Below are 72,089 nucleotides of genomic sequence, written 5' to 3'. Positions count from 1 at the left end.
CGTTATACCCGGGACACAGCTGCGCGCTTAGCTACAAACCTCGCTCCCGAGTGCCCCGCCCGAGGCGGCCAGGATGGGGTATGGCCATCAGAATGGTCGCTGTTGGGGGTATCAAAGGTGGAGGACATAGCCATCATAGTGGTAACACGGTACTGCCGCGCTTGAAACAGGCGTTCTAGCAAAGATTTAACAATGACTAATCCCACCAATGGTCCCACCATCAAGAGAATCCAATTAGTCAAATTGGGCCAAGAGAACCAAGAGGTGACTTGGTCTCACAGATTTTTTACAGTCTCGCCCAGTGTGGAAAGGTCGAAACTAACAGGCTTCAATTTCCTAATGTTCTCAAGTCCCTGAAGGTCGGATTTCACTTGGCCGGAGAGATTGGTGAAGTTGGGGAGATAAGTGTCCTTGAGCCACTCGGCGACATCTTGCTGCTCCTCTGTCAAGTTCACCCTAACCGGGGTGACACAAAGCCTCCCGAATAACCATCGGGTATCACACGTCTGCTGGAGAACTCTCCAGAGTCCATCTATTTCTAGTCCAAGTTCATCTATCTCCGCTAGGAGTTTCTGAATGGCCTGGAAATTTAAGTTCAGCATCTGATTGTGGCGGCGTAGCACGTCTCGGGTAAGGTATGCCTCTTGGACGCCTAGACTTAGAGAAGGGGATATTGTTAAGTGAAACAACTTGAGAAACAGGGCCAACCCAGTCGGTTGCCTTGACGGGGAGCCAGACATAACTTGGGCGATACACTAGGATAGCGGGGCGGCGAGGCATCCGGGTCTTTGGAACGGTTGCAGACTGTAGGAGCAAACCCCGGAAGGAAAAGGCACCTTTGAGTCTCATTTTTACTCAAGATCCCTTCACAAGACTGGCGGCTCTTCCCTGTAACGTTAAGAAATTCAAGCAAGACTCCCTTACTTAACTCGCCATTACCAGTTTCACAAGTAGCATTCGCCGCAACTGTGGTGTTGACAACCTTGACAGAGAGGTTAGCAAAAGAGAGGATCAGTGTGTCATTGGTGAGGGGGAAGGACTCGTTGAAGCTTGTGGAGGAAATATTTCTGTCAGAAGGCAAGTGGTGGAGACCTAGAGACAGGGTACGAGTGAAAAACACAGGAGAGGCGGGAGACCCAGCAGAGAATGGGGCCAGGGTCGGGGGATGATGCCACAGGCCCCAAAGACCACTCTCCTGCGCTACCACAGTTCCACTAAAAAAAGAAAAAGGCAGATTAGAAGGATTGCTATAGGAGAGCAAAGAACAGAGTTACCGATCCTCTTTTTGGGCAACCGCGGGGTGGTCAGTCCTACTATTATCGTCTTGTCGGTCGTCGCCATCATCAGCAGGGTCGGAGGCTTGGTCTAATGGTTCAGGTTGTATATTCGTTGGCGTTTCTGACAGCTGTTCCTTGGCTTCTTCAGGTGATGTCACGGTTCTCACCAGTCTTTCCGGAACCCACACTGGTTGACGTCCTGGTTCCTGGGGAAAAAACACAAACAGAGCCTCTGGCCCAGCTGAGCACCGGGTCAGGGCCTTTGTGGCAACGGCCACACGGCCTGGTTACTGCACCTGGTTCGCCAAACCGTTGAGTGGCAGGGGGCTGACGTCTATTGGGACAATCTCTCTTAAAGTGCCCTGATTGGCCACAGCCATAGCACCCGTTAGACTTTGCCCCTAAGGTTCTCGGGCCTTTTGTAGCCACCTGTAGGGAGCTAGCTAGCATGGCAGCTAGACCTGCATTAGTTAAAGGGCTGCCAGTATCTCTACAGAGCCTGACCCACTCTGTCAAATTTTTTGCTCTGTTTTGTGCCAGGATAACTTTGCACTCCTTGTTGCACTGCTCAAAAATCATTTGCTTAACCACAGTCTCTGCTACTCCTGGATCTGAGAAGATTCTCTCAGCTGCGGTTTGCATCCTGGCTACAAAATCCGCAAATGGTTCTGTGGGGCCTTGGTGTATATTGCTGAGTGAGGCCTGAGCCTCTCCCTTACCTGTTAGCTTTTTCCAGGCACCCACAAAACAGCGGAAGATCTGGGCGTAGACCTCTTGTGGGAAACCCGTTTGGTTCTGGGCATGGGCGCCTCTCCCCAACAGCATGTCAGCATTCCACCCGCCACGTCTCCCCGCCGCATTCCTTGCGGCCTGCTCTTCAGCTAGCTCCTCAAACCATGCTTTCCAATCTATGAATCGGCCTGACGGCAAGCAAGCACGGGCTAGCTGAAAAATATCTGCGGGTGTATGATTTAGAGCAGAGAGGTTCTCGATCATGTTCAAGGTATAAGGGGCATTGGGGCCATACTGATGGACGGCCTGCCTCAATTCCCTCAATAGTTTGTAATCATATGATTCGTGCTGATTGCCACCTTGGGGATTGATAATAACCGGGTACATTTCTGAGACTGGCTGCGGCTCAAGTGGCTGGTAGCCACCCAGCATGCCAAAAGGTGTGAAAGGGTTCCATCTCCAGAAATGTCTCCCACCACTACCTAATGGCAAAGGGCCCTGAGGGCCTGTGTACTCGGGCGGGGGGTACGGCAAAGGTTGCCCCTCCCCTGACCGGCCCATCGGGGTTTCCGGGTCTGGCAGCAAAGGATAATTACATTTACTGGGCATGGCCACTAGAGGGAGCTCTCGGCGAGGTCCTTTGGTGGGACCGCCCAAGGCGTCAGTTGGGAGCTGGGGTGTCCCTGGGGGTGCAGCGGTAGACATTGGCGGGGCGGAAGGCCGCACGGGTGTGGCGGGAGGCTCCTCCCACTCAATTAGCGGGGATGCTTCCGCCTCCTCGTCGGTATCGCTATCTGACTCTGAGTCAGAGTCACTGGACTCCGGCGGTTTGCCCTTATAGGAGCCGTCCGCTGACGAAACTGACTGGGTTTCTTGGAGCGCGCACCGTGCTTCTTGCAAGGCAGAGGACGGGCTTAGGCCGGCAGCCGATTCTAGTTCAAGGACCGCACGGACGGTCTCCCATATGGGTACTAGAATCGGGTCCATACACACGCCCGTCTGGCGCGCTCGGTCTATGTCGCGACCGAGCTTCATCCAAGAGGGTAGGCTAAGGCTGCCGGTGCAGGCAAACCAAGGGGCAAAAGTATCAACATCATCAAGAAAACGCTGAAGGGAGCTTTTCCTGACCGAGATACCCCGTTGTTTCAAAAGGTTCTTTAAGGGAGCTAAGAGAGGTGAACTTCCGGACTGCCCCATGATTGCAGTCGGCACTATACTTCAGTCACTCGGAGAGCTCTTCCGAGTCCCCCGGGGTCACCTGAAAACCCACGGGCCCTAACTATCATGTAATAAGACGCACTCACCTTCTCGCGTTGATCAGGCGCGGGAAGTCCGCCGTAAGCTCGATGCGCAGCGCTGCTCTCCTCACAGAGGGACCGTCGAGAGCGAGGCAGGAGGAGGAGCGTTCCCCGTACGGGCCACCACTTGTCCGGCGCCGCCCCGCTCGACCCCTGTTCCCCGGCCGGCGAGGGGAGAAACAAGGGATGAGAGAGAGAGAGAGATGCAGACCACGCAAACTGACCTGGCTGGAAGTCACGACTCGAGCCACACGGCGGTTGCGAGAGCAAGTCTTTTACTGAAGCTAGATAAGCATTCTCTGTTACAGGTTTCCACGCGGGGCAGAGTGCCTCGCGGGAGAGCAGCCTCGATGTGGCCGTCAGGTATGGCTCCTAGTGGGCTGTCTCTCCGAGGTTCGCTTGGGCAAACTCTTAAGTACTCTACTCATAACCAATGATCTAGCGCCGCGCATATGCACTCAATTGGCAGATAGGAATAGTGAGTGTGCACGTCATAAGCGGAAGCAGGATATGGGCGCCATCTTGGCTCATTCGATGGGCGGGGGGACTTTGGAGCAGGTTTACAGCGCATGCGCTATGCCCGTCCCGGGAGACGGCTCTCCACAGACAACCTCTTACCAGGAATGCTGCAGAAAGTGTTTGCCCACCCATCCTGCACCTGGTAGCCCTGAACGAGCAAAGAGTCAATGAATCTACTACACCAGAACAAGATAAAATCCCTGCTGGAGCTTGACGATCAAAAACAGTAAGCCATGAGAGGTACTTTTCTTGGAAAGGGTGGTGGGGTTGAGAGGGGGGAGGAAGAGGTCTTTCACTTTAGCACACTTAAAATATAGAAGAATCAGAAAGCAGTGGCTTTGTAAAGTCCACATCAGTTCCTGGCTATTGCCAGCAGGTTTGCCTCCAGCAGCTCTACATGTACTAACAATTGTTTTTTAAAATGAGTTTGCAGCCCCGTATAAAGAGAAGGTGATAGGAATAACATTCTCAACCATGAACCTATGGAAAGCAGGGCACTTTCTCCTACTTTCTTATTTAATTCCTACCAAAGCATCTCTATTTTCAGTGCTGAAACTCCATTTCCACTGACTCCGGCTGTGAGTGCAGAGTGCTTGAAATTGCTGTGGTTCCAACACCTTGCAGCACTTGCAAGGAAAGCAGCAGTTCAGGGACCTCACCAGGAGAAGAATGAGGAAGGAGTATGGATTTGCTAAGAACCCTTCACTCCTTGCTTACTGAAATCAAACTTCATTCTCCCTTCACAGATTGCCTTAAAATGTTTATGTTTTGCAATTCAGATTCACTGGATTTAAAGGCATAAATAAGCACTTACTTTCCCCATCCTTCCTAATCACCTGTTGCAGCTGTCTCTCCATCAAGAGACAAGCCCAGCGATAGCTTCTTTTTCCTCACAGTTTGAGCCGGCTGAGATGGACTTGTCAGGAGAGAAAATGAAGCCTCCTGCGATGCATGAAAGTAGACGCAGGACTGGATTGATACTTACTGTTTTGGAGAGAGCAGTGGCATTCTCTTTCCAACTGCATAAATTAGAGCTGCCAGGCAAAGTCTGAACAACTGAGCCCTTATATTCCAACACTGTGTGAGAAGCTTATTTCTAAAATAATTCATAAAATAAAGGCATTATCTGGAATTTTAAGGAAGGCCACTCTCCCTTTGTTTTGAGAAATGCAAATTGACACAGGGGTCAGGGGATATGTTGTCTTTTGTCTGCTCTCTGGGGAAAGCCCGCTGCCCTAACCCTGCCCAATGTAGGGGACTTACAAAATCAGTAGAAGTCTGTTACCACTTCACCGGAAAGAATTCAACCCATTCTCTGTTCTCATTGTTAGATGAAATCATCTGGGTCTCTTTTGGAAACAAAGGCAGCATAACTGCTTTAAAGTAACACGAGTAACAAACACATCAGCTTTGTTTCTTTCAACACGGTGCCACCCGCGGAGCAGGGGCTCAAAACAGCCGGCAGTCTGCTCATTTCTGCATATCAGTGTCACCTGTGTCACAGGGCATATTTACAAAATAATAAGAATAGTTAATATTCATCGAAACCTTCCAATATTCTTCTTCAGGAACTCTATACACATTCTCTAGGAAATCCTTAAAATGGCATGCTGGGTAGATGATATTATCCTCATTTTCTATATGAAGAGGTTATATAAGTAGCCCAAGGTCACAAAACCAATAAGTAGAGAAGGCAGTCTGGCTCCAAGGCAGTCTTGCTCCCAAACTACACTACGTAATGAGATATAAATAGCATGGATAAAGGCATGAACAACAGAGGACGAACTTTGAAAAAAATTCAGTCTGTGGTCTTGATGTTTGATTGTGGTTTAACAAACTGTAGCATTACCTCTCCTGATCTTTTAATGCCCAGCACTTAGCACAGAGGCTTGTCAATAGTGGGTGTTGAATGAAAGAAAGTGTGTTGCATGAATCATTGCAAACAGGAGCCTCCAAAATAAGGCTTTCCTGAAGAGCCAGAATCAGTAGGATACCTCAAAGTCTATGAACAGACTTTTCACAATCCTAGGACATTGTTTTAATATCATATGGAACATTGACCCATTGGTAGAGTGATTTAAGCTATGATGAATTAATTCAATGACCTCAATTTCACCTGACTTTGCATTTGGGTACAAAAATGCCTATTTAATTAGAGGTTTACCTAAAATAAGTAAAATAGGGAAAGGGCGTACCCATACACACACAGAGTGGGTACTCTGTGTGCCCAATAAAGCACTGAGAAATGGGAAGCTTGTCTGCCTATCTATCTATTTATCTATCTATCTATCTAATCATCTTGCTGTAGGATATACAGTGATGGGTATATTTATTAACATGTGCTAAGCATTCCTATATAATAACAAGTGGACTCCATATTAGCAATATACATTATATAACAATAATGTGCATATGTGTACTCTATATTAGTACTATGAGAAATTAGATAATATGGAGCCTTTTAGGAAAATCACTTAAATTTTCTGAGATTAGAATATTGGCATTTCTAATTTTTGATTGGATATTTGGAAGGGGCTTTATTTGTTGTTCAAAAAGAAATTAATTGTATTAATTGTATGCCACAGGATAAAAGGTCACTGACAATTGTTGAGTCTTTTTTTAAGCTAGTTAAAGTACATATTTTAAATTATTAAACAAAATAGTGTTTGTATTTTTAGGTACAGCGTGTTATGAGCTGTAAGCCAAAATGACACATTTAAAATGTGCCCAAGGGTTAATTACAAATTAGTGCTTCCCAAAATACAAGAAATTAGCAACTGCAGTCAATCTTGTGTTACAATACAGACAGTTAAAACTGGAAAGAATACTATTACCGAATTGTTCAGAAGTGAATATAAATTGGATGACAATTGTTCCTGTGCCTCAATTTTCTCTCACAAACAAGGAGGGCAATTCACTGACCTTTACTTCCCAGAAATGGGAAGGAGATTAACTAGTCATTTGTGAAGAATTTGTAATAACTTGGCTTAGAGACAGTAGTTCTGGAACTTTAATAGGCATCGATCACCTGCTGATTCAGAGTTCCTGCTTTAGTAGGTCTAGGCTGGGGCCTGGGAATTTGCATTCCTATCTAGTTACCATGTGAGGCTGATGCTGCTGTCTGGGGACCACACTTTGAGAATACTGAGTTAGGAAATCCAGTGATTTCCAAACTAAATCCATTTGACTCACCCTGGGAGCTTTTATAAAAATGCAGATCCCTGATTCTAGCCCAAGTCTACTGAATCAAACTTTCCAGAGTATATGCCTTCATAATCTGTACTAGTTTCAAACCCCCCAGGTGATCTCGATGCCGAGGTGCAGAACTAGTGAATAAAACCATTTCATTCAGAGCAATTGAATCAAGTAGCCAAGGAATGAGTCAAGTCTTTTATTTGCTTTACATACTCAGAATCTCTGCCTCACTTGTCTCCGGCCACTTTTAGATTCAGTATGCATGCTGACATTACATTTAGCATGCTTTAATTTCTTACAAGATTGCAATCTTTAGTTCTATGGAAAAGATGTTTTATTAGTTCTATTTCACAGACCCCAAGGCATAAAAAAGGCAGCAAAGCATAGTGTTTACAATTATGGAGCCAGACTACTTGGGTTTGAAACTGGCTGTCATTTACCAGCTGTGCTAACTCGGGGAAAATTATCTAAACCGTATCCCAGTTTTCTCATCTGCAAGCACCTCTCCAGTAAAACTGTTGTAAGGATTAAATTTGTTAAAATTTGTAAAGTACCTAGAATAGTGCCTGGTATGTTTTAAGTGCTATGTAATATTTTTTTAAATGCATGATTGGATGCTATTAAGTAAGAAGTCAAATAGTCAGTGTTTCCCTGAAATGGAGTATATTCTTTCAAAAAGTTGAAAAATAACCCCGCCCCCCCCCCCCCAACAGTTGGCATTCAGACATAGTCTGGGCAACCACTAGATCAGGGTATTTTAGATGAAGTCTGTTACTGTATGAATAGACAATAAAACATTTCAAATAACCTAGAGAGGCAGATCCCTGGGTAAGTGCCTGAGGGCTGTTTTCAAATCCATCGGCTAAGCCGAAGATTTCTCTTTCTTGACCTGCTGTATGTCCCCCTGCTGTCTAGACTATCTGATTGCCCAGAAGATCCTGACAAGTCCTCTAAGAACAAAATCAAAAGAAGCAGGACTTGCCCAGCGCATGGGTGGAATTGGCTGCTACACATACTGATGCTAAGACTTTGGAGAGGAAGTTGTTTCTTGAAACTTTTAAAGTTTTCTTTGCTTAAGCCTTCTATTTGCTTCTTAAAATGCAAGCAATACTAATACACCCACATATAACCTTTAAGTAAATCCTGAAAGAATTCATAGGAGTCTTTCAGAATCTGAGTATATTGAAATTTTAGTGTCTCAGAGAAGTCCAAAAAAGAGTGAGGGAGAATAACTGGGGTAAGGAAGCATAGTGAAAATATTAACACAAATTTAGCCTAATTTCACAACTTTGCTACTTCACCAAAACCCCTAACCCCCTCTCACAGCCCACCCCCCAGGTAAGGCTGTAATGATCACTGTAATGCCATAATGGCATATTTAATGCCATTTTTTATTTTGGAAACTGGAAAACAAAGCAAATTAATATTAGTTTTAATAAATATAATAATGATTGAACAAATAAAACATGACTGTATTTCCTCTATGGAACTGACAAATATTTTTCAAATGCTCACTGATCAAGAGGATATATTAAAAAATAAAAAAAAAGGAAACTCTCACTCTACTGATAGGAATCTAAATTCAAGGGTCATTTGGCAATACACCCAAAAAAACTTTTGAATCAGCCATTTTATTTCCAGGAATTTATTTAAGGAAAAAAAAACAATGGATGTGTGCAAAATAATGTGTTACATGACAGTACTTTACGTACCATTAAAAAAATTAAATGCCTAATAGCAAAATATTTGTTAAATTATAATTTATCTATAGAATAGAATACTATGCTTTCATTAGACTACTACTAAATTAGTTTAAAATTATATAGAACTATAAAATGTATTGAACTGAAAATTGCTAAACTACATTTTTAAGGGAAAAAGCAATTTGCACAATAGACTCTATAGTATAAATTCATTTTGTCAGAATATATCAATGCACAGAAAAATAGTACATAAAACTGTTGATAGAGATGATCTTTGCATGGTTGGCCTTTGAGAGGTTTTTCTATAGTTTTGCTTTTACATATTTTCTATATTTTCTAAAATAAACATGCATTTTGTAGTTAAGAAGCATACTGCTTCTTTTGCTTGATAGCATAAAGAAGAGTTCCTGCATGTACACATAACATCTCTAATTCCACATTTCTCCCACCCCTGCCAATAAGTAAGAACCAAGAAGAAAATGAAACAAAACAAAATACTGGCTTATTAACCATTTGCATTTTCCCTCTTAGTTCCCCTCATGGGATTTTGTTTCTACTTTGTTACCATTACTATGTTTTCTGCAGCTTTGATTGCTAGAAAGACACTGATCCTTGGGATTTGGCATCAGAACAATGTCAGGAGAATCTTGGAGCAAGGGTCTTTCAGTCAACCAAGTGGACAGCCTTTTCAGCAAAAATCTGTATAATTCCTCAGCCTTTCTTTATTGTAGAACAAAAAGTGGCATGGTCCAATATGTGCATGGGGCATCAGGAAATCGATTAGATTTTCCTCAGATAATATGATCTTGCTCCTCTGCACTTCTGTCCTGCAGTCACCTGAAATCTCTGCTCCTTTACTTATGATGTAATAGCCTCTATTGCTTTACCACTTTTCCTCAAATCATTTCAGACTAGTCACAAATTAATACTCCATTTGTTTGCATCATACATCACTATTATATTTTATATAAGCATAAAAATAACTTTAGCCTCTCTACCAGAAATTAGCGTTTGGTGCAATTAATGGAAGTATTAGCTCTGTAACTCCAAACCATGAAAACAAATCCACCCAGAGAAGGCTGGAGGGCCATGGGCTTTATTATTGCATAGATAGTCACCAAAAAGCTGAATGTTTGATAACTTAGGAAGTCATTGTGGTCACCAGGACTAGAGGTGGGTGTTTGAAAGTCTAGCAAACGTTAACTATGTGTGACATAGTGAAACAGTTAAGTGATTAATGCCCCTCCTCCCAGAAATGTTCTTAATTCCATGGTAATAGGGGGACTTAAAAACTCTAAAGCATCCAGAACATAACCAACAGAAAGAAAAGTCAAGAATTAATGACCTCCATTATTTCAAGTGAACTCTATTATTTCAACTCCAATCTTCAAAACTTGGGGTCTCAATGATCTTTTATATCTTCTTTGTCCTACACTATAACCACTTTATTTATTAAATTGTTCCTCCTCAATATTTTTATTTTACCTATTCTGTCCTGCTCACACCCCTGCCTGAATTATGTCAATGACCCCTATTGGTTTCACTTGTCTCTGATTTCTGCATGCTCCTATCCAGCCTTTTTTAGAAAGCAAATGAAATAATTTTTCTTAGGAAGTAATCTGGCAATAAACATTAGTAAGCATGACTATGTCAGACACTGTACCTGGGGCTAAAGATGCATAGTTGACCTTCAACATTACAAAATATCTGGGGGGAGAAATGGACAACGAGGTAACACATGGTAACAGTGCCATGTGATGTTAGCAGTGTTATGAGAGCATGGAGGAGAAACATAGTGACACAATTTTAGTAATTCTGGTATTTTAGGATGGGACAGTGGGGTGCTGTAAGGAAAAGCTTCCCAGAAAAAGTTGCATAGGTATTGGAAGGCATGAGTGAGGCAAAGAGGTGTAGAAATGAGAGCTTTGGGGACAGAAATGACAGCTTAACAAAGCCATGCATAAATGATACAGTACAATGATTGTGGAGAATTACAAGAAGTCAATGTTTCTGGAGCAGAAATTCTGAGGCAAAGTGTGTTGAGGACTGAGCCCGGAAAAGCACTTCTTGGTGACCTGGCATAGCTGGTGGTCTGAGAGGCTGTAATCAGCACAGACATGTGGGTTCAAATCCCAGCCCTTCTGCTTCACAACTGTGTGATATTGGGTCAGTTATTTAATGTCTCTTTGCCTCAGTTTCTTCATATGTAAAACTGGGATAACCTCAAGATCATTGGAAAGACTGAATGGGGTATTTAATATAAAAGTACTTAACTAACATAGTAATTCATTCAGCCAACAAACTCTTACTGAACACTTGCTATAGGCTAGGCCCTGTACGTCTTCAGGAAGCAGAAGTCTTGGAACAGTGTGATAGGAAATTTGGGAACCAGCAAAGTGGCAAGACATTAGGAGGCAGATGAATCTCTGAATCAGAACATTTTGATACCTATTACCAAGAAACGGTTCTGCTTTGAATTTAGTAGAAAACTATTGAACCACGCAATTAAGACTTCAGGATATTCTGCACAGCAATTGTATCTCATCTGCAAAACAACCTGCCTGCCTCACAATACTAAGATCAAGAATATGTCAGTTGGCCAAATAATAGAATATTGGGAAGTAATATTTGAAATGTTGATATTCATGTTCCCATACCGCATTTTATCTGACAGCTTCTTCATTAGTCATAGAACACCATATCTCCATTGCCATTGTTACTGGAGATGAGGAGTTTCGGGAACTGAGAATCCAGATATGGGCATTCAAATGTGAGGCAAAGGTTCGAGAATGATGAGAAGATTTAGAATGGAAAGGAGGACAGTGAACCAGGTGTTGACATGATCAGGGAATGAAGAAGACTAATGAAGAAAGACCAGGAAGATGGGTATAAGGATGGACAGTCGTAGCATGGTCAAACTATGAGAGCAGAGAGGTAGTGCTGGCCTCCCACTGAAGAGTGTAAATTAAGGGCCTTTGAAATAATGCACATTTAGGACACAGGATAAGTAAATTTTGGCTTCAGGTAGTGAATGTCTAAAAGAAAATAATATATGGGCCCATAGTGATGGGTGAATTGGAGCAGAGGAATTTGCAGTACACTTTCAAGGAGATACTACACCAGGATTAAAAGGTAATCTAAGAAAAAGGAAGGCATGAAATTCAAGAGATAATGGACCCAACTTAGACATAGAATCAAAAGAAATTTCTGGAAAGAGCTAGACAGCTGGCCTAAAAATCAGTGATTACAAAGAAAATGAGAGGACACATGGAAATGTTTCTATAAAGAAAACAGCATGTTCAAGAAATAGTATTATTTAAAAGCTGCAATATCCTCCATATCATATGACAAAAAAGACATATTCTTCTTAGGACAGAAGAAAAACAGAAAATCAATTACAAAATTGAGGGAAAATTGTGTACATGCATCTTCTCCTACCACCATCACACTTATCCCATTAAAATATAAGCTTCAGAAGAGCAAGGGATCCTATAGTGTTCCCAGAGCCTAAAGTACCCTCCTCAAATTAGCATTCAATAAATATTTTCTTCATAACTAAAGGAATAAAGAAAAGCAAAGCTAATAGTTTTATCTAACATGTGGTATGCTTTTGAGCAACCAGTCAAGTATATAACCTTGAAATTTGCCTCAAGTGTCCAGTGTTGAATATGAAGGATTTAGCGATGTAGAACTGTATTTGATATTCCACACATCCAATCCTGCTTCATGATTTTGCAGCAAATAATATTTACATAATTAGAATGTTGTGATTTTGGTCTAATTTTGAAATCCATAGACAAAACATGAAAGCATTGATTACATTATAGTACATAATATAAATGCAATAAACTGAGATTGTAGAAATAATCGCACAAAAGAAGTTTACAGATGGAGAGGAGAAGGAGTAAATATCAGAAGGATTCATTCTTTCTTCATATGTAGTGGGAAATCTAGATGTACTCTGAAGTAGTTTGAATAAGACAGGAAGATTTAAGTATTTTTTTGTTGTAATGATGACTAATTTGAAAAACTGAAAATAATAATGCAACTAACAAAACACAGAAAATGAATAGAGGGGAAGGCAGAAGTAGGATAATTTCTTCTTTATTGTACAGACTCTATGGATACCATCTAAAATTAATAAAATAGACTTAAATACATGCTATACAGTATGATACTAATGATCAGAATAATAAAAATAGAAATAAATATGCAATTGGTGTGGAGAAGGGAGAGTAACTTTTTTTGTTTAATACTGTGATATCTATTTGAATGTTTTAGTCATCCAGTTATTTTGGTTTTATAATTTGTTATATATGTATTATTTACATTATAGTTATTTAAATTTATATATTATATAAATATAATTTATTTTTATATATAATAATGGTCTAAAAATAGCAATGGGGAGCCAAAAATTCATGACACAACCTCCCAACTTGGTATTACATGAGATTTGAAAGTACAGCAGTGGCTACTTAGGGGAGCTTTGGCAGAAGTTCCCTGTGTCTCAGGGAGCAGCCAGCTTCTCTGAGGCAAGGGGAGAGGGAATGTGGAGAAAGAGGTGAGGATATTTGAGATCCTGTTGAATGCAGAGTGTTAGTTGTAGGAGGAGGAGTGGAAGAGAGACCTGAAAGGAATGGGAAGATGGAGTCAATGAGAAAATTTGCACATGGAATAAAGATGTGAAGGTGGAAGGCAGTGGCTAATTGAACAGGCCTGGACTTCTGCTGAAGAATGAAGTTTCAGATGTAATGAGAATAACAGGGATAATGATGATAATGATATCCAGCTTTTATCAAACAGTTTTGTTTTGTTCTGCGTGTGCCAGTATTGTTCTGAGAACTTCAAATACATTCTCTCATTTAAGAGTTGTGATGCCTGAGAGATTCCCCCTAATGTTCTTCTGGAAGAATTCCTCACCTTTCCCCTTTGGCAAGGCCTTACAACATTCCCCCACTAGCAGTGCAGAAGAGTTTATTACTTCATAGTGTCACACAATTCCACTGTGCTCCTATGAAATGGAAAGGTAAAAGCAAGCAATGGAAATAAGTTCTCATATCTTTAATTAATGCAACTCATCCTCAGCTGCCTCACAAGACACGTTTGAACATAAAGTACAGCTCAAAATGCAAATGTTAATTATTAAAATGCACTGAAGTTGCTGCTTCAATAATTAAATAGGGAAAACACATGCACACACATATTTATATATGCACACACATAAATATATAAAGCACTATAGTATCTAATACAAATGCATGCCTCACTGAAGTGCTGAACTTCATCATTAACAACAGTTATTCCCTAAATGATAAATTCAAAGAAAACCGTAAACTACTCTTGAACCCTAGTAAAAAAAATTTCCTAATTGTCCTCCCGTGATGTGTGAAATTCTTCTATCTCAAAGCTCTTTATTAAACTAAAGATTAAATATGTCACAATTAGAAAAAGTACTGCTAGGAGTACTAAGATATTGATCTATCGGTTATTAACACCTTATCATATAACTAGGCTCATGAGAACCATTACCATGAAAAGCAATGAAAATTTACAGGGAATAGGACTCAGGGTGCATAAATTTTGACAGATGTCTTATTTTCCTGGGGCTGCTGTAAAAAAGTACCACAAACCAGGAGGCTAAAAATAACAGAAATTTACCGTTTCACAATAGGAGGCCAGAAGCGTGAAATCAAGGTGTCAGCAGGACCATGTTTTTTCTGAAACTTGTAGTGCAGAATCCTTTCTTGTCTGTCCCTAGTTCTGGCGGTTTGCTGGCAGTCATTGGTGTTCCTTGGTTTGTCACAGCATAACTCCAACCTTGGTGGTAACAAGGCATTTTCTTCTCTGTCTGTCTCTGCGTGTGTCCAGTTCTCCACTTCTTATATGAAACACAGTCATATTTGATTAGGACACACCCTACTCCAGTTTGGTCTGCTCTTACCTAATAGCATCTTCAAAAACCCTTTTCCAAATAAGGTCACATTGACAGTACCAGGGGTTAGGACTTTGACATGTCTTTCTGGGGGACACAACTCAACCCTTAACAAAACAGGAAAAGAATACAGATTGCTCTCCCGGTAAGCTAGGCCTATGAGGTGGATTCCAAGGCATGTCGTGCTAGACATGGAGACAGTGGCTGCTAACATTCTCACAAAGACAAGAAAAAAGTACTTTAAAAATGACAGAGAGTATAATTTCAAATATATTTTTGATTACTTATATAAAAGATACAAATAGAATTTGATAAAAAATATTAACAAAGATTAGTTTTTGTGAATAACTGCCACTTCTTCCTTTATTTTTATTTATGACTGATTAATCAAGTATTATTAGCTTTATAATTTTAAAAGGATTGTGGCAAATACAAAAATAATATATCAAAATTGCGTTCTTGAGGCTAAATTGAAAAGTGAACAGGACCAGTGTAAACAAGACCTCTAGTCAGTGAAGAAATTGTAGGTTCATATTCCTAGTGTTATAATCCTCTCTGATGCATCGCATGTGGTTTCATAGTCAGAGACTAAAGATGTCCTATACTCTCATTCATTCTTTCATTCACCCAGTGTATGGGCAAATTATATATACCCTGCAAATTATATAGACTCTGTCTTGCTCTCTTGGTTCTTGACCGTCTTTCTCAGAGCCGTGCCCTTCAAGAGTGCTACAGTCATTGTACACTAAATTGTATATACCTGTTCACATATATATGCAAAGCTGATCAAGATATGACTTTCCAGATTGTGCCACACATTGCAGTATCATCTAATAGGTTCAGTGATGGAGGCCTTCATCGAGTACAGTGAGGCCTCAGCAGGATGGGCTTTGAGGGTGACACTGAGCAGAGTGACACAGACTACTCCTCCATATAGGCAGCAGAATCCCTGTGGCAGATGTTAATGCAGACGCAACATCAGCTTATTTGCCGGGTTAGAATGGAATGTTATATTAATCCCATCTTGATCACTTGGTCCTTGTAATGGATTGAATCGTGTCCCTCCTCAACACATGATCAAGTTGAAACCCCCGTTCGTGCGAATGTGAACCCATTTGTAACTAGGATCTTTCAGATGAGTCCAAACTGGATTAGGGGGTGGGCCTTAATCCCACATGACTGTTGTCCTTCTAAGTAGAGGAAATTCAGACGCTGTCAGTAGGAGACCAGGAGAGACGTGGCCACGTGACAGAGGTAGAGACTGAGTTATGGATCACCAGCAAGTTACCACCAGAATTATACAGACTTCAGAGAAAACATGATCCTGCCAGTATCTTGATTTTGGACTTACAGCTTCCAAAACCATGAGATAATAAAGTCCTGTTGTTTAAGCCAACTAGTTTGTGACAAACTAAGACAGTCCCTCTTCATAGTAGTATTGACAGAAACACAGAACAAGTAACAAATCTGTCTATTCTTCCTTCCTTTCTTGTTTTTTTCTCATTCTATAAAACCTCTTTTATCCTAAAATGATGGCCTTGAAGCATTCAAAATGTCTCTGACTGTAGCTCAATTCTGTGAGTGAACGTCTGCTCACCATTCCACTCGGGCCTGCTCTGCGAACTATACCTGGAAAGTACATACACATTTACAAGAAACATTACCTCTGGGACACTACAACAGACTGATGTGTAATTGTGCTTTTCCTTCTGCAATGGAATCTCTGAGGCCATGAATGCCAAAAGACCACGGCCCAAAGCATGCGCTTTGAACAGGTTCTTATAAGGAAAAACAATCGGCAGGGAGCAAGATGCCTAAGGGAGAACTGTGCTAAAGAGCAGCATGCTATAGACATTGGATTGTCAATTTGTACAAAAGCAATGCATGCAAGGGACTGTAAATGCTATGCTAGCTGTATGAATTGATTTAATAAACTATTGTTACAGTAGGAATTGCTAACTAAAAAGTATTCAATTGCATGGACTACAGTTGTAAAGGAGAAATCAAAAGCATGAGTAAACTAAGGGTTTGTTATTTTACTTAAAGTTTCAAGCTCTCTGGTGTCCTTGATAGCAATCTCTGTAAATTTTGCAAACACAAACCTGATTGCCTAGTAGCCTTCTTGAGAGATCTTCAAGAATCATCCTGACTTTAGGAATATCTTACTGAACCAACTATTTTTCAAAGCTACCCAAGGGAAATGCATAATCTGCTTTCTATCTATCTATGTATCTATGTATCTATCTAGTCGAACCTAATCTATCCATCCATCCATCCCTGTGTCTGTATAAATGTACCCAAGATAATTTTTTAAAAAACGTGACTGGCCACAATGGGGAGGTGGGGCTTTGTAAAACAGCTGGAGTGAAGTCCATGTTAATAGTGTTCTTTTAATATATATATTATATATATATATAAAATATTATATTATATATATATATATAATATATATATAAATTTTATCTCAGTCATGAACAATAAGAATTTTCAGAGTAGTCACTCTAACCTTGAAGAATTAGACCCAGACATTTCCTAACAGTGGTGAGTTGCCAAATAGAGACAGTAGTTTAAGTTATGGACAACCTGACTCTGCAATCCATCCACTTTCCCATGGCTTCATGGCTATCATATACACTTTTCATCCTAAAGGGTTACAGTTTCAAGTAATATAATTCTCCAGGGTATATTGCTTGGGTCTTTTATATTTTGCAATCATTGGACCTTGCTATAAAACTCTACTGTATGAGTATAAAGTTTGTGAGCTTCAATAATAGACTTTTCACTTTCAGTCTACTGAAAAGCACGACTGTGCTGGATGCAGCATGGAGCATCTGAAAGAAATAACTAAAATGGGTGTTATGGTCTTCAATCAAATTATCACCTCATATCTTTCTGTGATACTTCATAGTACTAAGGAATCAGCAATCAAATGCATTCAATTTATCAGAACACATACAAGGGCATTCAACATACCAACACTTAGGCAGACAGTTTTTGCAATCTAAATAACGGAACAAATTGGACCATAAAAACAAATTATAAAACATGTGTAGAATAAATGCCTCTATTTATTTATTGGACTGGGAGTTTTTCATTTATCAACTTAGTGATTGATTAATTCATTACTGTTCATTCATTTATGATAATTTTGTTACACTCTAAGAAAAAATAAAGCAGAAAGCCTCAAGACCAGAAAATTAAGTAGTCATTGTGTGTTTGTTCCTAATTATCACTCTGGTTACCTTTTCTGAGTCTACCTTTCATCTTCTTAAAAATTAGAGGATTCATTTAGATAACTATTAAGACCATTTTCAATCCAAAGATTCTGTGCATTGATGACATTACTGTTACAGCCAGAACAGTATCTATCATTTCCTGTTTTATGCATAAAAACACACGCCACAACAGACATACAAACTTAAGCCCTAAGAAAACTCTCAGAATATAGTTTTTGTTTTTTCTAGAACTGTAGATAGAGTTTGGGGATAATTTTCACTCATCAATATTGATATCGACTGAATCCTTTGGCCAACACGAATTTTCAGCTAGAGGTAATGTACTGCTATCTGTGTGGAGAGTAGCATTACCTGACTTCATCTTCTTGAAAATCATCCAAATCAGTACTAAACTTATTACCATAGGGAAAGTTGATTTGGGAGGATTGTGAGGTTTGTGGCTTTATCATCCCTGACAATTTCATTTCATGTTGTCTAAATGTCCATAATCTTTTACACTATTCTTAAAATCCCCACATTTCATGTCTTGATATTTAGTAGTCAAGTAATATTTAGGGAGAATTTAAGTATAAGACGGTCTTCTGATTATGGTTTTTATTTTTATTTTTTATATTGTACTCACAACTCATTGGTTGCATGCTTTCTCCCTAAACAATAAGAAAAGAAAGAATTTCCTAAGGGAAACATTGTGTGCATTTTGGATAGTCAGAAATATTATAGCCCTCAAGACACTCATCTATCAAATGAAGCATTTGGACTAGATGGTCTCTAGGATTCCTTGAGGTGCTAATAATCTAAGAGAGCAAACGGTTTTATTCAATCCATCAGCAGACTTCAGTCTAAAGTCAAAATACTACAGTCTCCAGAGTGAGAATAACTCCAATGTGCACACTGGGTAGCAGAAAATATAAACAAAATATGCATATAGATTATTGAGGCTGAAGAAAACTCAAGATATTTTTGTGTTCTTTCATTTGATTTCCAATTAGTAAACATGCGCAATGAAGGAAAATGACTTTTCTAAGACCTCGTGGCTGGTTGTAGCATAAACAACTCCTAGACAAATAGACAAATCCTAGTTTTTATAGGTGAATCTTAGTTTTCTCCCCACTTTTGGTCTGGTGGCCTTTATCTATCACTATCCTTTCAGGAAATGAATGAACTAGTTAGAAAGGGCACCTAAAATTGAGACAGTCAAAAAGCCATCCTCCCTGACTGAACTAACCAGATCATCATATATAAACTGTTTCCAGGAAAGAGAAATCTTAAGATATAAACTATTGTGATGAGATCCTAATGCCTCTGTTAAATAAGAAGCAATTCATTGAAAGCCAATTTTAAATTAAGCTATTGTGTGGACATAGAGCTTGTGTAAATTTTCAGGTTCTCTTAAACTCCCTCCTTATTTCTGAAGATTCCACCTGGATCCTGAGTTGCACTCTCTCCTCTGTACATCTTGCCTTGCTTCCCAAACTGCTATGAATCTGACTGAAGCCTCTGACCCCGTGCCGACACCCTCCACTCCTAGATGTGGATGAAATGCCACTCCACAGGGTACAGTATCTGCCATCCTGAGCAGCCCCTATGGGATCAGAAGATATAACCCAGAATTGTGGAAGAATTAACTCTCTATAGGGTAAACCAATAGAAGAGAGGAAAGGAAACCAACTACATAAATTACCTTTCCCAGTCTCCGTGGATTGTTTCAGGCCTTGTGTATACATTTTGTTTTTTGTTTTGTTTTCTTCCATTTGCATACATTCAAAATCCCCCAGCAAGTAACCCTCCTGCTAACAATCTCACTGGGTCTCTTCCTGGCTTTTAGTGAAGTGGTTGCCAGCACAGTAACAAATAGGATCATTGCTCTCACATTTCCCCTTTTATCCACACCCTTACCACCTGAGGCTTGAAACTCCCAAATAAATTGTGAATGTGGGCTCTTCTTTATAGAGGGCCCAGGCTATGATAATTGAGGCCAAAGTGTTTCTAAAATGCTGGTCATAAAGATGTGATTTTGCAGCAGAATTGCAATGGGATCCCTTTATGGATGGTAAGTACAATGGTGAGAACCTCTGGCAAGCAGTGACGTTAGCAGTACTTAAGCTTTCAACAATGGTTAATTGAGGTGAAGTAAAGGTGAATGGCAAGTCATCATGAAACCAAGTACTTGTGGAACTTAATAAATATGAGAACAGTGGAAATTACAATCATTTTGGAGCATGGTGGCCATTTCAGATGATACTAGAGAAGGTGCAAAATAGTAATGACAGGCACAGGACAATTACCAACTTAAAGTATGCTGGGAAAGTTTGAGGCACTTTGGCATGTTTAAAGGAGGACTTTATCTATGGGAATTGCAGATCAAACGGTGCTAAGAATCAAGACAAGGATATGATCTAAGGTCATGTTGGGGACCCCCCTCCCCAATATCTTAATCTGTGTTTCTGAGAATTTGAACCTATTTGTAAATAGGGCCTTTAGAGATATTATTACTTAATGTGTGGACTCATTTATGAATAGGATCTTTGAAGATCCTATTTCATTGAGGCAAAATTGAATCAGGGTGTCCCTTAATCCATACAACTGGAGCTCCTATAAGAAAAGGACAGTCAGACACAGTAAGTGAGTAGAATCCCAAGTCAGCAGAAATGCAAGGAGCAGACACAAGGAGACTCAGATCACCTTGTGGTGGAGGCAGAGATGCAAGCCAAGGAACTCCAAGGATGGTGGCAAGCCGGCACCAGAATGCTACAGACTCCGGAGAAAAGATAACCTGTCAAGACTTTGATTTTGGACTTCTAACCTCCAAACTCACAAGACAATAAATCCCTGCTGCTTACGACAATTAGTGTGTGGTATTTGCCATGGTAGCCCTGGCAAACTAAAGACAAAATGGCAGAGCTGCAAACAGGACTGGATATGCATCCTCAGCAATTCTCCTATCCACAGTCATGGCCCAGATAGACAAAGCTGAGATTTAGGATGGAGAAATGTTGCTAAATCAACGCCCATATATTCAACTCCATAATTGCCCTGATCACCCCTGGCAAGTAGAAGCAGCCCTTCTCACTGGACAGAGGAGAATAGGCTCCCTTTGCTTAGAGACCATTTGTTGAGCCCACCTGAAGCAGATGCTTCACAATAGGATTATTGCTTTCCTTCAGACCCATCCTCACAACAGCTCATTATCTCCAGACCAAAAGCCAGAATTAGGGAATTCAAGCCCTAGTCTAAGAAGAAATAGCTTTTATGCCAGAAGGATTAATATACTTAGTTATTATGTATTGGAATAAACTGGGGGGAAATATGCAGAAGTGTATGAAGTTTAAAGGCTGGATAGAGGAGAATTAGCATTGGGACACTCACCCATGATTTACTATTTAATATTTTGCCAGGAATCCCTGCAGCTGGCTCTACACATTTTGAGGAAATAGCTCCCTGAATTATGCATTTGATGATATAATATAGAACCTGCCACAATTTTCTTGGCATGCTTTTGGAGGGATCAGAGGGCCAGAGGTAGGAAAGTTAGAATGGATTTATAATGTATGGCCCTAAAACCCACAAGGTGACTGTTTTGGGGAGGGCCCAGAGGATACTCCACTAAGGTAGTGGGGATATGCTGGTAAGGCGATGCTCTAGCATCTTTGTGAATCTTAGTGACTGTTCTTTACCACCAGGGCTGACAGAGATACTGCCTGGAACCCTAAGAGGCCAGATGGCAATCCTCAACCATCAGAGGCAAGGGGGGTGTAATTACCACTATGGGTAGCAAGAACTACAGTGGCAATCTGGGAGTGCTGATCCCAATTATTTCTGGCAATGACTCCAACATCACGATTTTTCTAGGAGTCAGGCAAGTAAACAGTTGGGGCTACTTGATTTTCATAATCGTAAGAACTAGAAAGTTAAGCAGCTGACACTATTGCAATGAAAAGTTGTGCCTTGAGGAAGGACTGTGCAAATCCACTGAAAATATATGCCATTCACGTTCCTCTGATTCTTCCTTAGAGACTTGTTGACATTCTCCAGGGTAACCATGTACTGGGCGAAGTGGACTGACCAGACTTCTCAAGGACTTCTCAAACCCTGTGAAAAATAGGGTTTGAGGTTACACTGATAATTGGAGACCCAAACACCTCCATCAACCAAAAGTTGTATTGGGAGCTTAGGGAGGCCAGGTGAAAATGGGAGTGCTGGCCCAAATCTGTCTCACAGTGGATGCACTAGACCCTCTATAGTTAGGGTCCAGGTACCAATGTGTGGGAGTGGAAGTGGTCCGTCTCACGATCACTCTCAGTGATCCCTATTCCCAAAATCCATAACTCTGGTGATCAGTGTTCTAATCCCAGGGGAAGAGAAGGCAATAATGCCATGTGACATGATTTGAAATCCATTAAATTGGAAGCTACAACTATCTCCTGGACGCTTTTTAGCTTCTCATGCCAAGAAATAAATAAGCAAACAGAAGTTACTGCCCTGACTGGGATATTGATCCTAATTACCACTAGGAACTAGGTTTGTCACAGCATGGGGGGAGCAGGAAGGGGTATGGCTGGGACCCACAGGGGCTGCCTCTTTACACCTCCAAGGCCTAGCAATGACTGTGTTTGGAAAAACATAACTAGAACCCAACAAAGGGAGAGCAACTAAGGCTTAAGACCCTCAGGGATCAAAGTCTGGGTCACCCTACCAGGCAATAAGCCCCAACTATCCAAAATGAGGGTAAGGGGAACCTAAAATAGGTGAAAAAGGGGAGAGAAGATGGATATCAATTAAGGTCTTGGACTGGCCACAGCAGTGAGGATTGTAGGATCACTAAGCCTTTTACAGGAGAAAACAACTAGTTACTACCTTCAGTGAGGGGGGAATCCTTTGACTGGACTTGTACCTCCCCTCTCAGTGATGGATGAGAATGCTTTCATTGTCACAGGATAAATAGGAGGACACATACTATAGCAGGGAAGTCAGAAAGAAGGTGAAGGTGGATCTAAAAGTAATCATGAGGTTGGCCATATAGGACCCAAGCCCTGTAGGATTTCTCAGATAACCTCAGTCTCCACCTTCTTTCCCAGATCCCCTCCTGGACCACATAGCACAACCACTGATGCCCTTGTTCAGTTTTCTGAGCCACAGGACACACTTAGCCCTATCTGCACCAAATCACCCATTTGCTTCTGGTCTTGGATGACACACAACCCTGGCATTGGGCTCCCTCAGTGTCTGCCATGGGGCTAAATGATACAGTCCAGCAGCACAAAGGACTTAGCTCCCCAAGGGCATGAAATTCAAACAATGGGGGATGGGCAGCTAATGTCCCACCTTTTTTGCCCAGTGGACTGCTCCATAGTGTGGGTTCTCCTTGTACACCTTCCTGAAAGTATCCCACATCTTAAGCCAACATACCTAATCAGCAATCTGCTGTCTCTACTAACTTCAATGCATGAGTCTACATTAACACAGCAATACTTTTCAACTCCATGTATAGCTTTCTCCTTGCCTCGTTCCTCCATGTGTCCTTACCTTCAGTGGTTTGTCTTAGGCCCTCCAAATAAAATGTCAACATTTTGATCTGTGCCTGGGGTTCTACTTTCCAGAAGAACCTGAAAAAGACAGGTAACTTAGAAATTGTTGAATATTATAAAAATATGAATGGCAATACAGTGACTGGTGTCAGTAAAAGTAGGGAGGCAGGAGAAGTGTTTGCGGCATGTAGGAAAGGTAAGTTCTTTGAAGTTTGAGATTGCACCAAGATCAATTACTTCCTTTTAGAGATAAGAAAGTTGAAGCTCAGAGCAGTCTCTTGACTTTCCCAGGGAAATACAACTAAATAATAGCACAACTGAGGCTAAAACCCATGTCTCAGGATTCTTAAATCACAACATTTTCCACTATATCTTTCTGTGTGTAGTATGGATTGGTTAAACTTCTCCACTATCCCCAAGAGGGTAGTTTTCAGAAGGTAGTTATTTGAACCTCAATATCCCTGAAATAGATAGGATATCTTATCAGTCCTTATACATAATTGGAAATTCTGCATGAATCTAACCATGAAGAATAATAATTATAATTATCATTATTTTCATTGTTATCAATGTAATTTCCATGTGTATAATTCCACATTCCACAGGTTTTCCAGAGTGCATTCACACACTGCTTCCAATTTTCAATATATGAACAAATTGATATTCAGGGTTTTAAAGTCAGTTTAGCATCTGTCCATTCTCCAGAGCCTGAATCACTTCTGGGTAAATGGTCAAAATTGAATTTCTGATGCTAATGTCTGAGTATCCTACGTCCTAGACCATTTTGTAATTCCTAAGGCCCAGCTTAATTTTTACACAGTCTGATAGCCTCTTCACTCAAGATTCCTATAGGGAAATTACTGTTTCAGTGTACCCGAGAGTACCCTAGTGGGCTGAAAAAAAAAAATGAATGAAATATTCACAAGTACCTAACTTTCTCCCAGAGAGTTATGTTCACAGAGGGGGAAACCAAATTATCATGATGCTATGTGACCTTACATAACATCTATGGACCTCAGTTCCTCCATCTCTAAAATGAGGGTTCAGAACAGACGATCTCTGTGGGCTGCTTAAACTTTAACATTCTATGATTCATTACGATTTTCTTTATAACATATTTTTCCCTTTCTTATTTCATTAAGTTCAGTCTCCCAAACTCTTCATTGCTTTTGTTTACAGATCTATTTTTAAAATCACAATACCTTGTTCCTCTCTCAAGAAATATTGGAAAATTTAATTAACATTCATGAAATATTTTGATATGACTTGCAGTAGGTGGTTAGACTATTTGCACCAGCACAGCATTGTAGGTGTATTTCAAAATGGCATGTGGGGATTTGGTGCACAATGCTTCCCACTTTTTATGGAAGTGAAGCAACTTCTTAAAAATTCAGAGCTCTCAAACTATATACTTTGCTCTCTGCTTTTACATAATGCATAAGAACATTATATTAAAAGGAGCAATTTAGTAGGTCTAACAAAAACAAAAGAAAATGTACTTAATCATAAGAAAACTTGCAATTCAGCTATATTTTACATAAATGTTGAAATGTTTTGTGTACTTTTGGGTTTATACAAAATAGACTAATTGCACTCTTAATGCACTCTTAAAACTTTGTGTACTATTCTTAGACAAAGAGGAATAGAATAAACAGGAAAATATGATTAAAAAATAAGAGAAAAGCAGAAAGATCAAGGATAAGAGAATCAAGTGCATTGATTTACCTGACAGCATTTGATTCCATTCTCCAGCCATGAAAAGAAAGGAAATGGACTCTATAGATTTTTAAAAAAATTTTAAATATCATGTTTAGACTCCAGTGCTGATACAGGGATGGCATGAGGAGTGCATAATATTAGAGTTAAAAGTGGGTACTAGAAAATGTGGAAATTAAACTTACCCACTTGGGGAATTCCTTATATTCCCACAAGCATTGGAGATACCAATTTAGTAAGCCAAGTCCTCAGTCTTGGGGCTTGCCCTTATGAAGCTTGTTACTGCAAAGGAGAGGCTAAGCCTACTGATAATTGTGCCTAAGAGTCACCCCCAGAGAACCTCTTTTGTTGCTCAGATGTAGCCTTTCTAAGCCAACTTGGCAGTTGGACTCATTGCCCTCCTAACTACATAGGACATGACTCTCAGGGGTGTAAATCTCCCTGGCAATGTGGGATATATCTTCTGGGTATGAGTCTGGACCCGGAATTGTGGGACTGAGAAAGCCTTCTTAACCAAAAAGGGAAAGAGAAATGAAACAAAATAATGTTTCAGCGGCTGAGAGATTTCAAATGGAGTCAAGAAGTCACTCTGGAGGTTATTCTTATGCATTATATAGATATCCCTTTTCAGTTTTTATTGTATTAGAATTGCTTGAAGGAAATACCTGAAATTGTTGACCTGCAATCCAATAGCCTTGACACTTCTAGATGATTGTATAAATATTTAGCTTATATGATGTGACTGTGTGACTGTGAAAACTTGTGGCTCAAACTCCCTTTATCCAGTGTATGGACAGAAGAGTAGAAAAATGGGGACAAAAATGTAAATGAATTACAGGGGGAGCTAGAGGATGGCATGTTTTGGGTGTTCTTTTCTATTTTTGTTTTCATTTTTCTTCTTCTTCTTCTTTTTTTTTTTTTTGGAGTAATGAAAATGTTCAAAAATTGACCATGGTGATGTACACTGATTGCACACTTCTGATGATTGTATGGCATGTGACTTTAACTCAATAAAATTGCAAGAAAAAATAAATAAATGATCAGCAGAAAGGGGATGGGAGAGGGGGAGGGAAGGACAGATTTTGTCAGGTGAACAATATGTTTATCCAATATAGTGAATCTTCCTTCAGAGGTAAGATTTTAATATCTACACTGTAAATAGTTGGTTCATTTGACACTACTATAATTTCTGCTTTTACACAAAGCCCTTTACTTATTTTAGAACAAAATAAAAACTTTAGCTTCTTGTATTCTTAAAAAAAAAAAAAAAGTGGGTACTAGAGAAGGTTTTCTGCAACACTTGGCCAAGTGAAGTTTGGAATTTCCCATCTTCCTCACTGTGACCTTTCAACTTCCAAATGCCTCGTGACACCTTGTTGACTTCTGATTAATGGCATTCACCTACTTTGGCAACTCATCCTGAAATACTTTCTCCCAATTTCTTCTCTTGAAGATACCCAGTACTCAAAAGAGGCCTCTTCCTTTTCCCCTCCAAAGGAGCCCATATTCCCTCTGGCTTTAATGATGTCTCCCAGGTCCAATTAATGTAGATATGGATGCATTTAAAGGAGAAACATGATCATTAAAAGGGGGCTCTGATGAATGGTGAAGGGCTTATTTTGGAAAAGGAGGATTCCTGTGTGGTGTTGCCTCCACACATTACATGATAGGAAAAGAATGTGACTCATCATTTCAACACCTTAATTCTGAAATGGTATCAATTCCTGATTTAGACCGATCTTGTTATAGTTTCAACTTCAAAAGGTAATTATGAGAGCTTGCTACAGATATATCAATTCTCAGATGGATTAACTCTTGGTTTATTCAAACTTTATCTTTCAGTTCTCAGCAATGCCCTTTGGATGAGAGACACACTGTTTTCAATTTCTTGGTTAATATCATGGCCTCTCTTAATCTGTGTGTTAATTTTAGAAAACAGATTAAGAGAATTATTATAAGAATTGGCTCATGGAACCATGGGGATTGGCAAGTCCAAATTCTGTACGGAAGGCCGCAAGCTGGAAACTCCGACGAAAGTGGATTTGGTTTCCCCAGGAGAAGCTGACTGGGTGAAGTGAGACAGGAATTCTTATTTCTGAATTCTGAAATTCTCAGTTCTAGCTTTCAAGACCTCCAATTGATTAGATGAGGAGACTCCTCACATTGCTGAGGGCAATCTCCTTTGTTGATTGCCAATGCAATCAGCCACAGATGTAATCAACTGATAATAGAAGCAAATTCATCTATGAAATACCCTCACAGGAACATGCAGGCCAGTACTTGTTTGGCCAAACAAGTGGATTCCATAACCTCACCAAGTTGACACATGAACTTTACCATCAACATCTCCAAATCTGGCTAATTGTCTTCCCTTCAAATTTGTTTCTTATATAGGCTAAAAGCAACTTCTAGGCTAGAAAACTGAGTCATTTTTTTACTTAACCTTCACCACCCACATTTAATCTGTCAACAATATCTACAACTCCACAGCTATATTCTCTCAATTCTATTTATTTCTTTATATAGTCTCAGTGTCTTGGTTCAGGTACTCCTTATCTACACCCTGAACTGCCTGACCAATGTCCTAACTCCTAGCTCTTGTAGCTACTGAAAGCACATTAGAGTCACCTGGAGAGATTGTTAGAAATGCAGGATCCCAGGACCTACTTTCGGCCCACAGACTCAGAATCCGCATTTTAACAAGATCCGTAGGTGGTTTCTATGCACATAAAAGTTTTTGAGGTGTCTAGACTAACCTATCTGCTGTTGCTTGTACTTCCCCTCATCAATCCTCCGCCCACCCTCCCTTTTTAAAATATGACATCCATGCTCAAAAATCTTCAAAAGGAAATTCTAGCATAAACAGGACTTCATACAGCATGGTAGTTAAAAATATGGAGACTTGAGCCAGAATGCCTAGGTTCATATCCCCACAGCTCCATTTAGCAGGTAAATGCAAATGGACAAACTGCTAAACTTTCTATATGCTTCACTTTCCCTGTCTGTAAAATGGACATACTAGTTGCACTTACTTCATAGGGTATAGTGAGGATTAAATGTTGATGTTTTATGTAGAATGGTGCTTGTCACATATTAGACACCATGAAAGTTTAGCTACTAGTACTACTACTATAAATAACTATCATTATATTTCCACCTGAGTGTTATGCAAAACACCATAGGAGAATAGAGGAAAATCACAAACTCCATTTTCAGTAAAACTAGGGAGCAGAAATCATTCACAGACATTATATGCCCTGCCAAAGGTGGCTGAGATTGGGTAAAAGCCATACTGTATCAATTGAAGGAAGGATATACAAGGAGTATAAAGTGTCTGTTTATACTAGAATGCACCAGGAATTGGCCTGGATAATCCTGAAGTTGCAATATGTATTGCAACAACTGATAAAGAAGGGCAAGGAAGAATGGCCACAGAAATTCTCTTAGATTCTGTTAAGTTTGGATAAAAAAAAAAAAATGAGAGGCTCACATAGATTAGCCTATCTGGAGAAAATGATCCATGTTTGTGTCAGCAGAAACGGAGAAAGCCTTTGGGTTGTGAAACCTAGAAATTTACCTTGCTTTTACCTTATGGGAACTCCTGTGAATAGCTTATCGAGGAATGAATGAATGAATCAATCAATCAATCAATCAAACAAACAAATAAATAAGAAAGCTCTGTCAACAGATGAAGAATACTCATTAGGAAAATGTTGTCATAACACAATTAAAAGTTAGGAGCCAAAATTTCTCTGCATTTCTATATTTTAATCTTAAATGTAGCAATGCTTTTTATAAAGAAAGACTATAAAACACAAATAAAATAACAGAGAAGCGATGAAGAGACTGCAGTAGAGGATGAAACTTGAGGTTGCAGAACTCAGAAGAGAAGAAAAAAAATCTCAGAATTTAAGGCGAAAATTCTCAAGATACTAAGGGAGGATAGCCACTGCAGAAAACACAATAATTGATATAGAAGAGGAAATTTTTTAATGGAAATGAACAAGAGGAAATATTGATTGAAAAGAAATAGTAGGTATAAAAAAACAGGCAAAAGAGTTCCTATATAAACTTACATGTTGTCCTTGAAGAATAAATTATTTGCTTAGATTATATACTTTATGCTGGACTTTATATTATATTCCATTGGTCTATATATCTATTTATGTGCCAACATCACATGGTTCTATTATTGAAGCTTTACAGTATGTGTGAGCATGTGTATGTATATATATAGTATTGCTGACCTTCAGTTTTTATTTAAATATAGTGATCTTTTTTAAATAAAAAAAAAACAAAAAAAGAACTTCACACAGCAAATATTTCACATAAATGTAAACATGCATGTCTACTTCATAATTAAGCAAAATAAACTTTAGGCATTTAATGATTTCTAAATAAATTTTAGAAATCATTAAGGAATAAAACAATAATTTTTAAACATAATATGGCTATATCCTTATCCTTCCCTTCGTTTTCCTTTTTGGGGATTTCCCTGGGCTTTTTTTTTTTTTTAACTTTTTCCCCCATAGACCTAGAATCAACTAATGTAAGTAAAAATAGTTTGCTGGCTCATCAGAATTTCATTACATTTATGAATTATATGAAGTGGAATTGGCATCTTCTTTGATAGAGGATAAAAGAAGGAATGGCAAATCAACTCAGAAAAAATATACTATTCAGAAAAGGTTTGGGGACAACTGGGTAAATACATGAAAAAAATGTCATACTAATATCTCAAAATTTACATCAAGATAGACTAAAAAATGGATCAAAGTTTAAAGATTTAAAATAAACAAGTACCTTAACATACTAGAATGACAGAATGCATATATAAGCCTGGAAAATCCTTAGACTTTACTATGCAAAGTATATAAAAGTAAAACAAATAAAACACAAGGTAAGTCAAAAGTCAAATGCCCTATTGGGAAAAATGTCTTTGCAATTCACGTGACCTGTGTGGTGGTTTGGAGCTATGTACACCAAACATGTTCTTAAACTTAATCCATTCCTGTGGGTGTCAACCTTCTTAAATATGACCTTTTGATGAGGTTACTTTAGATAAAGTGTCTTATCCAAGGATGGGTCTTAATCCTGTTGCTGAAGTCCTTATAGGGAAGGTCACAGAGAGAGAATAAAGCCACCAAGGAAGCAATCAGCAGCTGCAAGTCAATGGGATCTGGGAAAGAAGGGAGAGGCCATGAAGTGCATTGCCATGTAACAGAGGAACCAAGGACCAAGGATCACTGGCAGCCAGCCCCAGAATGCCAGTCTTTGGGAAGAAAGCATTGCCTTGATAACGCCTTGATTTGGACATCTCCTAGCCTCAAAACCATGGGCCAATAAATTCCCATTGTTTAAGTCAACCCATTGCCTGTTATTTGCTTTAGCAACAAGAAAATGAAAACAACCTACTAAGAGCTTCGATGAATAATATATAATGAACATCTTTAAAATCATAAGTCTAAAACCACAAATCAATAAAAATAGGCAAACTGTGAATAGCAAGTTTATGGAAAATAAATATAAAGGGACCTCAAGCATATAAAAAAAGATGCTCAAATCCACCTGTAATTTAAAAAAAAAATGGTTATTAAACAGTGCAAAGATTCCTTTCTTACACCCATCAGATTTTCCAACTTTGATAGGTACCGTACACTGTTGGCAATGCTATTGCTCTACGTATAATTTAAATTGGCATAATTCTTATGAATGACAATCATTGATAGATGTCAAAATAAGAAATTCACTATCTTTTGAACTCAACAATCCTAATACTTGAAATTTATTCTATAGATCTCTTTGTAACATGCAAATTGATGATTTTACATTGTAATAGTAACAGATCAAAAAAACAACTAAAATATGAATAGCAGACTGGTAAAATAGATTATAATACTTCAATAGCATTTACCTTTAAAAAAAGAATATGGAAAATCTTATATATATATATATGATGATAAAAGTGAGGTAGGGAAGGAATAGAGTATGTAACATGCTACTTTTTGTGGAAAATGGCAGTGTTTTAGTATCCTAGCTGCTAAAACAAATACCATACAATGGATTGGCTTAACAACAGGAATTTATTGTCTCATAGATTTAGAGGCTAAAAGACTTGCTTCCTCCCAAGGTCAGTATCTTCTGGCTCACTGGTAATCTTTCTGGTTCCTTGGCTTTTACATCATGGGAAAATGCATGGTGATGTCTTGTCCTTTCTCTTCTGGGTTCCCTTGAATTCTGAATTCTGTCTGCTCCCCATGGCTTCTCTCTCCATCTGATTTTCACTCCACTTATAAAGGACTCCAGAAATCTAGATTAAAGCCCAACCTGATTCAGTTGGGCCACACTTTAATTGAAGTAACATCTTGAAGAGATATTATTTACAATCTTCCAGAATCACCAGATCACCAGAATCATCTGGTCCACAATCACCAGAATGCAAACCAAGACCAAGAAAATGCCGAAACTGGGGTACCCAATTCAATCCACCACAGGGGCAAATAATAATATGCATTCATATTTTATAAAGAACCTCTGGGAGGATATACATAAAGACAAAAGTGGTTAATTGTTAATGTTGGATGCTGGGGTTGGGAGCTGAGCAGATGGGAAGATATACTATAAATTTTTGAACCATATACGTGCTGTGCTGGTTTGAATCTGTTATGCACCCCACAAAAGACTGTTCTTTTAATTCACTTTTGTTGGGGCAGACCGACTGTGGGTGGGACCTTTTGATTAGATTGTTTCAATGGAGATGTGACCCCACCCATTCAAGGTCAGTCTTAATTAGTTTAGTTCAGGGAAAGCGAGAGAGCTCAGAGCCAACATAGACCCAGACGCTTGGAGATGCAGACAGAGAGACATTTTGGAGAGAAACTAAGAGATGTAATCCAGAGTTTGCCCCTGGGAGAAGCACAGAGGCCCCACAGGAGCAGAGAGAAGCTAAGAGAGACATTTTGGAGAAAGCCACTGAAACCAGAAGCTAAACCCAGGAGAGAAGGTTCGGCAGGGCCAGCTGTGTGCCTTCCCATGTGACAGAGGAACCCCAGATGCCATCAGCCTTTCCTCAGAGAAGGTATCTACTTCTTGAGGCCTTAATTTGGACATTTTCATGGCCTTAGAACTGTAAATTTGCAACCTAATAAATCTCGTTTGCATTCCAGCAGCTTTAGCAAACCAAAACAGGTGCCTATACCTTTCAATAATTCTACATTTTGTTCAATGTCTCCCTATTTCTACAAGATAAAGCCTAAACTTATGCACTAGATAATCAACTTAGCTCCCCAAATTACTTCCCAGCAACATCTTAACCCCACTCCAGCCACACTGAATTGCTTACTATTCTTTTGACATGCTGGATATGTTCCACCTCCATGTTATTGCTTAACCTTTATTCTCATTTTGAAATGCCCTTCCATACCTCCTAAAAAAGGTTTATCCCCCACCCCTTTCCCAAGTTCATCTCCTCCTCTTCTTTGATTCTCTCCTATTAAGGAAGCTGCCTCTTCTTTGGCACCTACCTAACACCTGCTGTGTTTCATTTGCTGGACTTATTACACCATATGCTAAATTATAAATATATATGTAAAAGGTCTGTGACCACAGCCACATTAAATAACTGTAAATGAATCCTATTTTTCCACCAATACTAATAAAACAGACATTTTTTACTATTAAAACTTTGATAGCAACTGAACAAAAAATATGTAAACTGTAGCAAAATATTGAAAATTATAAGGAGATAGTAATTTTATGATAAAATTAATTATCATGGCCAAAATACTACTGACATGGAGTATGGGACTGAACAGCTTACAATCACTTACAGCAATAGCACCCTGACCCCACTGATTTTAACTATCTGTCATAGCATAAGCAATTTGACTAAGTGTTTCTCCAACTTGAAAGTGTTTTTAGACTTTAAAATTTGCACCGATATATTTTCTTCACATTTTTATCACTTCTATCATCACTTGGGTTATTAACTCTTTCCAGTCCTCTTTTACAGAGAGACACCTTTATGGTTCCTAGTGGTATGAACAGATTCAAAGAGGCAAGCATGTACAAGGCCAAGAAGAAAACACACCCTCCTTGCTTCTCAGAGTAAACATGAGCCAGCAACTACAGAAACATATTTCTCTAGCAGCTGGCAATATTCTGATAACCTCACAAACTCAAAGATTAGTCATGTATTTTTTATCTTTTTGTTGTTTTTAATAACCTTGAAGGCCTTGGGTCCTTGAAATAATCAGACAGCAACCTCTAGGGCTCCTTTTTTTAAAAGCTTAGAAAATTATACTTTGTCCTTCCTGGCATTTCTTTGGCCCGCCCTCTGCTCCCCTCTCTACCCCATTTACAGGTCCTTAAAATTATTTATCTCATACACTGTCACAATATATTAATCTCTGCTATGAAGCCCTTGCAAATTCCCCAGCCCAATTCCAACCTGCTATGTCAAATATCCCACACTCTGCCCTTGCCTTTGAGCTTGTCATATGGCTCTGGGAACCAGGGGTGCATCAGAGCAATTTTTCTTCATCTTTTCTTTCTCTTCTACCATTCATTTAACCAAGCACTGAGGTGTCTTGAGCCTGAAATATATTCACCAATCAATATCCCCAATCACCATTTAAGACTTGCCAAGCATGCCTTTTTAGTGATTTTTTATAAAGCTTCAATTCAAGTAACCCTGAAAAACTGTGATAGGACTTGTGACAGTTTGGATATATTATGTCGCCCCCCCAAAGCCATATTCTTTGATGCAATCTTGTGGGGGCAGACATATCAGTGTTGATTAGGTTGGAATCCTTTGATTGAGTGTCTCCATGGAGATGTGACTCAATCAACTGTGGGTAAACTGTCTGATTAAATTATTTCCATGGTGATATGGACACTGCCCATTCAGGGTGGGTCTTGATTTAATCACTGGAGTCCTACAAAAGAGCTCACAAACAGAATGAGCTCAGAGCAGCTGAGAGGGACATTTTGAAGAGAAGCTAAGAGCTGACACTGATGCTGACACTTGGAGATATTTGGAGATATTTGGAGATGCTAGCCCAGAGTTTGCTCTGGAGAAGCTAAGAGAGGGCCCTGAAGCTTAGATGCACAAGAGCTGAAGAAGCTAAGAGAGACCCAGAGACATTTTGGAGAAAACCATTTTGATACACAACCTGGGGACAAAGGAACAGCAGCCACCAGCCACGTGCCTTCCCAGCTGACAGAGGTGTTCCAGACTCCATCGCCCATTCTTCAGTGGAGGCATCATCTTGTTGATGCCTTAGTTTGGACACTTTATTGGCCTCAGAACTGTAAATTTGTAACTTAATAAATCCCCTTTGTAAGAGCCAATCCATTTCTGGTATTGTATAGTAATGGCAGCATTAGCAAACCAGAACAGGACTCGTCTCAGGTTTCTATTCAATAAGCCATCTCAGCACTGACCACCACCTAATCCAAGAGTATCTATACCCAATTCTTCTCTCCTGCCCCATGATGTGATTCCAATCCCCCAACAAAAAGAATCCCTTCTGTAATAGTAAAAATCTCATAGGAACGGTGTGGTCCTTTAATAGGAGATTTGTCTATCTAGGAGAGACATACATAGAATGCATACAATAAACACTAGTCATCATTATCATTATTTTAATTTTCTATCTGAACATATATATATATATATGTCTCTCATAATATTCATAGTAGTTTCAATGGAATATGTCAATTTCCAGAATCTGGTGAAATAGAATTCCATTCTTCCTTACAAAAGAAAGAACACTTAGTACATTCAAATATCAGACCCTTTCTTCTATACCACTAGTAGCCACTAATCACATTTTGTGAGATGCTGGAACCAATCTTATCTTACTCATATTTTTATCTACTACAGAATCTGCCTGATGACTTGTGAATAGATGTCCTATAAGAGTGGAATCAATGAATGATGAGTGGGTATCAATTAAATCACTCACCTGCCAAATTTGCTTTTATTCAGATGACTAACTCCTTTACCACCAAATCACAAGGTATTTTATTCAGAAAACAAACTACCCTTTTAAACATTGGCATTCCACCTATTCTCCAAAGTTGATTTTTCCTATTTTAGGGGAAATTTTCTTCCTAAAAATTTGCAATGTAGACAAACTTGAAGAGAATCTCTCAAATCTGGAAAACTTTGAAGACAAATACTTTTGAAAGTGGAAGATGATGGTGGTATCCTGGTCGGATACAGCAAAATGTGACCTCATTCTCTTTCTGCCCTGTAAAGGGAGGCAGATTTTAATTTGCTGAAAGGAAATCCATACCAAGCCAACCTGAATCAGTTCCATGCTGCTCCCCACAGCCTATAGAGTGAGAGACTGATATCTCACCTGCAGCTCTGTAATTGTGAGAAGAAATTTCAATTCCAACCTCTGCAGGAGTGGGGGAACTTGGTTTGGAAGTTTCCAACTTGGTGATCCATACAGAAAAAGAAAATTCCTTACAAGGGGTTAGATTCCAATTTCTCATTACAGATGGGCTCCCTTTTGATAATTCTACAATGTAGAATGAAGGCCCCATGCAGTTCAAGTTTTAGAAACAGAAAGGCAGATTTTCCTTTCTATAAAGAAATCATCTCCTAAGACTTATAAAGGATTTTTTTCCCTTTCTATTATTGCATGTTTTCCTATTTCAGTAAGCCTTGTTTCTCCTTTATCACTATTTCTGAGGTGATTTTCATTCTAAAAGGAAAAACAAAAATATCTCTTGAAGCCAACAAAGAAGCTTAAAGCATATATAGCTTATTCTAACAGGTGTGCCTTACCTCACAGTCTCGGAAAAACAACATTATGACTTACTTTTAGCAAAACCTAACCTCATGCAAAATGTCTGTAAAACAAGTTTGTTCCCCTGCAGTCACTTTCACCATGTGAAGGAAGCCTGATTTGGTACTTACCCTTACAATAGGGCACTTGCTGTGTATCTTACTCAAAAAGGGAGTATATATATATATTACTAGAGGTTACAAGAAAGCTTTAAATAACTTAATGCACTTAGCCATCCTTCTAAATCTGACCGGGGCCCTTGGCTATGTGGGGAGGCATTTTATATATATTGAAATATATATATGTGTGTGTGTATATATATATATATAAAAATATAAATATATATATAAATATATATAACAATCCTCAGAATTAAATAGGCATACACACACACACACACACACACATACACACACATATATATAAAACAATCCTCAGAATTAAATGGGCTTGTAGGCAGTTTGTTAGTAGCAGAACCAATGGTTCAATTATGGGCCAATCAAGGAAAAGTTAGTATTCAGAAAAAAGGTGACATAAAGGCCAGAGACTTCTTGAAGATCTCCAGTTCCATATAGGGGATAAATACTAAGCCAAAGTTGGGGGGAGGGGGGAAAAACAAACAAACAAACAAAAGTTTGTATCTCTTTCTGGTGGACGTGTAATGACGGACTTGTATTTCCCCAGATACATCTCATCAGTGGCATCCTACACAGCAGCTATGATATTTTAAAGAACCTTATTTTTCCTTTTCTGTAGATGATCCCCACAGCTTGGCAACCACTGTGCAATACTCTTTGCTAGAAAACTCAGGTTGGGCATCCTTTAATGACTACCAGGTATGTGCAGTGGTTCGCTGTTTTGCTTACATGTGGCTTATGTGTCTAGACTACATAAAATTTACTGCAAGCAATTGAGGAGAGCAAAGTGAAAAGAGAAATATCCGGGGTGGCTGAGGTCAGATTCCAGGAAGAACAGGGTCAAGATGTCACTTCCTAGTTTGGGAAATAAAGAGAAGTGAAAGGAAGGCCAAAGTCAGATGTCGGTAGAGCAGGAAACTCCCAACCAGAACAGCCTGAAAACAATTGGGGTCTATGATTAAGTCTGAGTCAAATGTGACAGAATTTGACATGGAGGAAAGGTCTGGGAACTTGGGCACGGAGAATTTTCTAAGTCCATTTGGCGGGGTCTGTTTGAAAGAAGGCACAATGTCTTTAAATCTTCCAGCTGCCTTATGGGATCAGTCCTCCGGAACTGCTCCCAGTAGGTGCTTTTCCTTAAATGAATATGGTAGTGCTGCAAACTCCAATATATTTTCTCTAGGAGAGATCACGTTCAATCACCTTCAATGGTAACATGCAAAGAAGAAATAGGTCTAGGCAACCAGTTGAAAACCGTCTCAATATTCAGTGAGTGACTGAAACCTGGGTCTCATAAATAAGGCTGATAGTTTGTTATTTACAATACATTACACTTCAGGGTCTGTCCAAAGCAATCATTACTCAATGAATGAATTGCCATTTGCATTTTTTACTGTCCACCAAAGAGTACTTCTGAGAGCATTCTGTGACAGTAATCTGCCAAAAACACTATTTGGCAGCTAACAACAAAGTGTCGGCGATTCCTAAAAAGTATGGTCTCTTTCTTAGGGAATTCATCACATTATATTAGTGGATTCTTCATTGCAATATTCCACCTGATAATACCAACAATTATCATCTCTATTATGCTGTGAACAGCTCTTAAATAATGCATTCCAATAAATGGGCCTAGTAGTATTAGTGGGCCTTAATAAGGCCAAGTCAAAGTCTTACTCTCTTATTAATAAACATTTGAATTGGCAATTGTAACCTTTAGGGAAGTGATAGTAACGGATGGTTGTCTACCAATCAGAATGCAAAGCACCAAATTATGCTTCCATAAAACAACTCTGCAGAACAAGGCACAACATTCCCTGATCCTCATAGCAGCTATATAGCTTCCTCTGATGCCCAATTCAAATTCGGTCTTAAATGAGAGGTTTTTAATGGATAGTTTTGGTTTTTTTATTTCATGTTTTTGCAAATTAATCTACCATAGAAAGCATCTGGTATGGTGCAACCAAAGAAGCCATTGGATACATCCTTGTATTCGGAAATATGCATTGAGTTCCTTTACCCTCATAGCTTTTTTTTTTTTTTTGCAAAAATATTTCTGTCTGTACTCTGAAAAGAGGCAAAAGAATCTGTTCCTATTGAGCCTTTCCATCTAGAATCAATGGACTAAGAGATTAATAATAGTGTCTGGGATCTTAGAACTACAAGATTTGGAGCTGTTGTCACAATGTCCTGCTTTATCAAAACAACTATTTTTTAAAAGTGTGTGCTCTGAAAAGGAAGTGGAGAAACATTTCCCTAATACATATAATAAAATTACACAACAAAAAAAGGAGAGAAATTTCGTACTTAAAATTGTTTATAAAAGTGGATTTTGGAATTCAGCTTTATGAATGATGAAAATAAGAATGTCACAATATAAGTTAATATTCAAATTCATGTGACATATCTACAAAAAGTCCATTCATTACACATTGTCATAAAAAGTGTTTTCAGCAGTTTAAAAATGTTAGTTTCATTAATATAAATTCCACTGATTCAATATAGAGCTGCAAACTTACTCATACACACAAATTCAGAACCTATAAATGTTTTAGTAAAAAATTATTACTGTCATATCTGATCAGTTCATGAATAGTCACCAAGATTCCATTTAATAATTGTTCAAATGGGTTAAATAATTTTGTTTTTCCTAAGAAACTCAAAGAAAAACATACTTAAAAATTAAGAAACCTAGGGTAACTCCAGCTCTGCCTCGACAATTAATTTAAAAATCATTGGTCATTAGCTCTCACAATGGTTTTTAACAAGTAAGAAGAGGCTATCTTTATTTCCCACTGACATTGACCATCATTTTATATTAAGAGAGTTTCTTATGATAAGCATCGTGATATTGCCCTTTGACACACCAGAATTTAACATATATTTAATAACACAACTTTTATCCTTTCCTCTGGTCATTTGCATCGACCCATTTTTTTCCTGCCTCTTGGCACTGAAACTCATGATTCCTGTGGGTTGAGTGTCTTTTTCTCTCCTATCCATCTGCAAAGCCTCAAGACCCTACAAATTTTATGCTAGTAATACTTAGCATGCACTCAGTTGTCACATATCAGTAGTTAAAAAATATAGTCCAATTTCTGGCTGACCCTTGTTGTTGAAATCTTGTGTATGACTCAGTGTTGCACTTGAAGCTGAACGAGCTCCAGGGGCAACCTGAGGAATTCCAGCATCTGCTGTGGTAACCTCATCAGCCCGCCAAGATGTCGATGCAAGGGGCCAAGAGGGCAAATACTGGCAGGCTGTGAGCACCTGCTCAAGTGAGAAAGACAAGAAGCCAGGAGACCACTGCCCTGATCAAGATGGTGGAGTGAGAGGCTTCAGAGTTCTGCCCCCCACGGAAGCTTTGAACAACCAGCAAGAACTGTCAGAAACACCTTTCTAAAAGCTCTAGAAAACAGGTAAAGTATTGCAGTAACAGGGCAAGCACTGAATCAAGAAAAAGGCTACTTAAAAGCTATAGGATTTCCTAGAGCACTGGCCGCCCCCTCCCCTACCCCTCACCAACTTGGCATGGAGTTGGCCAGCACTCACAGTGTGGATCCCTGGACCTGGTTCTAGAGGGAGCCAAGTAGCCCTAGTACACATACTGGGAGCATGTATGCCTGGGCCAATCTGGTGGTGGCCTGTGTATAGAAGGCAGCTCATGGAGCACTCCTACAGAACTCTGTGGAAGTGCATTCAAATCATGTTGCCTGAGGTAAGAGATGGCCAGACATACAGTGCAATGCCTGGGACTGTGAGGAACTGTTTCCTAGGGAAGAAACAACACTCTTATCTTTGTAAATGGAATTCCTAGGGCCACACGTGTATACCCATCATGTGCTCATGGTACATACCAATCATATGTGCATACCTATCATGCATGTATACCCATCATGGACAGAAAGGAGCCAGGCTCTGGTCTGGAGCTATTCTCCTAACTTATTGTATGGATAAGCCCTGAAGGAGAACACTTGCACTGGTCAATCTGCAAAGATTGGAAATGGTGTTTTCTTTTTTCCTTCTTTTTTTTGTTAGCTCCTGGCATTCAAAGAAAGCTCTGTCATATACTAGCTGGATACAACTTAAGGAACAGATGCCTCAGAGTCTAAAGGCCAGCAATAACACAATAAAACATCAAAATGTCCAGGTTTCAACAGAGACTACAAAACATACAAAGAATCAGGAATTGATGGCCCAGGTAAAGGAGAAGTTTAAAGCATTAGAAACCATCAATGAGGGGGATCAGAACTGGGGCATTCCAGAAAAAGAGTCTTTGAAAAAATGACCCTAAATATGCTCAAAGAGCTAAAGGAAAAAATGGACAAAGAACTGAAATGAATCAGGAAAATGACAGATGAATAGAAAGAGAATATCAATAGAGAGATGGAAATTATGAAGAAGAACCAAACAGAGCTGAAGACCACTGTAACAGAAATTAAAAACTCCCTAGAAGGATTCACCAGTTGACTGGAGCTGGCCAAAGAAAGAATCAGCGGACTTGAAGATAGGACAATTGAGATCACCCATCTGAGGAGCAGAAAGAGGAAAAAATGAAGAATAGTGTACTCATTTGTATATATGATGTCCCCCAGAAAAAGCCATGTTCTTTGATGTAATCTTGTGTGGGCAGACATATCAATGTTAATTAGATTGTAATTCTTTGAGTATTTCCATGGAGATTCACCTTGCCCTACTGTGGGTGACGACTCTGATTGTATAATTTCCATGGAGGTGTTTCCCCACCCATTCAGGGTGTGTCTAAATTAAATCACTGGCACCATATAAATGAGCTGACAAACAAAAGGAACTCAGTGCAGCTGTGAGTGACATTTTGAAGATGAGCTACAGCCAAAAGGGATACTTTGAAGAATGCGCAGAAGCTGAGGGAGTAGCTGCAGATGAGAGACAGTTTGAAGATGGCTGTTGAAAGCAGACTTTTGCTCTGGAGAAGCTAAGAGAAGACAAACGCCCCAAGAGCAACTGAGAGTGACATTTTTGAGGAACTGCCGCCTAGAGAGGAACGTCCTGGAAGAAAGCCATTTTGAACCCAGAACTTTGGAGCAGATGCTAGGCACGTGCCTTCCTAGCTAACAGAGGTTTTCCAGATACCATTGGCCATCCTCTAGTGAAGCATTAGCAAACCAGAACAAATAGTGAACATAGCCTGAGGAATCAGTGGGAAACCATCAAGCATACGAATATACATAATTATGGGAGTCCCTGAAAGAGAAGAGAGAAAGAGGAAGAGAGAATACTCAAATAAATAATGCTGAAAGCTTCCCAAATTTAACAAAAGGCATGAACATACACATCCCAAATGCTCAATGAACTCCAAACAGGATAAACCCAAATATACCCACAACATACCATGTTATAATAAAACTGTTGAATCCCAAAGATAAAGAGAGAATACTGAAAGCTGAAAGAGAAACGCAATGTTTCACATACAAGTTAACCTCAATGAGATTAAGTGTTCATTTCTCATCAGAAACAATGAAGAAAGGAAGGCAGTGGGATGGCATATTCAAAGTACTAAAAGCAAAAATTGCCAACCAAGAATTCTGTATCTGGCAAAATTGCCTTTCAAAAATGAGGGAAGTATTAAAACATTCCCAGATAAACAAAAACTGAGATACTTTGTCACCACTAGACCAGCCCTACAAGAGACGCTAAAGAGAGTTCTGCAGGTTAAAAGAAAAGGACACTAGAGAATTGACCAAAGCCATATGAGAAAATAAAGATCTCCAATGAGGATAGTGACATAGATAAATATAAATGTCAGTACTGTTGTATTTTTTTTATTTCTAATCTTTTTTTTTCTTCCTACAGGATTTAAAAGGCAAATGCATAGGACATAATGATAAATCAATGGTTTTGGATTCATAATGTATACATATGTAATTTGTGACAAGAACTCCATGAAAGTGGGAGGATAGAGGCATTTAGAAACATAGTTTATGTATGCTGTTGAAATTATTAAGTTGTTATCAAAGAAACAAGATTTTACAGATTTAGGGTGTTAAATTTAAGTCCCATGATAACCACAGAGAAAATATCAGAATATGCAAACTCATAGGAACAGAATGTAGACTGCAGGTTACCAGGGATGGGGTCAGGGGCGATGGGAAGTTAATGCACAGTGAGTGTAGGGTTTCTGTTTAGGTAAAGGGAAAGTTCTAGTAATGGAAGGTGGTAAAGTTTCTGCAGCGTTGTGAATGTGATTAATTTCCCTGAATGGTGTGCTTGGAAAGGGTTGGGATGGGAAATTTTATGTTTTATATATGTTTCCACAATTAAAAATATATAGAGAGGAACAAAAGAGATAATGACAGTTAAATGCAATACCTAATAGTGGATGGAATCTAAGAATGGAGGAGGAAAGGCTCAAAAGGACATTACTGGGGTATAAGAAAAAAATTGGAATATAGAACATAAACTTTATAGCAATGTTAAATTTCTTGAACTTGATAACTGTACTTAAGGTAATTACATAAAGTGAATATTCTGTTTCACAGGAAATGTACATGGAAGTATTATGTGTTTAAGGAGCATGATGTATTCTCTCAAATGTTCAGAAACTATATGGATGGAAGGCTAGATAGTTGATAGATAGAATGATATGGCAAAGGTGGCAAAATGCTAAAATTGGTAGATCTGGGTATCTGGGGGGTGGGGGAATTTTAGAGTTCACCATATGAGGTTTGTATTATTTTTGCAACTGTCCTGTAAGTTTGAAATTATTTCAAAATAAAAAGTTTTTTTTAAACATATATATATATATATATATATATCCATTCATTTTATAGATGAGGAAACTAAGGCCTAGAGAAATTGATTTACTTAAACTCCATACAACTGCTTAGTGGTAAAAGTGGCACGCAAAATGATTTCACCCATTTCTAAATACTATAACATGGTACTATCTATATCCATAGTGTTTAGCAATTTTCAAAGTACTTTTAGGTAGATTTCCCCACTTTATCAAAACAAACCTACTCATAAGGAGAGCAGGAATCATTATTAACTATTTTTAAATTTGAGGAAAACTCTGTAACTCCAGAAAAAGGGATGTGATATTGTGGGTAATAGTGTATACAGGCCTTGGCATCACACAGAACTGAATTTAGATCCTAACTGTGTTAGTTATGAGCTGTGTGATCATGAATGAGTTGCTTAACCTCTCTGGGTTTGGGTTTTCTCATCTGAAAAATAAGAACCTGAAAAATGAGACTGAAAATCACTGCAGAGGATTATTATACAGATTAAATTAAATGATTTTTTTTAATGAAATATACCTCATTTAAACCATAGTAAGATTTTAATAAATGGAATAAATTATTTCTAAATAATGTAAAACCTAGATGACATCCTATCACCTCCCTGAGACCTTCTTATTCTCTTCTGGGCATAAGAGATTCATTCTATCAGATCACCTACCAAATAAACCTCACTGGTTTAATAAGTATTTATTGAGAATCTACTGTGTACGTAGATAATTTGGAGGCTACAAAGAAGAAACAGTCAGGAATTTCATTTTTGAGTTTATATCTACCGTGGAAATGAAGATAGAGAGAGAGGAAAGTGCAGGGAATGGGGAAGAAGAACTAGTCCTAGCGTTTGGTGTCTCTTTCCAGAAAGGTTAGGAAAGTGCTATAGAAAGAGAAGGTAATATGTCAATGCATATGTGCTACTATTAAATATTGAAGTTTTAAAATATATAAAAATTTTGTTTTTATACTAAAACAAAGTTGGATAAATATCAATGCTCAAAAGCTAATTTTAGAAAAAATATAAAATATATCTTCAATCAATATAGACAGTTCCTCATGTAGGATTAAATTGTGAAAGGACACTAGAATATTGCTACTTGGTTAACACAAATCATTTCCTTTCTAGAGGCTGAAACTGATGCTCAGTGACATGCCTAAGTTCATTCCCTTAAAAGATTACTCACCATTTTAATATGATCAGATAAGTGCAGCAAGGATAATTACAATTCAACACATCTTAAAACCACACACGATGATTTTCTTTTATTCCTATGTGGAATTGACTTCCAAATATTTGTAAAACAAACTGTTTCTAACCTGAGGAATTTTCCTCCAATCAAATCCCAAACAATAACCACAGTATATAGCTGTTTAGGTAGCACACTGGCCAATGGTAACCTGGAATCATGCAGTGCTCAGTCTGCAAAGCAATACATGAGACCCCCCCCCCAATTCCCAAGATGCCCATATAGGTATTTTTTGCACAATACATTTTTTTTTATTAAATTCAGTTTTATTGAAATACATTTGCACACCATACAATCATCCATGGTATACAATCCACTGTCCACAGTATGATAACATAGTTATGCGTTCATCACCACAATCTATCTCTGAACATTTTCTTTACATCAGAAAGAACCAGAACAAGAATAAAAAATAAAAGTGAAAAAGAACACCCAAATCATCCCCCCATCCCACCCCATTTGTCCTTTAGTTTTTATCCCCATTTTTTCTACTCATCCATACACTAGATAAAGGGGGTGTGATCCACAAGGTCTTCACAATCACACTGTCACCCCTTGTAATCTATATTATTATATAATTGTCTTCAGGAGTCCAGACTGCTGGGTTGGAGTTTGGTAGTTTCAGGTATTTACTTCTAGCTATTCCAATACATTAAAACCTAAGACGTGTTATCTATATAGTGCATAAGAATGTCCACCAGAGTGACCTCTCGACTCCATTTGAAATTTTTGTACAATATTTTAACTAAATAGTATGAGGAATTCTTTTTAAATATCCTTAGAATCCTTAAAATTGTCATATCTCAAGATGACAAATTAAGCTACTCATCTTATACACTCAGTAGGATATTTTGCTAATAAATATAACTTGAAAAAATATTTCTGTAACTCCTTCCTCTGTAGACAAGCAAGTTTTATCGGAGAAGTTGCAAAGTTGTAAGTTGGGAATCAGTAAATGATGTTACACAGGCTAAAGTTGGCATGTAAACTGAAAATAACTAATCTGGGGCTCAAGTAACGGAAAAAATCAAGTCCAGGAATCACTATCCCCTTTCTCTTCACTGTCAGTTGTATTCCAGGACTCCTGGACACCCGAGTTACTCTATCTCTTGATTTATATTCTCAAAAAAGTTGATCCCAACAGTTCACCTAGAACAGTTGCATAGTCTTTGTGGGAGGAATGGGCATAGCAACAAACTCATTGACCAACCAGTGGACTCCCACTTTGGTTTTAAAAGATCCCACTATTCCCCAATGCCATAACCCTTCCATTTGCCATCATTGATGAGAAGAGAATTCATTTCAGACCTTGGCCACTGGAGGATGGCTAACCCCTGGCCTTGCTCATTAGCACACTGTTGAGCCATCCTTATTTCTCTGGAGATATGGAATTGGATTAAAATGGTGCCAAGATATCAGACACTATTTTCCTCTTTTTCGACTCTTTGCAGGCAGGTATTAATAAATATGATGAATGGTATATTAATATTTATTGAGTACCAGATATGTGCCAGGTATTGTGATAACTGCTTTATATACATCATTCATTTAGTCCTCATTCAATAAACATTATTACTGGGTGAAGTAAATGAGGCCTAACAATGTTGAATAAATTTCTTTAAGTGCCAAAGTTAGTAAGTATCAGAGCCAGGAGTCAAAACCAGAACTCCCAACTGAAGTCAATACTGTTCAACACTGAATCAAACTTCATGTGCCTTCTAGTAATCTATTTCTCATTGTTTCATCTTCTCTACCTACAATTCAAAGATAAATCCCACTTCTTATCCCAAAGTGATTGCTAGGATTAAGGAATTATTGCTAACGGGTTTAGCAGCTATGAAAATTCAAGAAATCATTATTCCAAACTGAACAACTGTATCAATTAATGGCAACTTCCCTGACTATAAAAAGAATTTGGGGCACATTACTGGAAAATGGGCAGGGAACCAATACTTAAATGTTTAGTCACAGTGCATTATCACATTATTAAAGAAGGCACCTAAATGACATGGTGCCAATTTGTTGCTGAAAATTTAAAGAGACCAACCAATTTTGTTGGTTTAGCATAGGAATAATTTATAAGCCAGGGATTCCAGGTGCACAATAAGATCTCCATCCATTTAGTTTTGCAATCAGGAGACAACTGAACATTTACTGGGTTCTAATCTCTAGGCAAACCTGGGGCTATCTTCTTTATCAAGATTTTTCTCTGCATATTGCTAAACAACATAATATTACTTTCCATCTGCCTTGCCTGAGAATGTATCACCTTTGTCTCTTGCTAGTAACTGGTTCCTAATCTACTAGAGAGCTAGAGGGACAGTCCTTGCAAGATTAACAAAGACTCTTCAGCTTTTATATATCTGAATTTTTCTGACCTGCTCTAATATTACATTGAAATTTCTATGGTGGTTTATAATTTGCAAAGTGGTTTCAAATTACCAAAATTATAATTCACAAGAAATCTATAACATTAGAAGTAGGTGTATTAGTAACTTCATTTCATGGATTAAATCTGAAGCTAAGATCACTGAAGACACTTCCTCAGCCTGACATAACCATTTAAAATCAGGGGCAGGAAAGGAATCTAGCTCTTTGCGCTGCTAATCTAGTGCTAACTAGTGCTTCTAGTGCTTTTTCTATCACCTCCTATCCAAGGAATAAATGTCAACCCACAACAGAGGACCTCAGAATCTGCTTTAACATAGCAACAATATTTATTCTGTGCTTTCTGCATAGTATGCTAAGTATTAGGCTTACAACAGAGAATACAAGAGAACAAACCTGTCCTTAGGGAATTTACAGTACAGTGAGGGAGGTGGAGGCACACACAGAACACTGTAATACAGTGTAAGTGCTGTCATAGATCTAAAGTGTTATTTGCAGTGAGTTAAGTGAAAGGAGGCTATTCACGAATAGGAAAAGCTTGTGTGAGGACTCGGGAGCGGGGGGGGGGAGGGGCGCAGCAAAATTCATTCAGGGAGCTGTGGAAAGATGAGGCAGGACAGAACCAACAAGGTGAGATCGTGCAGGGTCTTATACAGAGTTTGAACTTTACCCCGAGAGCAACTGAGAATAACTGAAAGTTTCTAATCAGAGAAGTAAGATTAGATTTGAGTTTTAAAGATTTCTAGTGGCTGTCGGAACAAAGAGGTTCAACTATGAGAGAGAGGAAGAGGGGGAAGGGGAAGGATAGCCTTGAGACGGAGGCACAGAGACTGGTGGGAGGACACTCCACACAAGCCCGGCCAGTGACCTGATGTGACCAGAGGACGCTGGGAAAGCCCCCTGCCCTCGGCTCTCTTCTTTACCGAACACTGAGGCTCTGCGCAACAATTTCTCCTTTTTCTTAAGTCTTGCCTTCAACTCATGTTCACTTCTCTGTTGTCTTAATTTTAAAAATAAGTAAATAACTATATGATTTGTTTCACTTTTTTGGAAATATTAGTGGAATGCAATTAATGAGTTTCTTTCCATGAGACACTGCTGGCAACCTGAAAACTCTCAGCATCTCTGAAGAGTGGATCAGAGCTTATCAGGAGGGAGAGGCTCAGAAAAGGGGATGATGCCAAAGATGAAATTAAACCACAGCACAATTGTGCTTTAATAGTTCCTTACATACAGGATAAGTGTTGACATAGCAAACTATGGCATGAAAGAGATTTTACTACCCCTATTCCCTTGCTCTAAGTTCCTAAAAGTGTCAATACTAGTTTACAGTTCTAAATGCCAAATGAGTTTTCAATACATAATCATTTAAATTTTTGAAAAAGCAAAAAAAAAAAAAAAAAAAAAAAATTTCATAGCTTTTCTTCAGATAGTGTGGACTATGGTATACATTGCTTCATTCCCACAAGATTAATCCTTGGTCCAATTCTTTTCTCTTTATATAAACTTTCCTTCAAACATCTCGTTTCACTGTCACCTGAAATTCAGCCAGCATGACATATGGGGCACATATATGCCAGGAATTGTGCTGGTTTCTGGAGATGCAGAAAATACCAACCAACAAATGCATCGCCCCTCCCCTTGAGCTTCTCTCTCATAGATTTCAATAAATAGCTCTCTCTGATCCCCAGTCCTCAAGTTGCGGTAGCACTCCCCTTTACACATGTGCTTTTCCAATTGTAGACAAAAGAATACAAAAGCCTAAGGTAACTCTGTTGGCATCTTTATTTTTCCTTTTAGTGCATGTGGTAAATTGAATTATGTACTCCAGAGAACATGTTCTTAATCTTAATCCATTCCTGTAGGTATGAACCTATTGTAAATAGGACCTTTTGAAGATATTATTTTTAGGTAAGGTGTGGCCAACTGAATCAGGATGAGTCTAAATCCTGTTACCAGAGTCTTTATAGAAAAAAGCCACAGGTAGGAGCAAGAAGCTGGAAGTCAACAAAACCCAGAAGGAAAGAGGAGGACATAACCATGTGACAGGAAAGCCAAAAAACCCAAGATTAAAGCAGGCCAGCCAGAATGCTACTGACCCCAGGAGGAAACAAACCTTCTAGTCTCTGAAACTGTAAAATAATAAATTCCTGTAGAAAAATATAACCTATTAGGTGGCATTCGTCATAGCATCCTGGGAACTGAGACAGTGTACAAATGTTGCTAAAACAGAAAAACACATACACACAAGCACACATACACACAAAGATAAATACTCCTTGGGATTTTCAATGGAACTGTGAAAGTTGGAAGTAAAAATGGGAAATCAGTCTCCCACTGTAGAAAAAGTGATTCCAAACCATAAAAGAGCTATTCTGAATTTTACAAGAGAGTGACAACAGGTGATAATTAATCTTATGTCCCTAGCCCAAGTGAACGGCAGGGATCTCAAAACAAATTTACCTTCTTGAGTCTATTGTTCTTCTTTCTACCCAATCTCCATGTTTCCCTTTTAATGTATTTTCCCCCCAAACACCAAATCTTATTTTTCCTTTCCTGTTGTCTTTTAAATTTTTAAAGTTGTCCTCTTTAACTTACTCTCCCCATCTCTTTCTACCAGTTAACCTTAACTGCTAGGATATGGAACTGAAGTATTTCTTTCTTAGTAAATGCACTTGCTAAATTCAGTTTGTTTTTCCTTTTGGATGACCCACAATTGATTTTTCCTCCTGACAGGCAGTGGAGCTTGATTGAAAAGATCTTCTCACTACTACTCTATAGAAAAATACTGAAGTGTATCCATTAGTTCCTTAATACAGGTATTTTGGAGAAAGTTGAAAGTAACTTGATTCAAAAAGATGGCAGGTAGAAATATTGCCCATGTTTTTATCTCAGGACAGCCACAAGATAGCCAAAGCAGTTGCCGCCCCACATTCTTCTTTCTGAGGTGCTCCCGAGTGTTCCCCTGAAACAGCAAAGAACCAGGGAGCAACACCCATTCCCTCTCTATACAGGTTATTCACTGCCTATAACCCATCCCCTCCACCACACTCCCATGGTTTAGTGGAGAACAAAAATATCTCCAACTTAAAAAATCTGATACCTTTCTCCTTATGTAGTGTCATTCAGAAGAAAGTTATAACAGTAGGTTTTCATTTTATTTTTAATATGGGAAACTGGGATGGGAATTAAATAAAATAATTTTCCATTATTGCAGTTCCCAAAGCAGTATCCACTTATATCATCTCATTCCATCCTCACTAAAACCTGGGGAGGCAGACAAGATAGTTACAATTACTGACGCAGGCTAATGGGCTTGCCAAGTTCACACAACCAGTAAGTGGGTATTTGAGACCAGGTCTTCAGATGCCAATGTGGGCTTTCCATTCAATAACCCTACCTTCCTGTGGCTCTGGCTCCACCTTGCTATGCTACATTGACTCTGTTTACTGCTTTTATAAGTCTTTGAAAGAATGGATCGTAGGCAATGAGACAGCATAGCTCTGTGGTCTTATGGATTCTCCACATGATGGTGTATTAGTTAGGGTTCTCTAGGGAAACAGAATCCATGAGAGGTGTCTATGACTATAAAATTTATAAAAATGACTCACACAACTGTGGGTATGCATGAGTCCAAATTCTGTAGAGCAGTCTGCAAACTGTCAACTCCAAGGAAGATGTCCGATGAACTCCTCAGGAAACGAACCGGCAACTTTGACGAACTCCTCAGGAAATGCTTCACTGGGCAGCTGAAGAAGAAGTGAAGGTCCTCTGTCTGTCTCTCTTACAAGTCTTCAACTGATTAATTGGATTAAATCCAACCAATTGCATTCTCTCATTGTGGAAGACACGCCCTTTGGTGAGTCATCAGTCACAGCTGCAGTCAATTGACTGATGATTTAATAAACCAGCCTGTTGGTTTATTAACCAGCCACAAATGTCCTTGCAGCAATTGTTAGTCCAGTGTTCGCTTGACCAGACAGCTGAGTACTATCACCTGGTCAAGTTGGACACATGAACCTAACAATCACAGTTGGTAAGAGAGAGATGTTGCTTTTTGGTTGTTTGTTTCTCATTTTCCCTTTTGATTTCATTTATCTGTACTATTTCTACCCTACAGATAGAAAAATTAAGAGGTAGGTGTGTGTTTTTTAGGGTGTTATATAAAGTTTAAGGAGGCTAAAGGCTTCATAAACCTCAGGGACATAAGATTTTACTCATCGCTTCTAGGGGCAAATCTAGGGGTGATCTTCAGTATTTGACTAGAGATATCAATTTGCATTTTTCATAAAAACCAATGTTTCTCAAATTTCTCTGATAACAGTAATCAGCATGCCTGTAAATTATATGACTCACCTGGCTCCTCCCTGGAGATTCTCAGTAGGTCTTGCATAGCACTTGGGTAATGTATATTTTAGGTGCACCATGTTATTCTCTTCATCAGAAAAATTTGAGAAGCAGTGCTGTAAACAACACAATACTTCATTTATAGGCAATTGAAGTAAACAAACCAAATAAATGCAAGCCAGAAATTACCTAACTGCCCCCTATACCTATGGATGTGAGTTGCTGGCATTCTGCTCTCAAGGACACATTGGGAAAGCAGATTATATTTTTTCAGAGAAACAAGAGAGGTATCAGAAATGGAATCAGCTAGGATCCTTCCTGGTGTTGGCTGTACACAAAGAACCCAGATCCCGCTATGGGGAAGCCTCCTGCACAAACTGTGACAATTCCCTTCCGCCCACATGCAGGTGGTGTGTGATAGTCTCTTTTACACACAGAAGAAAATCGTGATTCTTATTCTCAGTAATTGCTTTTTGGCTACAGATTGGAAGCTAAGGATGATAGCAGAGGTGAGTTCTTGGCTAATGTCCACCCTTCCAAATTGTACATCTGGCCTCAAAACTTCTGTGCCATTACCAACACAGGTGAGAACACTTTCATCCAAGTACTGACATCCAACAGTTCAAACCTCCCAAACTCCCTCATGGAAGGAAGATAATGCCACCTTTTCCAAATTAGAATAGTTGTAAATTGCACACTTGCATTTTAAAAATAAATGTCATCCTCTTTCACTACTTTAGATTCTAAAAATTCTGAAACAAACCTGTTCTTTTATGTTTAAGAGTGTGACTTTCATCCAAAGATGTTTATCATGTTGAGCTACACCTGGCCAGGAGAGTGTCTCGGGGAAAGAGTCAGACTGAAAGAAAATCCAACTTCACACACCTTCTTAAAGCTGCAAAGACACACTGATTACTGAACAAATACCAAGCAACACCAACTTCAGTGAGGACTGTTCTGATTCTATTTTGACATGCTGCATTCTTCTATATGATTGATAGTTATTTTGGGCATTTTTAAAGTGAACTGTTACAATGGCCTGAGCACTGTTAGCTGCCACAATTGCCAGATAATGCTAGCTTCAGAATCCTGCCCCCGGAGTGAAACTTGGAATCAGCACTTCAGCCTTACACCAAGGTCTCCCTTGGGATCCTGCAGGAGGTCATTCACCACCCAGTCCATGTCGTATCTCCAGGTCCACCATCACTAACCAGAGGTTACTCTTTTTAAAGAGGTATTATCTCCCTGTTCTTATCACTCTGTAGGCCTTTCCTCCTACTTCTGACACATTTTTTTTTAGAACTTTCTCTTTTGACCTTCATTTTCCTATTATTGACAGGCATCCTTCTGATGTTTGTATTTTTATTTTAAATTCTTTTCTAACATATAAGCTGAAGCTTGTAAAACACAACACTGTTACCTTTACAACCCTCAATACCTGAGACAATTTTACTTATAGGCCCCATGTAATTATCAGCTGGGATGAAACGCAAACATTAGAACTTGGCAGCACTGTAGCTCCCTGATCAATATGAAATTATAATCTCTTGTTTTTAATAATACTTTCCACATTCCTTGAGGCCTGTTCCAGTTTGCTAGTGCTGCTGGAATGCAAAACACCAGAAATGGATTGGCTTTTATAAAGGGGGTTTATTTGGTTACAGAGTTACAGTCTTAAGGCCATAAAGTGTCCAAGGTAACACATCAGCAATCGGGTACCTTCACTGGAGGATGGCCAATGGTGTCCGGAAAACCTCTGTTAGCTGGGAAGGCACATGGCTGGCATCTGCTCCAAGTTCTGGTTTCAAAATGGCTTTCTCCTGCATTTAAAAAGCACCTGATTCATCTCAATCATTCTAGGCAGCATTTATAAAGTCCAGGACCTTAAACCAGTGCCCTGACTCACACTTAACTTTATTATCTAATCTTCAATACCATTCATTGTTCCTTTCCACCAAACCGTGACAACTGAACATCCCAGTCCTCCTTTGAATTTCCTCATCACCCACCAAAATCTTGCTCCTGTCATGCAAAATGATTGAACTTCCACTTCAGAAATCATGTCATGAGTTTTCCATCCTCATACCTGTCCTATACACCTTCTATTAAAAGAAAAAACAAAAACCATCTTATTCTTTACCCTCATCAGGACCTCTATTTTCTCATCCTTCCTTTTTTCTCCCTTGCTTGGCTTCTCTTCTCTCCCTCCTTCGACTTGGCTCCCATGTTCCACTATTTCAACTCCAAGTCCACTGGCATGTTTTATTTCAGTGCCCACATTAATATCCTTTACCAACAAACAGTGTATCTCTGATTTATAAAAGGATAACACATCTTTAAAGAGTATTTCTTGAGTATAAATAGGTGGCACAAAAAGCAACAACTAGAATGTGGTATAATGTGATAACGAACTGGAATATTTTAAAAGAATTTTTCTACAATCTCTACGACTCTCATAATACACAGAAACACTGGACACAATTGCATAAGTAACTTTCATGAGAGAGATGGAGAGAATGAGACAGAGAGAGGGAGAGTTCAGATCAGAAATGAAAGATGTACTTTCCTGAGACGTGCAGCTGAAAGATGTTTTTCTTCAGTCTCCTTTTTCTTCCTCCTGTACATCTCTAAGGTTTCTGTGTTCAAAGGCTCCAAGTTACCACCTGACACCTTTGATCAACCTCACTGCTTCCTGAGTGCTGCTGCAAATGCCACTTGACTTTACTGGCTCCCAAAACTCTTGATGGCAGCTCTGCTTATCCTCTTCAAGTTTAGTTTTAAATAATACTTTCACGAGTAGTTACTACTTTCTCTACAGTCAACTCCCCAAAATAGAGAATAACATAGGGAGAATTTGTCTCTGTCTATCACCAAAGAACATTCCCATTTTTCATGGTCTTTAAACACTTAGGTTCTCATGTCAAAAGCCACATTTCTCATAAAGCAAAATGATTTTCAGTTTTTGTTTTCTTTCACTGGTGCTTCTTCCTGAATGATGATGGTTATTGCTAACTGGGCCAAAAATGTCCCCGCTTATTAAAGGCTGACCCTGCTTTGCCAAAGTGCAGCAACTTCAGTCATGGAGTGAAGGAGCCTGTTAAAACAGTCAAACAAGCATTTCTGGTTTTGACATTTTTGAGAGCCCATTTGTTTACTAACTTTGTTAATATAGTATTAGAAATAACCATTCTAGCCTTTCTCCTGAAACAAAAAATATACTAAGCAAAAATTTAATTTTGTTTCACTTTATTAAATTAATCAAATGTTGATACCTGCCAGTGAGGGTTTCTGACCAGCAGGTATTTCTACATTGTGTTGAAATATGTTGAAATTGAAACAATGCTCTAGATAGTGTGGTGGGGGAAAAAAAGTCCTCATCAAATCCCTGGAACCTGTGAATGCTACTTGTTTAGAAAAAGAGTCTTTGCATATGTGGTTATGTTAAGGATACTGAGGTGAGGAGATAGCCCTGGATTATCCAGGTGTACCTTAGATGCCGTCACAAGTGTCTTGTAAGACACAGAAAGCTGTGGCCACAAGCTCAGGAATGCCAACAGCTACCAGATGCTGGAAGCAGCAAGGAACTGGATTCTCCCCTACAACTTCTGGAGGGAATGCAACTCTGCTGACACCTTGATTTCAGACTTCTGGCTTCCAGAACTCTGAGAGAATAGATTTCTGTTGTTTTATGTCACACAGATTCAGATAATTTGCTAAAAGAGCCACAGGAATCTAATACAGTATATTGACTGGAAGATGTGTATATCCATTTGGGTCATTGACTTATCTACAATAGCAGAAAGATCCTTACTTAAACCTTCATGTACTCATGTATTCTGAATAGAACAAGTAGGGATCCACTAAAGCAAATTAAATGAAAGTTGCCTCCTTATCATTCTAGAGTATACTATTGGTTATATTTCCTGTGTGTGTGTTCATCAGAAGCCATCCACTTCTTATGGAGATTCTATTCTCTTTGGAGAAATAGGCAAAACAAAAGAAAAAAAAAATAAACATTTTAAGTAAATGGAAAGGAACAAGGGCTGAAAAGTTTCATATGGTGGTCAGGGAAAGCCTCTCAGAGAAGTATCATTTGAGAAAAGACTTGAAGAAAGTCAGAGTGTGAGCTATGCATTTCACTGAAGAAAGAGCAGGCAAGAGAGAGAACAGAAGATAGGAAGGCTTTATGGCAAGAGGATATTTGGCTTATTGGAGGAAAGCACAGAGGCTAATGTTCCAGAGTGGAGATACAAGGGCAGAGTGGGAGAAAATGATGTTGGTGAGGCAGCCAAGTGTGTCAGAGCCTGGGAAGGACTTTGGGAGTCAAGTGTGTTCTTTAATAAAATAAGGATGGCCATTGAAGTTTCCTATGTCCATTCCTCTAGCTTCCATCACATTAGGTAAAAGAGTACTAAGAGGTGTGAACTTCCAGGGAAGATGGTGGGGTAGGGAGCTCCAGTATCCACTACTCCTTCAAAAACAGCTAGTGGACAGGAAGAAACTGTCTGAATCAACTGCTCTGGGATCTGGAGGCCAGAGGAGCATTGTACAGCATACAGGGAGTTGTGGAACAAAGAGGGTGAGACACTGCAGTAAAGAACTGTGAGGCAAGTGCTCAGTAGCAACTGCCAGCACCCAACCCCCACTCTCCAGACTAGCCACTTCAGGTATGCTTCCTGGCTGGTTGCTGCAGAGGGAGAGGGAAATGGAAGCCCCTTTCCCCAAGAAATGGGGGTGGGGGTGGGGGAGTGAGGCACAGTTGAGTACTGATCATAGCATTTGATCAGCAAATTGGGACTGCCAGCCCCTGGCTTTGCACCACAGTTTTACCCGTGCTGGACAGGGACCTCCATGGCCACTGTTTCAATCCCATCCCCAACAAGGGTGAAGGTGGTGGAATTTCAAAGATGCAGGGCCCCCTTAGGGCTTTGGGAAAAAGTCTGCTGAAGAGCACCATCTGCTGGGTAGGCCAGGAAAACACAGCTTTGGGGAGCTGTCAAAAAGACTTTTGGGTATATTTCCTGACCCTCTAGCCAGGGCTTTTTGGAACTGTCTGCATCACCTACATGACTCCCTGGCCCTGCTTTGTCTGGGAAATACTGACATGGGAAAGTCCTCTCTGGGGTGACCCCCCTTCCAGAATTTCCCTCCAGGGAAAAGTGGCTACAGACAATGAAAGGACAGTAAAAATAAAACAAACAAACAAACAAACAACAAAAAAAATAGAGGCAAAACAAAGACAAATAGAACAGATCAAGATTCATGGAGAAGAAACATAGAAAAGGAAGCTTTCCTCTAGGGTTGAAACAATTTCACAAGTAGTGCAATCTTAAAAATTGTACCATATACCCAGGGCATTAATATTGAATGTTAATGATTAAATTCCCCAGTGAAAAGGTACAGATTGGCAAAATGGAAAAAAAAAAAAAAAGTATGATCATTATATATGCTCCCAACAAGAGACCCACCTTAGACCAAAGGATACAAATAGGTTGAAAGTGAAAAGTTGGAAAAAGATATTCCCCACAAACAGTAACAAAAAAAAAAAAAAAAAGAGCTGGGGTAGCTATACTAATAATGGACACAATAGACTTTAAATGCAAAACCCTTTTAAGAGACAAAGAATGATACTATGTACTGATAAAAGGGGAAATCCACCAAGAAGAAATAATCATAAATATTTATGCACCTAATCAGGGCACCCCAAAATACATGAGGCAAACACTTGCAAAACTGAAGGGAGAAATAGACATCTCTATAATAATAGTGCAGGATTTCAACACACCACTCTCATCAATAGAGAGAACATCAGATGGAAGATGAATAAGGAAACAGATAACTTAAGTAATATAATAAATGAACCAGACCTAACAGACATATACAGAATATCACACACCCAAACAGCAGAATATATATTCTTCTTAAGTGTTCATGGGTCATTCTCAAGGATGGACCATGTATTGGGTCCCAAAGCAAGTCTCAATAAATGTAAAAAGATTGAAATTATACAGAGCACTTCTCTGACCATAATGGAATGAAAGTGGAGATCAATAACAGGCAGATACCTGGAAAATTAAAAAAATAAAAGGAGGTTAAGCAACACACTCTGAAAAAATCAGTGGGTCAAGGAAGAAATTTAAAGAGAAATCAGTAAATTACTTGAGACAAATGAAAATGAGAACACAACATATCAAAATATATGAGACGCAGCTAAGACAGCGATGAGAGGGAAATTTATAGCCCTAAACACCTACGTCATAAAAGAAGAAAGAGCTAAAATCAGAGACCTATCTGCCCTACTGGAGGACATAGAATGAGAACAGCAATCTAATCCCAAAGCAAGAAGAAGAAAAGAAATATGAAAAATTAGAACAGAAACAAATGACAGCGAGAATTTAAAAATAGAGTTGTACAAAACCAACAGTTGGTTCTTTGAGAGGATCAATAAAATTGACAAAGATTAAAGTCAGAAATGAGAGGGGGATATTACTAATGACCAAACAGAAACAAAAAAGATCAAAGATTATTAACAATGGAATACCAACAAAATAGACAACTTAGATGAAATGGACAAATTTCTAGATACACATAAACAACCTACACTGACTCTAAAGAAACAGAAGAACACAACAGAACAATTACAAACAAAGGAAATGAATCAGTCATCAACAACCTCCCAACCAAGAAAAGTTCAGGGCCAGATGGCTTCACAGGTGAATTCTACCAATCACTCCAAGAACAATTAATGCCAATCCTGCTCAAAGTCTTCCAAACAAATTGAAGAGGAGGGAACACTAAACTCATTCTATGAAGTCAACATCACCCTACTACCAAACTCAGAATAGTATACTACAAAGCAAACATTAGACCAATCTCTCTAATGAATATAGATGCAATAATACTCCAAAAAATATTTACAAATTGAATCCAACAATACATTAAAAGAATTATACACCATGATGAAGTGAGTTTCATCCCAGGTATGCAAAGGTGGTTGAACACAAGAAAATCAATTAATGTAATACACCACATTAACCAATGAAAGAGAAAAACATGATCATCTTGATTGATGCAGAAAATACATTCAATAAAATCTAGCATACTTTCTTGTTCAAAACACTTCAAAAGATAGGAATAAAAGCAAACTTCATCAATATGATAAACAGCATATATGAAAAACTCACAGCTAATATACCCAATGGTGAAAGGCTAAAAACTTCCCCCTCTAAGATCTGGCATAAGACAAGGATGCCCACTGTCACCAGTGTTAATCAACATTATGCTAGAAGTTTTAGCTAGAGCAATTAGGCAAGAAAAAGAAATGAACCACAATCAAATTGGAAAGGAAGAAGTAAAACTTTTACTGTTTGCAGATGACATGATCATATACATAAAAAGTCCCAGAAAATCTACAACAAAGCCATTAGACCTAATAAATGAGTTCAGCAATGTGGAGGGATACAAGATCAACATGCAAAAAGCAGTAGTGTTTCTATACACTACTAATGATCTATCTGAGGAGGAAGTCATGAAAAAAATTCCATTCATAATAACAACTAAAAGAATCAAATATCTAGGAACAAATTTAATCAAGGATGTAAAGGACTTGTACTCAGCAAACCAAAAAAAATTTTTTTGCTAAAATAAAGAAGACCTAAATAAATGGGAGGATATTCCAAGTTCATGAATTGGAAGTCTAAATACTAAGCTATCAATTCTGTCCAAATTGATTTACAGTTCAATGCAATGCCAATCGGAATTCCAACACCCTAATTTGCAGAAATGGAAAATCCAATTATTAAATTTATTTGGAGGGGTAAGCGACCCCAAAGAGCCAAAACACCTTGAAAAAGAAGAACAAAATTGGAGGATTCACACTTCCTGATTTTAATTAATACTACAAAGCTACAGTGGTCGAAACCACATGGTACTAGCCCAAGGATAGATATATTGACCAATGGAATGGAACTGAAAGTTCAGAAATAGACCCTCATATCTATGGTCAATTGATTTTTGACAAGGCAGTCAAATTCAAGCAATTGGGAAAGAATAGCCTTGTTAACAAATCATGCTGGGAGAACTGGATATCCATATGCAAAAGAATGAAAGAGGACCCCTTTCTCATACCATGTACACAAATTAACTCGAAATGGATCAAAGACCTAAATATAAGAGCCCAAGACTATAAAATTTATAGAAGAAAATGTAGTTAAGCATCTTCAGGATTTTGTGTTAGGCAATGGCTTCTTAGACTTTATATCCAAAGCACAAGCACTGAAAGGAAAAATAGATACATGGGACCTCCTCAAAATTAAAAACTTCTGTGAATCAAAGGACTTTGTCACAAAAATAAAGACACAACCAACTCAATACGAGAAAATATTTGGAAACCACACTTCCATTAAGGGTTTAATATCTAGAATATATAAAGAAATTCAACAACTCAACAACAAAAAAGATAACTCAATTTATAAATGGGTAAAAGACTTAGACATTTTTCCAAAGAGGAAATGCAAATGGCTAAAAGCACATGAAAAGATGCCCAACATCATTAGCTATTAGGAAAATGCAAATCAAAACCACAATGAGATATCATTTCACACCCACTAGAATGGCCACTATTAAAAGTAAATGAAACAGAAAACTACAAGTGTTGGAGAGGATGGAGAAATAGGAACACTCATTCACTGCTGGTGGGAATGGGAAATTGTGTAGCCACTGTGGAAGACAGTTTGGTGGCTCCTCAGGAAGATAAGCATAGAACTGCCATATGATTTGGCAACCCAGCTGCTAGCTATATACCCAGAAGACCTGAGAGTAGGGACTTGAACAAATATTTGCACACCAATGTTCATGGTGGCATTATTCCATATTGCCAAAAGATGGAAGCAACCCAAGTGTCCATCAACCAATGAATGGATAAACAAAATGTGGTAAAAACATGGGATGCAATATTATTCAGCTGCTTAAGAAGTAATGAAGTCCTGATGTATGCAACAGCATGGATAAATCTTGAGGATATTATGTTGAATGAAATAGCCAGATACAAAGGACAAATATTGCATGATTTCACTGATGTGCACTAACTATAATAAGCAAACTCATAGAGTTTTAATCTAGAATATTGGTTATTAGGGAATATAATGAGGGTAAAGAAGGGGATCTGATACTTATTTAGGTTGATTATAAATGTTTGGAAATGGATAGTGGTGATAGCACATATTGTGAATGTAATTAACAGTGCTGAATTACGTTGGTAAATGTGGTTGAGGGGGAAGTTTCAGGTCATGTATGTTATCAGAAGAAAAGTTAGAAGATAAAATATGGGACTGTATAACACAGTGAACCCTGTTGTGGACAATGGACTGTGGTTAATAGTACAAATATAAGAATGTTCTTTGATGAATTGTAACACATGCACAACACTATCACAAAGTTAGTAATAATTTGGTATATGGGAAAAATGCACCTAATATTCTTTCATCAATTGTAACAAAGAGCCACACTATTGCAAACTGTCAACAATAGGAGAGTATATGGGAACACTATTTTTTGCATGACTTTTCTGTAAACCTACAACTTGTATAATTAAAAAAATAAATAATAATTAAAAAACATTATGCTAAGTGAAAGAAACATGTCACGAAGTCCTAAATATTCTATGATTCTATTTGAGTAAATCGTAAAGAAAAATAAATGTTTAGAGACAGAATTAGATTAGTTATGTAGGGCTGGGGAAGGATAGAAAGATTGAGAGGTGACTGCTAAGGGGCATAGGGATTTTCTTTTTGGAATGATGAAAAGTTTCTAAAATTGATAGTGGTGATGAATGCACAACTCTGTGATTACTAAAAGCCACTGATTACACAGTTTGGATGGATTGTATGATATGTGAATATATCTCAATAAAACTGCTTTAAAAAAAAAAGACAGTAATTAGAGGCAAATCTGATGGTGAATACAAATGATCTTCATTTCCTTTTAGTAATAATCATAGAAATATCAATTGTATTTGAATAAAAGATTTAAATGTTTAAGGGTAAAACTTTATTCGTTTCCATTTAATATTTTTAACATAATAATAAAAATTTTGGTCAAAGGTTTTCTTTATTTTCAAACCCTGGTCAAAAAGCCTAAAAGAAGGATGGGAAGATTGGCCCTCTTGATTATCCAAAAAGCATTCAAGACTTAACATCAGCCTGAAGGTCATTCTTATGCACCCCTTCCCACCAGAGTCACATTTTCTGGGACTGATAAACTTAGTCTTGGTACAATGCAAGAGACAGGAGAGTGCAGAGTCATTTTTCCAGAGCAACATACTAGTAAAAACATAGCAGTCAAAAAATACAGTTTAATTACCTAAACTAAACGTCAAAATGATTAGGTCTCTCAGAGGTTTTCAGGCCATGCACTCCAAACTGGACTCTCCTTGAAAAGAATAAGCTCTGACAGGGAAGAAATACTTTCCATGAGGTTAATTGAGGCTGAGAATTAAGATTCTTGTCTCAACTTTTTCAACTTGAACCTACCAACAAATAAATTTATTTCCCCCTTGACTGTGAGGCCAAATCTTTTGTATTGAAGGAAGATATAAGACCCCAAACACCTCTTAGACTATAACCTATTTCAGGATAGTTACTGTGTCTGATTCACTTCTATAATCCCAAAGCTCACACAGGACCTTACCTGTACTTGGAATTCAATAAATACTGTTTGAAGGATGAAATACAAGAGAGAGAGAAAGGAAGATGTGCATACTCGATAGTAAAAGCAAGGATGATCAGGTCCAGCCATAGAGAATATTATCAGGGCCCTTTTGTCACTTCTTACTATAAAGACAGTTCTAAATGTATGAAGATGCCTTGTGAGAAACAGGATTTCTTATTTAAGAGGTAAAGCTCTAATCCCAAACATCTTACTTCTATGAAAGTAGATTGATACAAATGGTCTCCTTATGATTAAACATCAGGCTACTAATGAAGATGCTTTCACTGTAAATATGTAGATACATCACCTTTTAATTTTTATGTAAGAATGCACTGCCGGGTGACATATTTATCCGGGCTTACTTCATGGATATGTGACATACCAAACCTCTTTCCAATATATTTTTTGACTAGTTCATTCCTTTCTCAATAGCACATGACACTTACTCCATAAATTTCCTACTTGAGTCTTTCTAAGCATTTTTACAGGCCAATTATAATTTCACCAATAACAATTGTACAAATTGTAATTGGTAATTTAAATTCTATGCATGCTCTTATGGCATTCATATAGTTCAAAATCAGGTGGTACCATATTTTTAGTACTTGAATATAAGATTATTTTTACTCTACCAAAATATAAATGTTGTTCATTGCTTCTATCTAAAAGACTTGGAAATCACTGATGTCATATAATGCATATCTGTTATTAGATCCACATCCTTCAAGGAGCTTAGGAGGCTATTTGAGAAGTATCTTAAGATAGTAACACTAAAATAAACCAAACTCAAAAAACAAAACAAAATTCATTTGAGCTGTGATGCACATTTAATTTTACCTAACAGCAAATACCACTTAAATGTTTAATGGATGTTCTATTTACTACTCTCACACATCCCATTCCACATAATTGAAGTCACTATTTCCTATGTCATTGTTTCATGCTAGACTTTAGGTAGAAAATTATACACTTTAGATAGAAAATTAATGACAAGTTACCTCTGTTGCTGCATCTCTGTATGCTGTGTTTGGAAATTATATAAACACTGTTAAAGTTTGAGCTATGTAGTTTTAAATTCTTTCCCAGATTTGTAGTTAAAGTACAGATATTGGAATATATAGCCAACTGATGGTGGTCCAATTTTCCACAGCAAAATGTTTCATGTTACAGCAAAGCAGAATACCACATTCTGCAAGTATCACCTGTCAGCAACATTGACCTAATTTTCAGCTTTGCTGTATGTCAACAGTAATTGACAGTTTCTCCTCCTTCCCTTTTCACCACCATGTACTGCATTTAGAGTTCTGTCCTGAGCCCATACATTCCTTCGCACATATACTGTTTCCTCCGTCTTTCATTATAATGTCCTAGTTAGCCCATTTAATTCATGATAAATAAAATATTGTTTCTTGTTCACTAGGCAGATTTTACAACCTGAAGCATTTACTTTTTTTCCATAAAAAGGAGAGGTATGATGTCCAGCTCCAGCTGGACTTACCCCAACAAATCACAGGCTTCCCTAGATTATCTTAGAATTTCCAATATTGTAACTTATTAAAATCTTTTAGGATAATAATCTTAAGACAGAATTGGGCAAACGAGGGAATGTACCCTCTTTGAGGTATCTGAATATTTTTCTATTCTAAGTCAATTTTTGGAATAATTCAAAGTGAAAGCAATTCCCCAGGGGTAAAGAAAGATACACTTTTGTAGCACTATATATATATATACACAAAATATATATACACATGTATACACACACACACACACACACACACACACATATATATGCATGTATGTATGACCCAAATGTTGAATGTTCAGCTTTAGACTATAATATCCATTCATTTTTAAATTTCTTTTGCCAAATATTTGGTTTTCAACTACTTCTATGCTCACTTCTCCACAAGAAAGAGACAAACATTTATTTGTGTATATGTGCACACTTTTGTGTAGGTGTATAAATTTTTGCTATTTCTATAATTATAAGTTTAATATATGTGTACTATAGAATGATTTTTAGATGAAAGTTACATGTCTCAAAATTACAAGTATTAAAAAAAGTTTCTAATATTAAGATGAGAAGACACTTACATGAAACCTTATATATATAGTTTACATCAATTCATCAAAATAGACACTTGACCTATTAAGAAAACTAAAACATAGAAGGTCACAGTGACGTATCTTTAAACTTAATGTCTCACTTCCTAAACATAGGCTTTACCATGGAAACTGAATAGAAAAATAAGACAGGCTTTATGGCTCACAAATTACAGTTGCCTTGAGATTGCAGTAATTTTCAAACCAACCTTGAAAAATACCCATTTATTTTTTGCATCAGAGTGCACAGGGCTTTAGCTCTTTGGTAAGGTAATACCCCCTTTCTGCTGACAGCCCTTTATTTGGGATTATGTAGCACCATGGGCACATAACTTAAATACATGCACTTATTCAGAGAGGAAAACAGTTTTGTAAGCTACTAGTGTTATATTCTTTGTTGTGATAAGACACTTAAGATACCTGAGAAAAAAAGTATGTTTGGAAATGACCTGGAAAACTCTCCTTTGTCCATAATCTTTGCAGGCAGATGATTTCTTTCTGCTGACTCTTAGCTATTAACTCTCATGCAGTCATCGCAGGCAGCCTGATGTAGTCAGCAAAGAGCTGAGCTGGGATAGGAACTCAGCAGCTAGAGTTCTAGCTCCAGATTTCCCACTGATGTCTTGAGTGACCTTGGGAGAAACATTCATTATTTTTCTTGGTATTCTTGTTAAAAGCCATCAACCGGAAGGATGATCACCCCCAGGGAATATCTGGGGGGTGCTACTGACATTTACTGGATCTGTGCCAAGGTTCTAAACCTCCTACAATGCACGGGACAGCCTTGCTCACATGCAAAATCAAAGCAATCTAAAACAAAGTTTATTTATAGTAAACCTATAAACAAATTTCTATTTATAGATCCAAGAAAGTTCTATGATTCTAACTTGTGTTTTAAAATTATAGCCGTGGCCATTATTCTTTATAGGTAGCCCAGATTCTAAGTTCTAATAGAATTGCTATTGAAAAACTGGGGGAAATAGGTTGCCCCTTTAGTTTCAGGTTTCCTATTGAAATTTGTTTTTCAGAGTTCTATCATTTATCTCTATTTGAAACTTGTTTAAAAAGTGAGTTTTTATTACCAAGTCTGTGTCACAAGACTGTATACCATGTTACTGAACTTTTGGGTTACAAATTACTCAACCTAGCTATGTGCTAATTACATTAAAAACCGTAAATTAATATATCGTCATAATGGTCATGAATTCCTGTTAGGGAGGCAGAAAAACTGTTTTGGGAAATGTAGAATTAGGACATCCTGGGAAAAAGGACATATGGCAATTGACAATAATGTGACCACTTCTAGGATTGTCCTCTTACTAGCTTGAAGTCAGCCTAGAAATTAGGGAGAGATGTTTTCTCCAGATTTCTCGTTGCTCAAGTAGCTTATTAAACAAACACACACACACACACACACACACACAAAACAAAACACACACACACACATGCAAACCCTGAAGCACACAGAATTAAGGTAGCACAAAAAGAAGAAAATTAAAATAATAATTCAAAGTTTTATTTTCATTTTTGATGTGTAAGATTGTGTAAATCATTCACTGGAGAAAAAAATCACGATACTTGGTATAAATTTTAACTTACAAACAATGCTACTATGCTTCTCAACTTCAAATAACCAGTTCTGTATCACCAAAGAAGCCAGAACAGTATAACCATTTTAAAGATGGAAAAGGGGTTGCATCTAGTAATGTTAAGGGCAAATTTAGTAAATCGATGGTAAATATATTTATATATCAGAATGGAATAATCTATCGCTAAAAATTGCTCTTGTTTAAAATTACTGAAAATTTTCATGTGGATATTATGATATTTCAGTGATATCCTACCATGAGAGAAAATCTTAACCATATTTAATCCTCAGTATATACCCTAAAGTAGGATGATTGATCGTCCTTCTAATTTTATCTCAGTTAATGGGATTTCTGGTGCTCTCCTTGTTCTAATTCTTGTTTGAAGATTCTTAAGCCTTAATAACTTGTGGCAGTGACTTCTACAGTTTAATTATAAGACATCTCATTAACCACATTTATCCATTTCAGATATGTTTCTTTTAAGCCTACATTTTATAATCTCTACAAACAGCGGCTACTATGAAGGCCTTCTAGGATAAATGAATTAGAGAACTTTTATAGGACAAGTCTGTGGTTGCTGTAAGAATGTCAGCATGACAAAAGAAGACAGAAAAAAAAAAAACATACAAACACACTTGCTTTCTTTGCATATTCAGGAGACCTCAGGCTAAGTGCTTATTGAACAGGCCACGTACATTATTATCTTGCTTCCTAGGGATTTGCTACTCCAGGCACTTTGTTGTGGTTATCAGTCATGTTGACAGGTGTTCCTCAGAGTTCATATTTTGGTTTTTGATGAACATTATTTACATGCTTTCTTTTTCATCATCTACTAACCTTATTAATATCTCTGGATTCCACCTACAGATTATTCTCCCAGTGCAGTAGCATAGAATCTGCCCTGTTCCAAAGTATTGAAACAACTACTGAAAACATTGCTCCTCGGTGGTACTAACACTTTCTTTTCTCTCCCCAAATAGTATTAGTATAAATACTGTTATATTTCTTTCTTCCTTCCTTCCTAACTCCCAAATGAACTAAGCTTTTGCAAAATAAGAATTGACTTGAATGACTGGAAGGCGTAATCTGGTTTCAATGTGGGGATGAAGGAAGAGAGATAAATATAACACTTATAGCCACTTATTATCTTATATGACCTTGGGAAGTTTATTACACATCTCTAAGCTTCATTTTTTTCATGTGTAAAAAGAGGATAAAAATAATACCTACTTTATAGTGTTGTTATAAGGATTAAATGAGACAACCCATTTGAAGAAGATAGTCTAATGCCCAGCAAATAGACAATACATATCAGCTGCCATTGTTCTTATTATTTACAGTTTCGTTCCTGTAACCTTTCATAACACATCTAAGCTACCAGGAGTCATAAATATGTACTATGTGATTTCCTTAGCTACTCTACCCTTTGTATTTTACGAATTAAGATATTGTTTCAAAGAAGTGCTGAACACGGGGAGAAGGTGGGTGAAGGATATAGGAAACAGCTTTGTTGAGATCTAGGAAAATACCCCCACCCCAGAAATGCATAATATGCCTTAGCAAATTTATCATATATGTCCTAAAATTTTTGTTTCTGAAAATGTTGAAATATGGGTGGGTAATTGCCCAAATATCTCTCAGATGGTCTCCAATACACCTGCAAGGCTCAAAACACACGTTTGCTTTCATCTATCAACATGATGAAAATGAGATTGCAGGTTTTCTGTAGGTCTAGCTTGACATAAATTTTGTAACAGGATATTAGCAAAAATAAAAATTCTAAGACGTGGACACTCTAGATTCCTGATATCCCCTTTAAAAATATAAACAGGGCTTTAGCAGACTATGTTAAGATCCTTCCATGGGTTTTCTCAATACATGATTATAGATTTACTAATTCTATCCCAGAAGGCAGATTTTCTCAAGTACATTTATTTGTACATATATTTAGGCTCTGGTATGCCCAGGAACTATGCTGAGTAACGGGCAATGAAAACTGACATCATAAGTCCCTCAGGAACTTAAAGTTCGGTAGTAGAGAGATAAATTTAACCAGAGCATCAGATAAAGAAAAGTGTATCAATGATAAGTGCTTAAAAAGAGAGCTATGTGGTGCTATGAAAATACATAATTGGAGTAATTGACCCATTTAGGGAGATCAGGAAGTGCTCACTGAGAGAGTATTGATGAAGCAAAGGTCTGAAAGATAAATATGAAGGAAGTAGACAGAGAAGGTGGAGAAGCATGTTCTAAACACAGCAAGGGAGCATAACCAGATGAGGTTAGCAGGGCCAGCCCTTTGTTTCCTCAAAAGACACTGGAAAGCCGTTGAGAAGTTTTAGCAGAAGAGAGGGGACTAATGAATGATGACCCTGGTTGCCATGTGACAAATGGATTAGGGTGGGTGACAAGAAAGAGACTGACTAGACGGTGGGCTATTATCCTAATTTAAATTAGACATGATGAATACTTGGACAATGGCAATGGACATAGAATAAGTGGAGGAATCTGAAAGAATTCGAAAGTAGAAGAAATTATTTTAAATGACTCCAAACTCCTGCTTCCATAAGTGCTGTATTTAATAGACCCATATTTGAGCAGAACGATTTAGTCCTTTCAACACCTTTTTAAGCTTTAATTCTCTGGAAACAGGACATCAACCTCACAGGCTGATTATGTTCCCAGAGCCCTGCTTAGGAAATCAGGGTCAGAATTTGCTGTGATGTCAATAGAGTAACTCAAGCTTCACAAACAGTAGAAATATAGGGCAATGTCATCTACTTCCCCACAACTCTTAGAAGCAGTGACATTGTTTCTTCTTTCTTTCCCCTGGCATCACTGGTCTTGCTAGTAGGGTAGGTTCACTTCTGCATTAATTTCCTACTGCTATAATTCAGAAATCCAACATGGGTCTCATTGTGCTAAAATAAGTTGCTGGCAGCCTGTATTCCTTTGTGGAGGCTGTATGGGAGAACCTGTTTCCTGCTTTTTCTTGTTGGCTATAGACTGACAGCTGTTCCCAGTTTTTAAAGACTGCTTCATTCCCTTTCTCTGTCTTCTAAAAGACCTGTTTGGCAACTCCATTTGTCCAGTTTACCTCAAAAACCTTGGAGCTCCTTTGAGCCCCATTTTTTTCTCAGACCTCTAATGCTACAGCAAACCCTGTCAACTCTGTGTCTAAAATGAGGGGCCAAGGGCAGCTTTCCTATCTTGTCTCAGGTAGCCCTGTTCTGAATACTCCAATCTGAGCAAATTTTTAACACATTGACAATATTTACTACTGCACTGTACATAAATCTCTCTCTATATATGTAACTTATGAATTGAAGCAAAGTCAAAGAAACCTAAAAACAAAAAACAGTTATAAAAGACATTTTGGTAGAATTGGAGAAACTTGGATATGAATTGCATATTAGATAGTATTATGTCATCAATGATAATTTCCTTGTTTGTGGTACTGGTATTGAGGTTATATGGGAGAATGTCATTTTTCTCAGAAGATACATGCTGAAATGTCAGATTGTGTGCAACCTAATTTTAAATGCTCAGCAAATTGTTTTTATGTTTACCCATCTGTTGTGGATTGAATTGCATCCCTAACCCCACTATCTGTGAATGTGACCTAGTTTGGAAATAGGGTCTATACAGATGTAATCAAGTTAAAATAAGACCTTGCTGGACTAAGGTGGGCCCTAAATCCAATATGACTAGTATCCTTATAAGAAGAGGGAAATTTGACACACAGCTGGACACACAGGGAGACGATGGCCATGTGACGGTAGAGGCAGAGATTATGTTGCTATAAGTCAAGGAGCGCCTGGGAACACCAGAAGCTAGAAAAGTCAAGACGGAGTCTTCCCCACAGCCTTCGGAGGAAGTGCAGACCTGCCAGCAGCTTCATTTCAGGATTCTAACCTCCAAAACTGTGATGGCATAAATTTCCTCTGTTTTAAGTCATACAATTTTTGGTAATTTTTATAGCACCCCTAGGAAACCAATAGAGCATGTGTCTGTATGTGCAAAGAAAGTCAAAACATATGTGGTGAATGTTAATTAAAGCCTCTAGGTAAAGGTATATATCAGTGTCACTGGAACATTTTTTTTATCTTTTCTGGGGGTTCAAAACTTTTTCCAAAGGAAAGAGTTGCAGGAAAATGTGTTCAGAATCCATTAATTTCACAAAACCTCAAGACTACCACACCTGTCAAAGACACCACCAACTCTAGCTTAATTTATTACAAAAAGCTCCTTGCTGGCCTTCCTACCACTGTCCTTGTGTCTTTCCCCCTTTATAATCTATTCACAACAGTTATTATATTAAAGTATGAAACACAATGTAATTTCTCTGCTCTGAGCCTTTCAACAGAAAGTCCTATATGATTTGACCACACCACTCCAGCCTGCCATCTGACCTAACTTCCTCCTCCTCTCTTTCTGACTTCCCTCAAGCCATACTAGCCATCTCCTTTTTCCTGGGAAATACTAGGTCTGTTCACTTCAGAGCCTTTAGATTTTATATATATATATATATATATATATCCTTCCTGGAACATTCCTACCCTAGATCAGCCTGGATCATTTCCCACCTTCTTTAGATCTTCTCAAATATCTCCTGATTACAGAGTTCCCTGACTGCTCTATTGAAAACTGCAACCCCTTTCCAAGCATCCTCTAACCCTCTTACCTGATTTATTTTTTGGTCATAATTCTTATCACCAAGTGATGTATTTGATTTGTCCATTTTCTTGTCTCTTCCCTCTAAAATGTAAACGTTATGACAAAGAATTTTTTGTTTCTTGTTCACTGCTGCATCTCCAGTGTCTGAAGCTATACTTGGAATCTGAAGGAATGCTAACTGTTCAATAAAAAGATTTTTTTTGTCAATAAATATTTCCACATAATGGTGAGGTTAAGATAGCGTTATTAGTCAGGGTTCTCCATGAAAACAGAACCAACATTGTGTGTGTGTGTGTGAGAGTGTGTGTGTATAATTATGAGATTGATTATAGGAATAGGCTCACATGACCGTGGGGATTGGCAAGTCCAAATTCCATAGGACAGACCTCAAGTTGGGATTTCAATGAATTCCATAGGAGAAGCTGGCTGGTAAAAGTAGAGAGGGAAAGTCTTCCTTTTGACTGTTGAAATCATCAGTTCTCCTTTTAAGGTCTTCAACTGTTTGGACGAGTGTCTTCTCTCACCGCTGAAGGCAGACTCCTTAGTTGACTGTAGATGTAGTCAGCCATAGATGTGATCAACTTACTGATGAATTCAATCCAGGAAATATCCTCACAGTATCAATCAGGCCAGTGCTTGCTTGGCCAAACAACTGGACATCATCACTAGCAGAACTGGTGAACTTCACCATTACAGGTATGTTGGAGGAAAAGCAAAAACAGAGCAAAACCAAAAACCAATGCAACTGAATCTCCTGGAATATAAGTTAAATCAGACACATTTGGGTCACATATTCCTAAGGCTTAGAAACTCTCAGAATCCAATCATAACAGTTCTTAAATTAAGATTAAACAGTCATATGTTAATGGATTTCATTATAACTTTTTTAGAGGATTTCAGGATCACTTGAGGTCCATTTAGCAAATTTTTTGAGGTTCCTGAATTCAAGATAGTTCAAATATACCTGTTATGCTTTTCAGAAAAAGCTAGCAATTAGGGACATAAAAAGTAGAAGTCAACAGGGACCACTCACAACCAAGATCAGGATTTGTGACCCTCCACCCTTGTCCCCCTCCCCCTACAGACCAGTTCCTAATATCAGGGCACCCTTTGAGGCAGCATGTGACTTGTTTCTTTCAGAGCCTTTCTTTTTCACAGTAAATCTATACTGACCTAACCAATCCAAATCAGACCACTGTGGGTATTAATCAGGGTTGAGACTTCAAGCTACCTGGGTTATGGTAGATATCCCTCTCTGTTTCATAGATGTATGGGGGATTTGTGTATATCATGACTCAATTCATAAAATGCCACTTTTCTGCCCAACAGAATGGTAGGAGTTCATCCAGATCCACTTTCCTCTCTGTGTAGACTCCTGAGCCTTCCTGGAACTGTTCTGCAAGTGCCAGCCAAGAGTTGAAAAGCTCTGATGTAATCTGTCACAGATCCTGCCCCCTGGCAAGGGAACTGTATCTTTTGATTACCTGCTTCCTTTCTCTGTGGCATGTCAAAGACTTCCTTGTATTATTCTGCAAAGCCCCATCATCATTTGAGGAAGCTATCCTCCATCGCTTAGAAGATGGCAAAATAGGTGGGATGCTCTTCATTGGTTTCACTGTGTGTGTATATATATACACACACACACACACACACACACACACACACAGAACTGTTTGCTGAAAAAGTTACCCTGTGCCGAGTAAATTAGACTTCTACCTCTATGAAAACTAAAAGCAGAGCCTGATTTGATTTGTAGTCTTATTATAAAAGTTTGAACCAACAAGTAGGTAATGTAAGGGCCAGTTTTTCTGCCATAAGACCCTTCATCTCCCCTAGGATGAAACAAACTGCCCTCTCCTACAACAGAGGTCAGAGATTCACCATATCCAGAAACTGTTCCCTTGTGGACCACTGGATGGGTTAGGAGGGGATGAGTTCAGGAGACACAGAGGAAGAAATATGACATCCAGGGACCTCAGCCATAGAAGACCTGAACTCTACAAGTGGCAAGAGTTCAGGCAGTTGAGTTAGGACCTTAGAGTGGAGAGCCCTTTAGGTAAGTTGAGTCACCACTTAGGTAGAGTATTAGTTCAACATCATCAATGTTTAGCAGGTAGCATGCTCCTGTCTTTTAACCTTAGAATGAATGTCATGTGTAAGAGGCATCAGACTTCAAATGACAAAAT

This window comes from Choloepus didactylus, chromosome 20, assembly GCF_015220235.1.
Source record: "Choloepus didactylus isolate mChoDid1 chromosome 20, mChoDid1.pri, whole genome shotgun sequence".
Lineage (NCBI taxonomy): Eukaryota > Metazoa > Chordata > Mammalia > Pilosa > Megalonychidae > Choloepus > Choloepus didactylus.
Note: the sequence above shows the minus strand (reverse complement) of the source record.